This window comes from Panthera pardus, unplaced genomic scaffold (assembly GCF_024362965.1).
Source record: "Panthera pardus isolate Hobbes unplaced genomic scaffold, ASM2436296v1 HiC_scaffold_20, whole genome shotgun sequence".
Classification (NCBI taxonomy): Eukaryota; Metazoa; Chordata; class Mammalia; order Carnivora; family Felidae; genus Panthera; species Panthera pardus.
Genome location: NW_026526766.1, coordinates 45,852,664 through 45,924,752, shown reverse-complemented (window position 1 = coordinate 45,924,752; position 72,089 = coordinate 45,852,664). Strand labels below are relative to the sequence as shown.

At 40.9% G+C, this 72,089-nt stretch overlaps 1 protein-coding gene across 2 annotated transcripts; it reads right to left on the bottom strand.

The window, feature by feature from the left end:
• Window positions 1–14,104: 14,104 nt before the first annotated feature.
• Window positions 14,105–62,270, bottom strand: MTAP (methylthioadenosine phosphorylase). Of its 2 annotated transcripts, none has more exons than XM_019430669.2 (8): window positions 61,820–62,261; window positions 52,652–52,738; window positions 51,373–51,431; window positions 48,299–48,466; window positions 28,207–28,309; window positions 23,403–23,642; window positions 18,155–18,277; window positions 14,105–15,599 (listed from the first exon to the last, which is right to left on the bottom strand). In XM_019430669.2, the coding sequence occupies exons 1-8, from the start codon at window positions 61,850–61,852 to the stop codon at window positions 15,561–15,563; spliced, it is 852 nt and encodes a 283-aa protein (XP_019286214.1). In that variant the 5' UTR covers window positions 61,853–62,261; the 3' UTR covers window positions 14,105–15,560. The 2 variants fall into 2 exon arrangements, with proteins under 2 accessions (XP_019286214.1, XP_019286215.1); XM_019430670.2 differs by lacking the exon at window positions 14,105–15,599 and adding an exon at window positions 15,611–16,737 and having other exon boundaries at window positions 61,820–62,270.
• Window positions 62,271–72,089: the final 9,819 nt, after the last annotated feature.

The following is a 72,089-nucleotide window of genomic DNA, read 5'->3' as shown; positions in this document are numbered from 1 at the left end:
TTTTTTTGGATAAATATCCAGAAGTGGGATTGCTGGATCATATTTTTATTTAAAATTTTAATCTCCATTCTGTTTACCATAGTGGTTACACAATTTTGCATTCCCACCAGCAGTGCACAAGGGTTCCAATTTCTCTATATCCTCACCAACATTTGTAGGTTTTTTGTTTTTTTTGTTTTTACAGTAGCCATTCTTAAAAATGTGAAGTCATAGGGGCGCCTGGGTGGCGCAGTCGGTTAAGCGACCGACTTCAGCCAGGTCACGATCTCATGGTCCGTGGGTTCGAGCCCCGCGTCAGGCTCTGGGCTGATGGCTCGGAGCCTGGAGCCTCTTTCCGATTCTGTGTCTCCCTCTCTCTCTGACCCTCCCCCGTTCATGCTCTGTCTCTCTCTGTCCCAAAAAAAAAAAAAAAAAAAAAAACCGTTGAAAAAATGTGAAGTCATATTTTATTGTTTTTTGATTTGCATTCCCTAATAATTAGTGCTGTTGGAGCATTTTTCATGTACCCGATAGCCATTTATTTATATTTCTTTTTTTGAGAAATGTCTGGTAACTCCTTAGCTCATTTTTAAATCAGGTTTTGGTTTTTTTGCTATTGAGCTGTAGGAGTTCCTTATATATTTTGGATATTAACCCCTTACCAGATATATGGTTTGCACATATTTTCTCACATTCCACAATTTCCCTTTTCACTCTGCTAATTGTTTTCATTGCTGTACAGAAGCTTTTTAGTTTGATGCAGTCCCACTTCACTGTGATGCCTTTAGCTTTGTTCTTTCTCAAGATTGTTTGGCTATTCTGTGTCCTTTGGGATTCTGTATGAATTTTAGGATTTTTTTTCTGTTTCTGAAAAAAAAAAGCCATAGGATTTTGATAGGGAATGCTTTGAAATGGTAGGTCACTTTGTGGACCTTTTATCCACTGTGTGGATATTTTAATAATATCAGTTCTTCCAATCCATGAACATAGGATGTCTTTCCATTAATTTATGTCTTCTTTAATGTCATTTATCAACTTTTTAAAGTAGGCTCCATGCCCAGTGTGGGGCTTAAACTAATGACCCTGAGATCAAGGGCTGTATGCTCTACTGGCTGAGCCAGCCAGGCACCCCTCATTTATTGAAGTTTTGAAGCATTCGGTATACAAGTCTTTCACCTCATTAGTTAAGTTTATTTCAAAGCATTTTGTTATGTTTAATGCTATTGCAAATGGGACTTTTATTTCTGCATAGTTCATTGTTAGTGTATAGAAACACAATTGATTTTTTATATTGATTTTGTATTATAACACTTTACTGAATTAATGTATTAGTTCTTACAGGTTTTTTTTTAAGTCTTTAGAGTTTTCTACATGTAAGATTATGCCATTCGCAGAGATAATTTTACTTCTTCCTTTCTAATTTGGTTGCCTTTTACTTTATTTTCTTGTCTAATTGCAATGGCTAGGACTTCCAGTACTACGTTGAACTGAAGTGGAAAGAATAGGCATCCCTGCTGATTTTTCAGTTTCAAGAACAGCTTTCCATTTTTCACTGTTCAGTATGATGTTAATTGCAGGCTTTTCGTATATGGTCATTATTATGTTAGGGTAATTTCTTTCAGTTCCTACTTTATTGACTGTTTTATCATGAAAGGATGTTGAATTTTGTCAAATGTTTGGTCTGTTATCTATTGAAATAATTACTGTGGATAGTGTTTTTGTTACTAATTTAATCTTTTATTGTAGGTCTGTTCAGATTATCTTCTGCTTGCGTCATTTTAGAAATTTGTGTGTTTCCAGGACTTTGCCTACTTTATTTAGGCTATCTAATTTGCTCATACAATTGCTCATAGTATCCTTTTATAATCCTTTTTATTTCTATAAGAAGAGTAGGGGTGTCTCATCTTTCATTTCTAATTCCAGCAGTTTGAATGCCATCTCTTTTGTCTTTGTTAATCAAGCTAAAGTTTTATCAATTTTGTTGCTCTTTAAGAAAATAAGCTTTTTAATTGATTTTCTATATTTTTAAATTTTGTTTTATGAATTTCCACTCTGATTTGCTATTTACTTTCTTCTTCTTGCTTTAGGTTTATTTTGCTCTTCTTTTTCCAGTATTTTAAAGTGGAAAGTTAGGTTATTGGTTTGGGATCTTTCTTTCTTCTTGAAATGTTTCTGTGAACACTGCTTTTGCTACATCCCTTAAGTTTTGGTGTGTGTCTCCATTTTTATTCATCTCAACTTTGAGATGTTTTTGAGATTTTTAAAGTTCCCTTTTGATTTTTTCTTTGACCCATTGATTATTTAGAAGTGTGTTGTTTGATATCTTATGTTTCTGAATTTTTCAGTTTCCTGTCTGCGGTTGATTCATAATGTTGAAAAACATATCTTTATATCATTTCTATCCTTTTAATTTTTTAATGATTTCTATTCTGTATACTTTATTAAAATAATCCTTTAATTATTTCTACTATACTTTAAATTCATTGAGTTTTGTATTATGGTCTATGATCTATTCTGGAGAATAGCTCATATACACTTGGGAAGAGTATGTATTCTGTTCCTGTTTTGAGGACCATTGTATAAATGGTTGATTTATAGTGTTGCCCAAATCCTCTATTTCCTTGTTGATCTTCTGGATAGTTTAATTGTTCTATCTATTATTGGAAGTGGGGTATTGAAATATTAAACTATTATTAAGTTCTTATTATTAAACTATTATTAAGTTCTTTATTTTAATTCCAGTACAGTTAACATACAATGTTATATTAGTTTCAGGTATACAAATAGTGATTCAACAATTCTATACATTACTCAGTGCTCATCATGGTAAGTGTACTCTATTCCCCTTCACTTATTCCACCTATCCCTCCAGAACATTTTTAGTGTTTATTTGTTTTTGAGAGAGAGAGAGACAGAGCATGAGCAGGGGAAGGGAAGAGAGAGAGGGAGACACAGAACTCAAAGTGGGCTCCAGGCCCTGCGCTGTCAGCACAGCCTGACGCAGGGCATGAATTTACGAACCATGAGATCATGACCAGAGCTGAAGTCGGATGCTCAACCGCCTGAGCCACCCAGAAGCCCCGTTTAGAACCTTTTTAATGTCTGCTTTTTCTGATGTTATAGCCACTCCAGCTTATTTGTTGTTGCTCTTTGCATAATGCACCGCTTTCCGTTCATTTGCTTCAAGTCTTTGTATTTTGAATCTAAAATGTGTCTCCCGTAGACAGCATAGAGTGGATCTTTAATGCACTGACAATCTCTGCCTTTTAATCAAATTATTTAATATAGTCACATTTAATGTTATTGATATATTTGGATTTATATCTGCCATTTTCTTTATGTTTTTGTATGTCTTACATCTTTTTAGTTCCTTTATTTCTTCTTTACTGCTCTCTTTTGCATTAAACTAATATTATCTGATGTACCATTTTAATTTTTAATCGTCTTTTATACTATATTTTTTCAATTTTTATTTAAATTACAGTTAGTTAACATGTAGTATAATATTAATTTCAGGTGTATAATATAGTGATTCGTCACTTCCATACAATCCCTGGTGCTCATCATATACTATATATTTTTTGAGTAAGTTTCTTACTGATTGCTCTAGGCTTACGATATACATCTTAACTTATCAGAATCAGCTTTATATTTATATTTATATTACTATTAATTTAATTCCAGTGAGATTTAGAAACATTACTGGTAAATAGCTCCATTCCCTTTCCTCCGTTTTCTGTTATTATTGATATACATATTATATCTGTACGTTACAAACCCAATGCATGATTATAATTATATAATACTATGTCTTTTAGACTAGTTAAGAGAAGAAAGGAGAGCAAGTACATATTTATAGCTTTTCTTATATTAACCTTCTTATTTATCATTTCTGATTCTCTTTATTTATTCTTGGAGAATCAAGTCACCATTTGGCGTTATTTCCTTAGCCCAATATAACTCCCCCCCCCATACCTTTTGTGCTGTTATTAGCAAACGTATTACATTTGTATGTATCATAGGTCCAAGAATACATTACATACATATTGATTTACACAGTTGCTTTTTAAATTGGGTAGGAGAAGAAAGGAGAAAAATGGATTTATGTTGTCTTTTTTATGACATAATTATCATTACCAGTGCTCTTTGTTTTTTAATAAGAATTTAATTACCATTGGGGGTCACTTACTTTCAGTCTGACTAACTTCCTTTAGAATTTCTTATAAGGAGGGTCTGCTAACAACAGATTCTCTTTGTTCATCTGGGAATATCTTTCATTTACTTTTGTTTTTTAAAGATAGATTTGCTGAATATAGGATTCTTGGTTAACAGTTTCTTACTTTGAGCACTTCAAATATATTATCCCATCGTTTCCTGGTCTCCATTGTTTCTGCTGCAGATGTCATATTTTAATAATTTTGAGGTTCCCTTGAAAATGAGTCATTTTCTTACTCCTGTCAATTTTCTCCCTGTGTTTTGTTCTTTCAGAATTTTTTTTAAGTTTATTTATTTAGAGAGAGAGAGAGAGCACGTACGAGCAGGGGAGGGGCAGAGAGAGAGGGAGAGAGATGGTGAGAGAGAGGGTGACAGTTTCCTCACTATCAATGCAGAGCTCAATGCAGGGCTCAGACTCACAAACCATGAGATCATGACCTGAGCCAAAATCAAGAATCAATGCTTAACCCACTGAGCCATCCAGGCACCCATGGTTCTTTCAGAATTTTTACTATGTTTTTATTTGTGGAACTTTGTGTTTTCCTACCTGGAGTTTGTTGAGCTACCTATATGTGTAGATTATTGTTTTTCAGTAAATTTGAGATGTTGTTCATCCATTATTTCTTCAAATATTGCTGCGCTTAATACTGTCCATATTTCTCTGAAGCTCTGTTCATTTTTCTTCATTCGTTTCTCTCTCTGCTCTTCAGGTTGCATAATCTCTATTATCTTTATTCACATTTGCTAATTATTTCTCTTTTTAAAATTTTATTTATTTATTTTGCGAGAGCATGAATGGGATAGGGGTAGAGAGAGAGGGAGTGAGATTTCCAAGCAGGCTCGGTGCTGTCAGCTCAGAGCTTGATGCAGAGGCTTCAGCTCAGGAACCATGAGGTCATGACCTGAGCAGAGTCAAGAGTTGGACACTCAACTGATTAAGCCGCCCAGGGCCCCACTACTAATTATTTCTTAATCACATCTACTGTTGAGCCTCTTCAGTGAAGTTTTCACTTTAGTCATTGTACTTTTCTAGTCTAGAATTTCCATTTGATTCTTTTTTATAATTTCTATCTCTTTATTGATATTCTGTATTTGCTGAACATGTTCATCATTCCTTTTTAACTCTTTAGTCATGACTCCCTTTAGTTCTTTGAACATGTTTATAATGACTACTTTGAAGACTTTGTTAAATTTGACATCTGGTTACTCTGTAGGCAGTTAGGCACTTTCTGTCGTCTGCCTTTTTTTTTCCCCCCAGGGTGCGGGTCATACTTTCCTGTTTCCTTGCATGACTAATCATTTTTGTTGGACTCTGGACATTTTAGATAATATATTTTGGCAACTCTGGGTACTGGTGCCTCCCCTTTTGTTGTTTGCTTGTTTATTTGTTTAGTAACATTATTTTAATAGAGTCTGTTTCTTGCACTGATAAGCTTCTGATATTGCTCTTCAGGGAGCATATCCTTGGGTTATATGCACAGTCACCCTGGGTTAATGGTGGTTTTTTTCAAGGTTCTCTTTGGTTGTCTCTTTTCCTGATCATACCCAGTTGTTAAACTCTAATCGCTGGGTGATTTCTTTATGGCTTTCAATCAGTACCCTGGGGTATAAATTGCTCATCAACTAAACCAAAGAAATTCAGACTCCTTTGAAGGGATAGTTCTGGAAGGCAGTTATTAATATTTGTTCTGACCCTAGACAGTTTCCTGTAGCTATGTTCTTCCAGGTTCTCTCCTGCACACTAGCTGGCTCACAATTTACCTTATATGTCCAATGATTCTACCCATATCATCCCAATTGCCCTTCAATACTTCTTTCACTAATAGTGAGAGTAGTTTTGGGGGGCACCTTTAGGCTTGAACTTCTCCACACTCTCTTGCAAATAAAGTCATTTCCTTTAGGAAAAGCTTTATTGCCTACTCTCCCTCCAGGAAAAGTCTTGGAGTTATGGCTATGGACCTGGAAGCGAGGACAATGGCAAGCTTCTCTCTAAATGACATTCCCAGTTTAGGAGCTGAGTGCTCAGTGGTGGTGGTTAGGGTGGGGTGGGCAGTATCTTCTGCTTTTTGTTTTTGTTTTGTTTTGTTTTGTTTTGCTTGATTCTCCCAGCATGTAGTCAACAGACTGGTGGAAAGATGATTGGGGTCCCAATATTCTCAGCAACACCACACCCAGGGTAGAGCTCCTTAGGGACTGGGTAGAAGAAAAACTCTATCTCTATGCTTGCCTATAACTTAGCCTCAGTAGCAGATCGGTGGGGGAAAGATGAGAAATACTGACTTCCTGCCCCTCCTGGGATGATAGCTTTCTAACTGGGAACTAGGGGAGATGAAACTGTGCTCTTGCCTGAGCCAGCCTAGAGTGAAGTTTCCATCTTGCTGAATTGGGAGGAAGGGGAAGCAGATTTCTCAGTTCAAATACCACAGACTGTCATGGTTCTTCACACATTTTAATAAATTCTCTTGAATGTGTGTTTATTCAGATGTGTGTACTTAACCATACTGAGCAATTTTAGCTGGTTGTTTTAAAATTGTTTTCACTGGGTTTGCTGGTGACTGAGACTACGGAGTTCCTCAGGCTGTCATGCTGAGAGTCTGAGGAATGCTACCCATCTTTATTTCCTCTTTCTGGAACATGTATTCTCTTCAGTAAGATTTACATTGGAACTTCTGCTATGCTTTACATTTCAAGCTGTCATATTTTCCATCTCTTTATTTCTGTTATATTCTTTTCTGTGTGAGCTCTACACCCAATGCGAGGCTAGAATTCAACTCACAACCCGGAGATCAGGAGTCACATGCTATGCCAACTGAGCCAGCCAGGCACCCCTGTTTCTCTGTACATTCTGAGTTTATTTTCTTTAGTTCATAATCCATCTAACCAATTTTCTCTCCAACTCTGTCTAATATTCTGAGTTACTCTTGAATTTTTAATTTTATTTGAGTAATTTCATTTTGATTTTAATTCAGTTTTATTGAATTTAATTTTAATTTTATTAAAATTTTATATTTTAAATTTTCTTTAGTACTATTTAGTTCTTTTAAAAATCTGCCTGGTATTTTAAGATAGGGTCTCATTGATTTCTTATATTTTCTCCTCCTATGGCTTTGTTTCTAATCATTTATCCAATATGTATTTCATAGTATATATCTGATCCATTCTTAAATTCTAAGGAATTTCTGTTTCTTGTTTACTAAGCTTTTTTGCCATGAATGACTTAAATTTTATGAAATGCTCTTTCTGTATATATATTAAGATATTTTTAATCTTAAACAGGGAGGCTGTCACCTTACATTTCATGTGTTTAAATGGAGGTAACTTTGAATCAGAATATCATTTTTTTGCAACCCAATTTAAATTAATGGATAGATGGGTCATCTGGGTGGCTCAGTTGGTTGAGCTGTCCAACTGGACTCTTGATTTCAGCTCAGGTCATGATCTCAAGGTCATGGGATTGAGCCCCATGTCCGGCTCTGCACTAAGCAGTGGAGCCTGCTTAAGATTCTCTCTCTCTTCCTATCTATCTTCTCTCCCTCCCTCCTTCTGCACCTCTTCCCTCCTCACACACTCTAAAAAAATTTTAAAAGTAAATTAATGGGTAGAGACATTAAAAGCTGATGGCTACTAACATCCAAGAGAGATGAGACATTATGTGCCTCCTGATGAAAGAACATACCACCTCCTCTGAAGTAGCCTTGAGAAAAAAATCTATCTAGATTCAACTAATCAACTTAGAGGAAATCAGAAGACCAAGGATTATGTTAAACTACACTATGGAGATGCAGTTAATAGAATCTGGATTATATGAAACTCTCTAGGACAAACAACTGGCTTTCCTCACCAAGTAAACTGTAAGGAGAGAGAGCAGGAGAGAACACATGAAAGATGGGGAGGGAAAGGGAAAGCAAAAGAGCCAGCAAGAATGGGAGAGTGAACTCAGAGATTAAAAGGAACATAAAATACATACAAACCAATTGCTATGTGTGGAATTTAACTGGATCCTGATTCAAATAAAGAATATGTAAAAAAAAAAAAAAAGTGGCATTCAGGAGATATGTGAAGTTTTGAATATTCACTGCATATTTGATGTCACTAAGGAATTTTAATTTATTTTCAAATGTGTGCCAATGGCATTGTGCCTATCTTAAAAATAGTGATCTTTTAGATGTAACATTGAAATACTCATGGTTGAAATTATATAATGTATGTAAAATGCTTCAAAATAACATGTGAGGAGTATAGTATAGAAGAAACATATAGGCTATGAGATAATTCTTGAAGCCAGGTAATAGATAAAGGTTCATTACTATTCTTTGTATTCTCTTACACATTTGGAATTGACTTTGCTATTACTTACTGCTTTAACCTTGTAATCTTGATTCTTACAGGGAAGGAATTTTGCTAAAATGAGGTCAAAAAGAGCAGTTAACAAATGCATCATCACATTCCGATGTGTAGACTTTTTAAACCTGAATCATCTGTAAAGCTGAGGGCATCATTTGAAAACACTGACAATTTCCTGTTAATTTTCCCTAAATGAAATCATCAAATGCATTTGTTTTTATTCTGAAAAAAATGTGCTTTGCTACAAAATACTTATGGAATCAAGCACACATCTCTTTTTTCGGTTCTGAAACACTTAAAATATTTCAGTGTCTGTACTTTTTCAAAAATCATTTTTTCAGGATCCTATTGATATCACAAGCTGTTCAGTTTATGTGAGTGTTCAGTTTACACTACTGATTGAGGCAAAACCAACAACTTTTTATTTGTTGCTCATTAAATGTAATAAGACATGGGCACCTTGGAAATGGCATCTAAATCAATCCATAATTTATAGAAACCTACAGTCTCCTTGGGAAGACAGATTACATGACAAGATGAACAAGAGAAATGTGTAAAAATAATTGTCAAGGCAACAGAATAAATTACATATATGTATTTTTTGTCAACTCAGAATTCAGTACCCAGAATTCCTAATTCCCTCCATCGTAAGTATTTTTTAACTGTATTAAACCTTGATTCACCCCCACCTCTGCTGAGATAACAAGGGGATATAAATGGGCAAAATAGAATGGGTAAAGGGCTCTAGTAACGTTAATTAGGGCACCAACATACTATCTGTAAATATATTCTTTCCCTTCTTGAAAAACATGGACTTTTGGTTTCTGCCATGCCAGGACACTATGATCTTTATCCTGAATTGAACTGTTACAAGGAGCCAGACTCTAGTCCTAGGGAGAAGTGATTTGAAATGGAAATGGAAGCATCACTAAAATTTCAATAGGCAGAAGCATAATGGGTGTATACATTTCACAAATATATATAGTAATGCTTATGTGTCAGTCACTATGCTAACTGGACAATCAGGCAATTTAATACAGTGTGAACAGGGTGTTTGGGGAACACAAAAGGAAGGACAGCCAGCCAAGTGAGGCAGATGAAAGAGGGTGGTGGTGGAGCAGTCAGGTGGAGAGACAACAAAGGGCAGAAGTAAGAGGGGGGTATCCTGCTTGGACCAGAAGTCTAAGAGCTGCTCTGATATGGCGGCCATTAGACACATGTGGCTGTCGAACACTTGAAATAAATTTACTTGACTGAGAAACAATTTGTAATTTTAGCACATAACTTAAATTTAAAAAACTGATAGGTTTTTTTTTTACTCTTATTATTTTTTATTTTTTTTTCAGTATATGAAATTTATTGTCAAATTGGTTTCCATACAACACCCAGTGCTCATCCCAAAAGGTGCCCTCCTCAATACCCATCACCCACCCTCCCCTCCGTCCCGCCCCCCATCAACCCTCAGTTAAAAACTGATGTTTCAATATACTTGCAATGATGGGTATGTGGATCTACTTTTTCATAGTAAAATTTATAAAATTTAATAACATCAAATTACTTCTAATGAAAGTTTAGCATCAGATTTGAGATGTGCTGGTAAGTGTAAAATACACATCTGATTCCAAAGATTTAGTATTTGCAAAGGTGTGTAAAATTTTTTGACTTTTCACTACTGATTACATGTTGACATATTTTGGATAGAGTAAGTAAATATATTATTATAATTAATTGGCTTTTAAAAAATGTGGCTCCTAGATTTAAAATTACATATTGGCTCACATTATATTTCTAGGGATAGCACTAGTCTGTAGTGCTGTCAGGTGTGGGAGATAGAAGAGGCTGGAGTAAGCCAGAATATGTCAGGACATGCAGGGCTTTGCAAATTGTGATAATCAATAAGAAGCCGTACATTCAAAATAGTATTGGCTTGAAAGCCTACCAAGTGCCACTTCCTGGTCCCTTGGGATATCTATCAGTGAACAAGATTTCTGCCTTCACAGTGTGTACATTTCTAGGGAATGGGGGTGGAAGTTATCAAAAATCAAACAAGCAAACACAAATAAATATTAGATTTGTTGGGAGGTGTTAATAGCTTATGGAAGAAAAAAATTGAGTCATGTGGGAATGGGCAGGAGGGCAGGGGCTGTGGAGTGAGAATCATTGCCCTCCATTAAAATAGGATGTTGGGTTGATGCACTGTGATTTTTGAGCAGAGATTGGAAGGTGATAGAGTGAACCACGTGGTTATCTAGGAGAAGTTTTCCAAGTAGAAGGAATATAAAGCAAATACTCTGGTATTAAAGGCAGGAGAGGGCCTGATCTGCTCCAGGAAAAGCAAGGCCGGTGGTACAGAGGATGGTTGGTAGGAAGTCAGAGATGAGGGACATGTGCAGATTCCATGAGGACTCATGGACTATTGTGAGGATTTAGGCTCTTATTCTGAGTGAAAGAGAGTTTGAGCAAAGGAATGACTCATGTTTTACAAGGATCATTTTGGATCCTGGGTTGCTGTATGGGACTGGAGAAGAAGAAAAGAGGACCAGTTAGAATATCACAGCACCCAGGTGAGAGGTGAGTGGCTCAGACCAGGGTAGAGGTAGTAGCTGTTGTGAGGGTGTCAGTTTCTGGATATATTTTGGATGATAGAATGAATAAACCTCTTCCTGGTGTGAATGTGGGTTTTGAAAAGTCCAGGATAACTCCATGATTTTGGTCTGAGGGACCAGAACCATAAATCTGCCAACTACCAAGAAATGGCAGAGATTTGGTGGCGGCAAGGGTGGGGGTGGAGATGGGAAACAGTCACTGAGGAATGAGTGAAGATAGAGAAGTCCAAGAATTGAGCCCTGGGGCAGGTAACATTAAAAGATCTGAGAGAACAGCAGGAATCAGAAAAGAAGATTGAGTAGCAACCATTGACGTAGAAGGAAAACTGACTGTAGCATCCTTGGAAGCCATGTGAGGAATATTTATCAAGGAGGAGGGACAGATGAAAACTATCAAATGTGTCTGATAGAAAAAGAAAGATGAAATCTTAGAACTGACTGATTTAGTAAGGAGGTGACCTTGAAAATGGTGGTAGTGGTGGTGCTGAAAGTAGAGTGCTGGAAAAGCTAGATTGGAGTGAGCTGAAGAAAGGAGGAGGAATTGGAGACAGAATAGATCTTTGGGGGTTATATTCCAATGAAAGGCAAAGCAGTAAGACAAACAGCATACTGGATTGTGGCCAAGAATTCTTTTTTAATGGGAGAAAGTAACAGCATTATTTGTGTGCAGAGAGAAATGATGCAAAGAGGGAAAATTTGAGCATGGAGAGATGGGCAACCACTAGAGTGAGGTCTTTGACCAGGTCAGAATTACACAGGAATGATCAGATTTTCATAGATGCAAATATTCACTGAACTTGTGCCAAGCACAAGGAACTGAGGATTCCAGTGAAAAAGACACAGTTCCTGCTTTTATGGAGGTTTATCAAAGAGTGAGGGAGATAGGGAAGTCCTTAACTGAATGATAGCCCTTTATATATTGGAAATTCTCAAAAGTTTTCCCTTCAATGGTTAGAAATTCTCAATTCCTTTAACCACTACTTATGTGGCATGGTCTTCCCAATCCTCACACCTTCCTAAACTGGTGCTTTTTAGATGGTCAGTGTTCTAAAAATGTTGTGCCCAGAACTGGATAGTGTTCCAGACATGATTTAACAGAATTCAATGTCAAACTAAGAGAGATTATTTTATTTTACAAAGCCAGGTCTCCTCTAGAGTCCACTCCTTAAAAGGTATCAATTTAAGGGGCACCTGGGTGATTCAGTGGGTTAAACTATCCAACTCTTGATTTTGGCTCAAGTCATGACCTCACAGTTTGGGAGTTTAAGTCCCGCATTGGGGTTTCAGACTGACCGTGTGGAGCCTGCTTAGGATTCTCTCCCCGCCCCGCCCCCTTCCCTCTGCACCTCCTGCACATGCTCTCTCTCAAATAAACTTTTTTTTTAAAGGTATCAATTTAAGAGAGTAGATGCTTACAGTAAAAAGCTCAAACAGTGCAGAAAGACATGAAGTACACAGTAGATCTCTTGATTCATACCTCAGAGGTTATCACCAAGCTTCTTACCAGAAACTTTCTATGAACATAAAGCATAAATACACTATCCACACATCCAGTATTTTTCTGACTTCCACTTGTAACAGACATCATTCCATTCTGGTGCATAAAGATACACATCATTTATTTGAGCTGATGTATCTTATTTAGATGCCCCCACTCCTTTGAGAATTTTAGCCATTCCTAAGCTTTCGCCTACTATAAACAACTCCAGAATGCACTCAGGCTAACTTGCAAAACATGTCAGGTTTCAAATATAACCCTGGTATTCCAGCCTTCTCCTTTTTTGGTTAACACTCTACATATGAAGGATTCTGGTTTATCCACAAAATCATGAAAAACAATGCAAAACAATGCATTATCAATAAAGTTTTTAAGTAGATGCAAATGCACAAATCAGTAACTTGGCACTCTTCCAGAGGGTTAAGTCACTATGCTACAACTTTTCCATTACACCCATAACCTTCACTAGGGAAAATGAAAATATTTCAAAACTGACCAATGCGTTCCCTTAATTTTGTAGCTAAAAAAAAAAAAAAAAAAAAAAAGTGAAAGATCATGTAAAAAGCATCCCAGGAAGAAAGTCTACATAGTCCTTAAGAATAAGGTATCAGCTGGGGCACGTGGGTGGCTCATGTGGTTAAGCATCTGACTTTTGATCTCAACTCAGGTCATGATCTCATTGTTCCTGAGTTTCAGCCCTGAATCTGCCTCTGCGCTGATGGCTAGGAGCCTGCTTGGGATTCTAGCTCTACCTCTCTCTGCCCCTCTCCTGCTCGTGCATGTGCGTGCTATTTCTCAAAATAAGTAAACTTTAATTTTTTTAATGTTTATTTTTTGAGAGAGAGCGAGCGAGCAGGGGAAGGGCAGAGAGAGAGAGAGGGAGACACAGGATCTGAAGCAGGCTCTAGGCTCCAGCTGTCTGCACAGAGCCCTATGTGAAGCTTGAATCCCTAAAACCATGAGATCATGACCTAAGCTGAAGTCGGACGCTTAACCAACAGAGCCACCCAGGTGCCCCAAAATAAATAAACTTAAAATGCCCCCCCTTTGCTCATGCTCTTTCTCAAAAATAAACATTTTAAAAAAATGAAAAAAAAAAAAAAAAAGACTGACTGATGGGTAACAACAAAAAGACAGGAGTATATGCCAAATGAGAACTCTGAAAATGAGGTTGCTAGAAAAGGCTACTGAATCAAGAAAAGTACATAAGTCATTGGGGGAAAACTGTGCTTTCTGAAGGCAGCAAGAAAAATGCCCACGTTTTTGCCTTGATATCCTCAGACTTCTAAGAATGAAGGAAAGGAAGGCATAGTATTACAGAGTAGTGAATCAGGGTTTACAGACCCAGACAACCCTGGGTTCAGATTCATTAGGCCATCTGTGCATCTCTAATGCGCAACCAGAGTTGAATCACTGTATTGGAGAATGCGAGAGTCATAATCACATGTAACCCAAACAGCTCCATGTTTTAATGCTGGGGGTAACTGGTTTATTTTATTGTTTATAATTAGCAGATTATCTTGAAGCCAATCTCCTAGACACAAACACATGGACTTTACAGACTCTTTAAACAGGATATATCACTAAAGGATCCAGTAACAGCCCACAGTGAAAAGTAATAATTCTGAGGAAAAAAAAAAAGATCTCCCTGTGACAGAACAAAACACATTCCTATAAAATTAACAAAAAGCAGTGTAAGAAGCAAGCTTCTATTTTATGAAAAAATCTAAACCACTAACTCATGTAAAGTAATTCATCAACTCAAAAAGTAGAAACAAAGATCAAATATTAATTTTAAAAATACCTGACACACTATAATGTGTGTATATAGTCTCTTACATGGTTTAAGACTATCTGAGTATTAAACACCCAGTTTTTCTCAAGTTGTGGCAGGCCCAAATATCGTTCTGACTGTACAGTCACTCATGAAGATCGAACTCAAACAGAACTCTTCTTAGAATTACCATCTTAAATTTTGTATCATTACACCTGTATTTTTTCAAGAACTGGGTCTTTTTTATTTTTAAGACAGCTTTACCATTTGAGTATATTCACTGTAGAAAAATGTGAAGACACAGAAAAATATAAAGAAAATTAAATTGTTTCCCTCCCCCAAATATGGTAACAAAAGATTATAATATATTCATTTCTAGTCTTTTTATACATCAATGCAGAATTTAAAGACAAAATTAGCAATGTAAAATGCTTACGCATATCCTTTTGTCATTTCATATTACAGAGCAGTCATTTCTTTAGGACATTAAATATGTGAAAACATGATCTTTACTTGGCTGCTTCACAATCTAATTAGAGCTAGGTCATAATTTACCTCCAGCTGTTGGATATTCAGATTGTTTTGTATATTTGTTATTATAACTAAAACTATATTAGACATCCTTCTTTATACATAATTCTTTGTATCTCTGATAATTTTATAAAGATAAAGTCCTAGGACTAGAGTAGCCAGCACATAGGGTGTAAGTATTTTTAAAACTTTTTAAAACTGTAGGAATTTTACCAAACTGCCCTCCAGAAAGACTGTATGAATTTACAGTTACACCAATAAATAGTCTAAGAATTCCAGTTCTTCTTCATATTTCCTTGGTAACATAGGAAGCTGGATGTTATCTCCTACCCTGTATTATTACAAACTTACTGGGGGAAGGGCAAATGGGGTCTTGTCTTTTTAAGAATTTTTCCACGTGTTTAACTGGTGATTTGCTTTCCTTCTGTTTTCTGAAGCAGTCCAAGCCTTCTAGAAGGCATTTCTGATATGTGCATGTCTTGTCATGTTCTTCCTTAGCAGGCAGGGGCATGAGAGCTGCATGTCTTTCCATGTTTTTTCCATTAACTAGGCAGAAATTTCCCAAATGACTGGAATTAGAAAGTCTTCTGGTCTTCTAGGCAGCCACGCTCTTTTAATGTCTTGGTAATAAAACAGAAAACTGGGCTGTATTCTAAAAGGAAGAAAGCAGGCATAGATTACAGTTAACCAAGCACTTGCTGTAGGTATTGATTCTTAGGATCAGGATAATCACCTGGAGTACTTATTACAAACCAGATTTTGATTTTAATGTTTATTTTTGAGAGAGAGAGAGCACGAGAAGGGGAGGCCAAGAGAAGGAGACAGGGTCTGAAACAGGCTCCAGCTCTGAGCTATCAGCACAGGGCCCAACACAGGGCTTGAACTGACAGACCTCAAGACAGTGACCTGAGCCAAAGTCGGATGCTTAACCGACTAAGCCACCCAGGTGCCCCAAACCAGATTTTGATTTCAGAGAGTGAGGACTCATGGTGTACACTCCTCAGAAAATTCTCATGTTCACCAAAGCTTAAAAACAACCAACCAGAGGTGGGACTTGGGACATAGCTCATAACTCTTTGTTCCTCTGTCTCTCTCTCTCCTTTCCTGTAAAGTGTGTTTATTTCAAGAAGGTTGTTCAGATTCTCTCAGATCTCTATTCCCTTTCACATCCACTAGGACACATTTTATGCACCAACCTCCAGCCTCGATTAATTTAACGCAATCTCTGTCATTCACCTTATCCCACTGGAAAAAATCCTTGAAATTTTAACATACTGGTATCTCCAAACATAATAGGATCTTCTTTATCACAGCAAGTCTTATATATCTTTATAAACCACAGCTGGACACATAACGGGTACTAAGTGTTTCTGAAATGCATGAGTGAATGGATGATACACATTTCAGTGTAGAGGTCTGAACATGCTACCCCAGAAAACCCCAAAAGAATAAGCGGTTATTAGTAGGGTGTCCCTTAATGTGACAGAATGGAGGTCATGATTCTTAGTTTTGTCTAGAGCAGCAATTCTTAATTTTCTTCAGAATCTGATGATCCGTTTCTTTCCTGAGAATCTGATGAAAGCTACACATATTAACCCTCTTTAAAAATGCATATATACAGAAATACACTATTTTTACATACTTTCAGAAGTTTCTCAGAAGGAAAGGAACACATGAATTTCTACCATTCAAGCATTTTTTACTTAAAAATGAGGCTGAAATAATTTATTGCTTGGGAAATTATCTTCAAATTTAAAAGACCATGGTCAAAATACGGTCAGTTGGAAAACCTAAAAAAAAAAAACAACCCATCATATTTTGCAGGTGACATTAGCCTCAGCAGCTGCAAAAGTATGAGTCATATTTCCCACAATCAATAGTGTGCTTGTTTAGACAAGCTAACGTTATGCTGCTCCTACTGCACCACACTCAGGGAAATATAACGGTTTCTGGTTATAACACTCCCTATTCTTAGAAATTATTGTTTCCCTTTCCTTCTCAATTATAGTAAGGATTGCCTGCATTCAATTATGATGGGGGAAAAGGGCTATCGTTTACTTACTTAAGAACATGTATCTCCTAGGTATACAGGTTGAAACCAACACATGTATTTCCTGTCCCTTATGGACTTGAAGTCTAGTGGGAAAACAGAATACAAATTCCAATATTCTTGACTTTGCCAGTCCTTAAGGCTGACAGACATCTTGTTATAGGGTGTGCTGCAGCCTGCTATATCAGTTTGCAAGAACCAGCTCTGTGTATCTATCAATGGCTTTGTGTGGACAGCTTGAAATCAGCTGTGCTGGAGCATTTACACCATGCAGTCAGCATCCACTCCAAATCATGGTTCCTCTAAGCCCAGCAGTTGTCCATCACTGACCACCACACGGTGTCTTCATCACACTGAAATCGTGGCTCTCATTCCAGGGCTCCTTGGTAGTAGCAGTTCAGGTAGGGAGGGCTCTTACCAACTTTTCAAATCCTCTCTCAACTACCTGTCATAAGATCCAAGAGTACAGGTGTGTTCTAGACCTTAGAACATGCTAGTTATCTTCTCTGGATAGTAGGGGAATATAATATCCAATCAATTTGAGGCAATTCCTTATCCAATGGGGTTAATCATGAGAGTCACAAAATGTCCAAGTAAAAATCATAAGTCTCTGAGTTTAGCAGTCTGTTTAAATTATATTCTGGGAATGACTACTAGAGTTGAAAAGCTACCAATCTACAACCCATCCCATGTTTATAATTAATCACTGTCTTAATTTGATACAACATCAGCCCTAGGTAGACATTCCTTGGCACCGTTTTGGTATTGCTATCTTAGTGTTTTGGCTTTAAATTTTGCATGGATCTGCCAAACAGCAAATAGCTTTGTCAACAATGTAAGCCATGTGCACAATAAGCACAATCAATCTTCTTTAAAGTATGACTTAGTGATACCTTGCAAAGCATGACAATGTTAAGAACCTGGCGGACTAGATAATAAAACTCTCACCACCTCGACTTTCAACAGTCTTGCATTATTAGCCAAAATATAAAACTACTCAATTTTAGTATGATAGTAAAGAGCATGAAAACTTGTAGAGAAATTCTAGACTAGTATAAAATACATGACGGGCTAAATCAAGGTGAAGTGAAAATAAGAGAAAAAGGCAGCTGAAGGTCTATGGAAGGGTCTGCTTGAAGATAGCTAAGGATACTTACCTTCAGGTTCTGGAGGGTTTCTGACCATTCCATGGACCCTATCTGAGGTATGGTAGTGAGGAGTAAACTTTTGGCTTTATTGGCATTTTCTTTCAGGGTCTTTAAGACCCGGTCCACTGAAACCTAGAGAAACAACAGCACAGGATGTTACTAGCAATTTAGAATTCCACTGCTTTTCGCAGACCATTTTCCTGAGTTTCTACCTCATCTGTGAAGTCAGTTTACTCCAATTCCAATCCCCTGAGCACCAGCTCTGCATTTTTCAAGGCAGTCTTGCTTCCAGGGGGAAGGTCTTGGAGAAACCTAATGACATCTCTGAAAAGCACCACTGGTTCTCAATATAATGTCTGAGAAACCATCTCAGAAGTATGTGTTAGCATGGTCTAGAAAGATGTGGCTAATTCTCCTCACATCCACAGTAAAATGGATTCCAGTCTTAAAACCATTGCTACACTGGCTAACCAATCAGAAGATGAGCACATTTCTCTTAAAAAATTTTTTTTTTTTAATAGAACTACCTTATGATCCAGCAATTGCACTATCAGGTATTTATCCAAGGGATACATGCTGTTTCGAAGGGGCACATGCCCCCCAATGTTTATAGCAGCACTATCAACAATAGCCAAAGTATGGAAAGAGCCCAAATGTCCATCGATGGATGAATGGATAAAGAAGATGTGGTATATATATACAATGGAGTATTTATTACTCGGCAATCAAAAAGAATGAAATCTTGCCATTCGCAACTATGTGGATGGAACTAGAGAGTATTATGCTAAATTAGTCAGAGAAAGACAAATATCATAGGACTTCACTCATACGAGGACTTTAAGACACAGAACAGATGAACACAAGGGAAGCAAAAATAATATAAAAACAGGGAGAGGGATAAAACATAAGAGACTCTTGAATATGGAGAACAAACAGAGGGTTACTGGAGGGGTTATGGGAGGGGGGATGGGCTAAATGGGTAAGGGGCTTTAAGGAATCTACTCCTGAAATCACTGTTGCACTATATGCTAACTAACTTGGATGTAAATTTAAAAAAAAAAATCTTTTTTAATGTTTATTCATTTTTTGAGAGAGAGCGAGTGCATGAGTGGGGGAGGGGTAGAGAGCAAGGGAGACACAGAATCTGAAGTAGACTCCAGGCTGTCAGCAGAGGGCCTGATGCAGGGGCTCAAACCCATGAACTGCAAGATCATGACCTGAGTCTGACATTTAACAGACTGAGCCACCCAGATGCTCCAGCACGTTTCCCTTTAGAGACGTCTTCAAGATGAATCAGAGTCTCATCATTTTTATAGCTCCCAATGAATTAATGGATGAGCTGCTAATATCACAGAAACAACAACAAAAAAATCCCAAACCAAACAAATAGTCCACTTTAATGAGCTTCCTGATGGGAAAACTAAACACTACATCTGAGGCCTGAACTGGATCAAAAAATCTTTAGAACCAGCTGTCAATTTACAGAAAATAATACAGCAGACAGAGAAATCTTTCAAACTACCCCAAGGAGATGATTTCAGTGATCCAGATGGTGGGAAACTCTGGTGGGAAACTCTATAGGTCAAAAGACCTGGTTTCTTCTCAGAACACTTGGAAGTAAAAAACTGTGGTATTAGAGATCACTAGAAACGTGAACTCTGCCTCGATAGGTTAAGGAATTATTGTTGGAAAGTGATGATAATGTATGTTAGGTGTCTATGGATAAAATTATGGATCAGAGTACAGATGAAATATGGTTGGCCATTAAGTTGGTATGTTCACAGATGAAGCTGGGTGTTGATTTACAAAAGCTCATACTATTATCTACTTTTGTATATGACTGAAATTGCTTCATAAGGAAGTTGAAAACTGTGAATGTAAAATGGATAATTAGAGGTGGAATATTTGTCACACCTCACTATACTTCAGAACGTATCTGAGGTTCAGGGACACAAGGACTGTAATACTTTACTACTTATTTCCTGGTGTTTATATAAAGTCCAAATCCCTCCCACAAACACTGAGGTGTGTTTTGGAAAAAAATGATGGGCACCGTTCACTGCGGGGATACGAAGCAGTGACGGGCTGGGTGCTGCCAGGTACATGGAGAGGCATATTTTAAGCAGAGTCTTCCAGGGCAGGCTCATGAAGCACCCAAGGGATTTACCTTATATTTGCTTTTTTTTTCCTTACGCTTTTCCTTTTGACTGATATTTCTATATAGACTCTGACCTCTCTTTTCTTTGTTCCTAATGTTGGGTTCTACCTAAAATGCCCACTCTACTAACCTCCTCATAATAAAATCTAACCCTCTGTTTAAAGTTTATTATTTATTTTTGAGAAAGAGCAAGTGAGAGCTAGAGCAAGGGAGGGGCAGAGAGGGAGAGAAAGAGAGGATCCCAAACAGGCCCTGCAAAGCCCAATGTGGGGTTCGATCTTATGAACCATGAGATCACAACCTGAGCCGAAGTCAGATGCTTAACCGACTGAGCCACCCAGGTGCCCCTCTAAATCCTCTGTTTAATGTCTAGCTCAAATGTCAAGTTTTCTTCACACTTCTGCACCCCCCTCCGTCATAGCTGCCATCCGATGACCACCCCTGCATAGGAGCCAGCACTATGGTACTTGCTCAACATATATCATTTGGTTTAATTCTCCCAGAAATCCTGCAAGGTCAAAACTATATACGCCTCCCTCTCACCTTTGGCTCCATCCCACAGAAGAGTAAATGGATCAAATAACCTGCCCCATCTTACAAGTAAATGGAGCAACAGGAATTTGACAGCAGGTTTAGGCAACTCCCAGATCTTCACACCACGCCAGGCTGCACATCTGGTCTAAAGCACAGTGACACACATGGCTGGTTGACGATGCGGCGAACTTCATCTATGCTTTTCTTGTGGCATTCAGCATTATCTGCCTTCATGCCTTACCACTTACACCCAGCTCAGTTTCTCTGCTTTCAACTCAAGCGACTCCAACTGACTGCTTTCCAAACCTCATGTAGTAAAGGAAAGCACCATTTGCTCTGCAGAGGAGACCGATGTTACCAGACTGAGCAGAAAGCCACAGGCAGGAAGCAATCTGCTCTTGGGTAGTGGCAGGGGCTGGAGCCTCCTGCTAATTGGAGGCAGCTTCTCAACACCACAAGTCTGAGCTGTCCCTTAGGTGACCAGAGCTGCCAAGTCAGAGATTATGCTGTGTCAGGATCTGGAAGTCTCTTACACACCAAGCTACTGATGCAAAACAAGGAACCTGTGTTCAAGTATAACCCAAACCCCATATACACAGATGGACAGACAGCAAGAATATCTTATTCGGTTTTGTATGAAAATGGACGGTGAAACAAGCAGTTCTGACGTAGTGGGAAGGGTCACCTTGGAGAAGATGTCAGTTCCCCTACATGTGCTCAGAACAGCCAGCCCTGTACTTGTTCTTTACTTCAAAACTCCTTGACTGTACTTTTGTCCCTTTCTCTATTTTAGTCTATGTGCTGCTGAAGCAAGCACTCCCTTTCTCTATTTTAAAATGAGATAGAGGACAAGACAAATGATCCAGTTTCTTCAAGTAAAATCCAAGGAGTGAAAAGACAGGGGAATATTAGATTGAAAGAGATATAAGAGGTGTATCATTCCAGGGGCACCCGGGTGGCTCAGTTGGTTAAGTGTCTGACTCTTGATTTCAGCTCAGCACATGATCTCACGGTTGTGAGATCGAGCCCCGTGTTGGGCTCTGTGCTGAGTGTGGAGTCTACTTAAGATTCTCTCTCCCTCTCCCTTTGCCCTTCCCACACAAGCTTGCATGCTCTCTCTCAAAACAAAACAAAACAAAACAAAAAAAGGCATATCATTCAAATGCAATGTATGGGTTATAAGGGACCCTGATGTGAATGGTTGTAGAAGACTGGAAGGAAAATGTAAACAGTCTAGATATTTGATTACACTAGGAATTCATATCAGTATTTTGGGGTACAATAATGGTATTGTGGTTATTTTGTTATTTTATTTAAAAAAATAAAAGAGACTCCTTTTCGAAAAATATTTACTCAAAATAATGAGGGCAGGGGAGAGAGAAGCGGGTAGGGGTATATTTATATGACCCAAGACTGGCCATAGCTGGTAACTGGAAAGGTGGGTGATGGGTAACCGGGGGTTCATTATACTAGACTCTCTACTTTTGTAGCTGTTTGAAGTTTTTCACAATGAGAATATTTATTTTGGAAGCCTGACTGAAGTGGTCCAGTGTCTTCAGATACCAGTTGGACCTTGCCGTCTTTCCTGCCCAGAACTCCTTACTAACCTCCCCGCTGAAATCCTTATATAGCCTACATGGCGCTGCCTGCCTCCCTCCCTCCTCTCCACTCCACCCACGCATGCCTGCCTTTCCCACCGCACATACACCAGAAAGGCTTCCCAGACTTCAAATGCTTGGTTGAGTCAACTGGATATATACTTCTCACCATACTATTTCTTTATAAGCCTGAGCTTTCTTACATTGGTCTGCTTAACCTCTGTACTTCCTCCCTAAGCCCCCAAAAAACTCAGAATGTTAGACCCTTACAGGCTTGACTGTCTGCTGTCATATTCCTGCACCAAGCATCATCCATCCAGTCATGGCAGGTTAAACAGATATGAACACAGAGTCCTCTTACCAGGAAGAGGTAATAGGTCTTTCCCTTTGAAAACAAACAACCTGTAGCGCAGGATAAGGAAATTACAACCAAAACACACTTTCATCTTTAAAATAAGGCCCAAGTCTCAGGGTGCCTGGGTGGCTCAGTTGGGTAAGCGTCTGACTTCTGCTCAGGTCATGATCTCATGGTTCGTGGGTTTGAGCTCTGGGTCGGGCTCTGTGCTGACTGTTCAGAGCCTAGAGCCTGCTCCGGATTCTGTGTCTCTCTTTCTGCCCCTCCCCTGCTTGTATTCTCTCTCTCAAAAATAAACATTAAAAAAATAAAAAATAAGGCACAAGTCTCAAAATGAATTCCCACTGCACCTACATGTCTACAATGTACTGTTTACTGTTGATCCTTGGAAAGAAGTGTCTTGTTCTTCTCTCTGGAGACCTATTTTGTATCTTCCAATGAGAACTATATAGAAAATATTTGACCATATATAAAAAGCTGACTTTAAGACCTGGTAGAAAGGTGCTTTCTGGAACTAATACAGTAGAAACAAATGGTTAAGGCACCCTCTCAATGGCTCTCGTGGCACCCGGAAACCCAGGTCGTATATATTCAGAAGGAAATTCCACCTACCGCTTCCTCATGCTCCTTCCAGCAATCATAATCTGTCGCCATGGCGATACTTGCATAGCAAATTCCAGCCTCCTTAGCAAGAACCACCTCGGGAACCGTGGTCATGTTGATAACATCCGCCCCCCAGGTGCGGAACATGAAGCTTTCTGCCCGGGAGCTAAAGCGAGGTCCCTCAATTGTGACCATTGTCCCTTTTGAGTGGCACCGGAGCCCTAACTTTTTAGCAGTCTCTATGAGGACCTAGAAAACACAGAGTCACATACAAATGTAAGTAACAGTTTAATATTGGTTTTTTTCCCCCCAATGTTGAACAAGTTAATTACTTAAGTATTTTTCTATAAATGGCTAGTACCTGGAGGCCCTCAAACAGAGCCTGGGAGATCACGGAAATGTGTTTCCTGGATCCTCACCTTCCTTACATAATCCTGTTCCCCCAGCGCCTTGCACATATGGCTTACAGCAACAAAAGCAAACAGTGAGCTTTTTCTATACACTAGGCATTTGTTTTTATACTTTAATTTCATTTATTAACAGCTTGAAGAGACTAAGCTGGGTTGTGAATATGGATTTGAGTCTGAGCTCTTCACCCCAGAGGCTGAGCTAAGGTTCTGATTCTAGTCACATCTCAAAGACATGCTAGGAACAGTTTCCAAGCTCCTGAAAGGTCTTTCATACACAATCTAAAGACCATTGTAAAAGCTTTTCTTGGCTAGAAGATGATTTCTTCATAATCTCTTTTGCCTGTTGCCTCTTCCACAAACATACAGAAACAGAATGAGGCTGTGCAGGTTTTTTCTCTCTAGGGATAAATTTATCATGGCATCTCTTTCAATGGTAAGGCTATGCATGGATTTTAAAAACATTATTTATTTATTTTTAACGTTTATTTATTTTTGAGACAGAGAGAGATAGAGCATGAACGGGGGAGGGTCAGAGAGAGGGAGACACAGAATCGGAAACAGGCTCCAGGCTCTGAGCTGTCAGCACAGAGCCCCACGCGGGGCTCAAACCCACGGACCGTGAGATCATGACCTGAGCCGAAGTCGACCGCTTAACTGACTGAGCCACCCAGGCGCCCCTAAAAACATTATTTAAAAGCCTGATCAGTTTTTCCAGTATCTAATTAATAATGCACATCTAACCTTTAGGTTATTAATTTCTAGCCTGTGCTTCAACATTCCTTTTTAATTAAAAACAAAAATGAAGTCCTAAAAAAAAAATTAAGTCTTTTAAACTTAACTGTTAACCTACTTAAGCACTGCCAGAAATTCACTTAATCTTTGTATGTTGTTTTCTCATCTGTAAAATGGTAATAAGATTGTATTATAGAAGTGTTGTGCAGGTTAAAGGAGCTAAGGAGTATACATTACAGAACTGTGTTGGGCATATTGTAAACACTGTGTAAAAAGCCAAACCGGTCTTCTAACAATTGTTAATTTTGGCACCTTCTACACACGTTTGCCAAATAATTGACAAAGGTTCCTGGGGTGCTTTAAATATAAAATGGAGAGACTCAATGTCAATAAAGTCTCCAATTTAGGCCAAAGTATGTCTAGCCTGCATGTGTCGGAACCACATAAGCAAATTAACCTATTTCTTAAATAATTTTGGCAAGAGCCTTGGCAACTCCAAATTTAGAAGCGTGACAAGTCATAGGACAGTGAACAGTTGATGTTATATCATGTTTATTTATCCCAGATTATGTTGAAAATAAGAGTATGCTTAATAAAAACTTTTCCCTAGAGTACAGGTTATAAATTCAAAGGCCTAAATCACTCCTCTTTCCCCTACCTACCCCCGCCACCTCCAAATTAAGAATATACCCAGCCTAGGGGTGCCTGGGTGGCTCTGTTGGTTGAGCATCCAACTTCGGCTCAGGTCATGATCTCCCAGTTCGTGAATTCAAGCCCTGCGTCAGGCTCTGTGCTGACAGCTCAGAGACTGGAGGCTGCTTCAGATTCTGTTTTTCTCTCTCTCTCTCTGTCCCTCCCCCGCTGGTGCTCTGTGTCTCTCTCAAAAATGAATGAACATTTAAAAAATTGTTTTTAAAAGATATAGCCAGCCCAGTCCTGTCTTCATTAAATGTCTTTTAAAATCCTGAATAACTAAGCTGTATGTCTGGCCAAACTTGAGCACCTCTAGAGATGAGTGAAGGAATAGCACAACCACTTGGTACACTGGATTATGGCGTGTTAAGTTCTCACATCACTCTGGGAGGTGGGTGCATGATGGTGAGGAGGAAGAAGAGAAGGCTTCTTTGGGTGTGGACCAGCTACAGTGACAGACCCTGGGGTCTCGTCACTTTGCACCCCCCACAAGAACAGAGAACTTCAACACTATGTACCAGAGATACAAACCACAGGCTGACTGAGAGATCTCTGGGTCTGAGGTCAAGATGCTTTCATTTACATGTTTTGAGCAATCATGATGGAATTCCTGAACCTACCACCATCCTTCAAATATTATCAGCAATATTAGATCACCAAGCTAAATATATTTTATGTGTTAGAACTTGCAAAGACTGTGTCTTCAGATTACCTCCTAAAACGACATGAAGTGAAAATATTTTGGGGGTACAAGTGACATGGGACAAAAGATAAACACTACAAAAGGATATTATTCTGTGACGAGTATTTTTTCCACCCATGTCCTAGTGAACCAATTCACCTCCCCAAGGGAAATCACCAGTTTTTTGGGTCAGTTTTCCAAAAAGACTCTATTTGCATGTAAATATTTTCATATTTACCTCTTTATATATAACACAAGTGGTAGAGCAGTACAACCATTGTTCACACCTTGTTTGCCACTTGACAATTCTTCCTCATCAGTACATGAAAAGTCATGTGAATGTTCAAAGTTAAAGTAATAATTACCAAGGGGCAGCACCATCTACTCTTTACATTTCTGGACAATATTTACAAATCTCTCAGAGTATGTAGGAATAAAGTTATATTCCAAAGGTTTATTTTTCTTTTTTCTTTTTTCTTTTTTTTAGTTAGAGAACACACACAAGAGGAGGAGGGGGTTGGGAATGGGGAGAGGGAGAGAGTGGGACAGAGGGAGAGAGAGAATATCCCAAGCAGGCTCAACATTCAGTGTGGAGCCTAACGTGGGGGCTCCATCCCACAACTCTGGGATCATGACCTGAGTTGAAATGAAGAATTGGACGCTCATCTGCCTGAACCACCTAGGCACCCCTTTCCCATTTTCTTAAACTGCCTTTCCTAGCACTCTAAATGTTGGGGGGGTCCCTTGACTTGGCTAGACCAATAACTGCTGAGTTAATGTGGTCTCAAGGGAGGCCAAACTCTGTTACTGGAAACTATCACCAAGCCACCACATTTGCATGAGTTCTGAAGACATCATTAGTATTTCCCTTACCCTACACCTCTACTCCTAGTACTGTAAATCAGTGTTTTCTCTGTGGGACAAGATCTCAAGCGTATCTCTCCCTAGTCTATTTCTTCCCAAGCTGCCCCCATTTGGAAATGGATGAGAATTTTATATACATCTAATTAACCCTGGAAAACAAATTCATTATGTGGACAGATCTGTGTTTCAGAGGGAAGACTAGCACCAACATTTTGATATATTCTGCTGCTAACTACCCAGAAACATATACATCCAAATACAAAAATACAAACTTAACCTTCCATTTTTTTAAAACAAATAAAAAATTACTTTCACAGAAATCAGAGGGAACCAACAAGCCAGTGGTATATCTGAAATGGCTTCCCTGCCCCCCGATCCCCCGCAACTCCTGGTTTCAGATTCTAGAATTTTGAGATCACAGTGAGGTTAAGATGCCCTTGCTGTTAACCACACGGAACCTATTTTTACACAATTATGCAGGGTTGAACATAAAAGTTCTTTTACTTTCCGTATGTAGGTGTTGAAATTATCTGAATGAGTGGCATGGTTAGGTACTTCCACTGGCATTTGTAGGGCTATCCCCGTAGTTCTGAGATTTTACTACAATCCTGGAAAGGAGGCTGGACAGTAATAGCCAAACTCATCTTAAAAGTCAATGATGCCATTCTGAAAATTTACAGATTATCACTAATAACTTAATTCATAAAAGCAGTTACCACTCATTGGATGTCTTATAACAGGTATACTTCAAAGCACTTTATGAGTAATAACCTATCTATCCCTCACACATTTCTATCAGGTACATGTTATCATTATCTTCATTTTCCAAGTGGGGAAACTGAGGCTCAGAGGCATTAAGAAGTTGTCCAACAAAACACAACTAAGCAGAAGAGCAGAGGTTTGATCCCAGAACCAAGGTAATCTTGTTCTAGACTATACATCCTTGACTAATACGCTGTCCTACACTAAATTATTTAAAAGGTATTCTGGGCCACCAGGGTGGCTCAGTCAGTTAAGTATCCGACTCATGGTTTCAGCTCAGGTCATGATCTCATGGTTCATGGGGTCATGCCCTGAGTCGGGCTCCATGCGGACAGCTCAGGGCCTGCTTGGGATTCTCTCTCTCCCTCTTTCTGCTTCTTCCCTGCTTGTGTGCACATGCACCCTCTCTCTCAAAATAAATAAACTTAAAAAAAGGTTTTCTGACAGCAAAATCAAGTCCTATAAAAAGTAGCTTACAACTTTGAGTGATTCAGCTTATAAATGACTGAGAGGCATTACTGACACAGAGAAACTCTTCGTGAAACCTTGCCCAAGAAGCAAGCTTGAGAGGTGGAAGAGGGACCATGTGCTTAGCCAATTAGTCTAACTCTAGATGCCACCCCAAGCCCTTACAACTTATTTTAGCGCACCTTCTAGAAAGACTACAAACCTCTCTCGTTTTGGGGCAGAACGGCTCAGCCATGGGAATATGGCATACTCCTCTGGCACAGGAGTGACTTCCATCATAGAAGGTCTGAGGCCTTATGGTGGTCCTATAAAATAAAGTGAAAAAAAATCTTTTTTAAAAGCCATCACTCCATCCTCTGGCGGCTGGTGAATCAACTTTATCTAGGTCAGCATCTTGGTGCCTGCTCCAGAATCAATAGCTCTGGATATGGTGAAGGCAACTATTGGAAAAGCCACTCTGGAATGGTATTTGGCTTTTTTGGCTCTGGGTTGGTGGCAAAATGCTTCCCACCAGGTCTGGTGACTATGACAGGACAACCAAAGTGGACTGTAGGTACAGCTCAACTTTGGGCTCAGGAGGCTGGGTAAACCACTTAAGAAGTCACTATAAAATCCCCAATCATTATAGATGTAGAGGACTGTACAGTGAACCCCATATATATCCATCACCTGGATTCAACAATTCAAATGTTGTCAAGCTTGCCTCATCTGTTAGCTTTTCCATGATTGCAGATCTCAGACTTTGTCATTTTACCCCTCATTAGATGGACCAAAATATGTGTACTTTTCACTGCAATGTCATTATCACATCTGATTAAAATTAATTCCTCAGCACCAACTAATACACAGACCACATGCAAATTTCCTTGATGCCCTCAAAAATGTCCCTTTTTTTTTTTAATTTTTTTTTTCCAACGTTTTTTATTTATTTTTGGGACAGAGAGAGACAGAGCATGAACGGGGGAGGGGCAGAGAGAGAGGGAGACACAGAATCGGAAACAGGCTCCAGGCTCCAAGCCATCAGCCCAGAGCCCGACGCGGGGCTCGAACTCACGGACCGCGAGATCGTGACCCGGCCGAAGTCGGACGCCTAACCGAGTACGCCACCCAGGCCCTTTTTTTTTTTTTTTAAACAAATGCTTTTTTAGTTTCAAGTTCCAGATGAGGTCCTAAACTTGCATTTGATTGACCTGTCTCTAATGAAAGTAATTTCTGCCCTCTACCCCCAATCTTATTTTTTCATGCCTTTGGCCCACTGAAAAAGCAGCCATTTGTCCTGCTCCACTTTTGGGAATCTCTTTGCCACCCCATTTAGCTTGTTGCTCTACCCATCATAATTAGTTCTGAACTCTCTTAGTTCAACTTTTTGGTAAAACATTTTTGAATCCACAAAGAAGAGGTTAAAATTAACCCAGAGCCAGAGCCAAATCACCCTGCAATTTTCACCCAAAGTTTTCAGAATAAAGCACTTTCTATGTCCTTTATATTGTTCTCAACTTGAACTCATGAGTAATACAGGAAAGAGACTCTTCATCTTTCCTACAGAGGGGAGGGCTGGAGAGGGCCAGACCAAGGGAAAACAGGGGAAGGTAGATCACTTAATGTCTACTTCCGGGGACGGGAGAGAAGGAAACGGCATGGAGAATATACTAGTTCAGTTTATACAGCTGGTGGGTCCGCCTACCAAAATTAATGTTACTTTCATCCTGTCACATACCAAACAGGGACACTAGCTGGCACCAAAGCCACCTGGCTCAGTAAGGAGGCCTCCGTGCTTTGCAGGGATGAAAACCTAGCCTGTACTCCTCCCAACCTTTTGTCATGTGTCTCAGGGGAAGGCTAAGTTAACTCCAAAGCAATTCCAGATGGGGTTGAAGAACAGGTCAAATGACTGTTCCAGCCCATATAAGCAGAGGCTTTTCTCTTTTTGTAAAACTAACCAATAAAATGGTGCCACGTACTCCAGCTCTGGCTTGGTATCTGCCTTCCATGAGTCAAGTATTAGCAATATCCCCATTTACAACCATGATCGAGTACAAAAACAGGGCCACAAAAACCTCTAGCAGCTATACCCCAATGTCCACGCAATAGAACCCACACCGTATCTCTGTCCCCCTCTCCTCTATTTCTACCCCTTCTTTGCCTAATCACTCCTCTCTGTTCTGAACTTCTATCTTAAGACAAAACATGTATTAGTTATGCTTTATGTTATGTCATATACATGTGATATTATTAACTATAGTTTTCATTTCCTCTGTCAAGTGGAAGATTTTACATTTTTCACTTTAAATAAAGCTCTTTAACCACTAGCTATATGGCTTAGAGCAAACTGCCGTATCTTTTTGATTTTCCATTTCCAATCATAAAATGTAGTTTATCCACCCATTTATACAGGTATTATGAGGATTAAGTCAATCAAGATGTCCAGACAAATGCCAGCAGCTCGGAAGTGAGGTCTGGGCTGGAGATGGAACAGAGAGCCAGCACCAAGGAAAAGCTGTGGTTGAGGCTGGAGCCTCAGAGCACTCAAGCCTGCAGGGGCAAGTGAAGGGGACAGCCCTGAGGAGGCAATGAAGACTTTAATACTAATATTTCCAATGGTTTCAGGGCTAGGCTGTCGAGATCCAGCAAAGAAAGGAGCAAATGAGAAATACCTTGCTTCACACACCTGCCCACCTATCCGTGGTGTTTCATATAACTTAAGTGTCAGTACATTCAATGAAACATTTAATGACCTAAACTTCAATTGCTATAAATAGCAATACTCCTGTCCAGCATAAAATAAGGCATGATTAATGCTGAAGGAAATGCTGACCAAGGGCAATGGGGGTTTACAATCATAGGGGACAAGAGTGGAGTACATTTTCTTTGATAAGTACAGTAAAGTATATAAATGTATTTTCTTTATGATTTTCTTTTTTTTAAATGTTTTTATTTATTTATTTTTGACAGAGAGAGAGAGAGAGAGAGAGAGAGAGAGAGAGAGAGAGAGAGAGAATGTGCACGCGCGCGACAGAGAATCCTAAGCAGGCTCCACGCTATAAGCACATGGGGCTTACGCTTGTAAACTGTGAGATCATGACCTGAGCCACAATCAAGAGTCAGATCCTCAACAGACTAAGCCACCCAGGCGCCCCTTCCTTAGAATTTTCTTAATGACACCTTCTTTTCTGTAGCTTACTTTATGGTAAGACTATAGTACATAATACATATACCAGATAAAATTCACGTTAAATGACTGTTATCAAAGGCTTCTGGTCAACAGTAGACTATTAGTAGTTAAGTTTTGGGGAGGTTAAAAATTATACATGGGCTTTCAACTCAACAGGAGTCAGCACTCCTAGCCCCCATGTTGTTTAAGGGTCAACTGTAATTTGTTACAGCATCAACAGGACACTAATACATATGCTTACATGGTTTAAGATACAGTCAACTGAGTTCTGGTTTCTGCAAGTAATAAAGAAATGACGCTGAAGGCTGTCCCAACTCTTGCTACAGTTAGCAAACCTTCCCAGCTAGGCAAGAGGATTATCATTTCACTTCCCCACTAGCTTAGGACCCCACCTGGCAGAAAGACTCTTGAAGTGACTGATCTGGCTGGCTTTACCGCTTACTCAAGAACTCTATGCCTCTAGGAAAGTCAATCTGATGTCTATGCACCTCAGTTTTTATCTGTTTTCTCATATTCAGAATGAGAAGTAAGTAATACAACCTGCCTTCCAAGGTTGATGTGAAGACTGAATGAGACACATGAAGCAAGTGCTCAGCACTAGCAACTACTGTTCAGGGAAAATCTACTTCTGTACTTGCCACGTGCCAACCTCAGAGCCTGACGTGTGTGTGGACCTCAAGGCAAAGGTGCACAAAAAACTGTGTGAGGCTATCAAACCCGAATACATGCTAAGAGACGTTATGTGTACATACAAACAAAAAACTGCCCATGGTAGAGTGAAGGAGGCAAAATTGTGTTGTGTACTGGCAAGAAAAATGACTTCAAGACTGCCAAGGCACTTTCACACACAGAATAGGGAAAAGCCTAGAAAAAGATGGACTGGTAGGTTGTTTCTGAATCAAGACTCTTAAATCAGCCGTAGGACAGTCATTTGTTAATAATTTTCTTTTGAAGAAACGCTGAGTTGCAAACAACTTGTCCTACAGCAGAAGCAAACCTAACTGCACATCTCTGAGGAGGCACATGTCCCCAACAGGCCTCAGCATGCAGGAACATGAGTCAATGAATATACTGGCAAAGCAGGGCCAACGACTACTCATAAGGAGCATGGCTTTGGGGAAATGATTCCACCCACATAACTTAAAAGATATCCAAACAATAATGTGCATGGGAAGAGACAAACTCAGTTTCTGAGAAACCAAATTCAAACAAAAAAACCTCCCAGTCCCTCTTTTCATTACAGCCTGGGCTCTGAGGGAAAGTGGAGGTGTTCTATGTAGGTCTGTCACAGCCACCTTGACGCCCAGAAGCTGTGCTAGCAATTTATCCTACAGGGATGTTCACACAAATACAAAGACAACTGGACACACCAATGTTAACTGAACCAGTTAATACAAACAGGAAACTGAAAACAAATTTCTCACTTAGAAGGCAACTTAAATAAATCACATACCCAACAATGGAAGAGCGTATAGCTGTTAGGAAGAAAGTGATGGTATCTGACTACACGTATGGAAAGCTAAGAGAGAGATGGTGAAAAGGGAAAACCGCATGTTGTGAACTAGAATAGAATAAAAAGAAAAACTGTTCTTTTTCTAGAATTCCTACAGTCATACAAACGTATTTTCTTTGTGTTAAAGAATATATAAATGTATATAATATGGACTCACAAAATGCTTGATTTAGTTAATAATATCTCTTTTTTTTAGTTAATGGTACATCTCGACGATTTTTCTAGATCAGGACATAAAAATCTATTTGTTTAAAGTGCTAAATAGAAAGCCACAGATAGGCCAGTATATTTATTATACAAAAAATGGGTAATTAAAAAGGGTACAACCAGTATCTCTGCATGAGCTACCTTGTACACAGTTCTCAAAAAAACAAGAAAAGGAACTGTTTCGGTCAAAGGCCACGCACTTTTGAAGTTTAATAGATCTTACCAAACTGCTTTTCAAAGGGCTATAGCAAGGCATACACCCACTGGAAACATAGGAGGGTGTCACTTTCTACCATATGCTCTCCTCCACCATTTTCATTTTATTCCATTACAAACATGCATTACTCTTTAAATGCTTTAAAACACAAGACTGTTGGATAGCATTTTAGTTTTAGCACATATTACAACACCAGAGACAATTTAAATTAAAAATCTGAAAAGTATACAAACAGGTGAAGATGGCAAAAAAAAAAAAAAAAAAGGGCCAAGTCACCAACTGATTAAATCAGAAGGGTTATTTATATCCTAGGAAACATGCATAATTTTAAGATCAACAGGATTAAGAATGAACCTTCTAAATTTCTAGGAGTATATATGTGTGTAGGTGTACACACACATATTTGTGAACAGCACTGTCATGAGCATGTTTATAAGTGAAGGATCAAATCCTAGAAGACTTGGGTCAAGGGTTCTTATCTGGAAAAGAAAGGTAGGGCACACGGGGAAAGCAAGATAGTATTTAAAACTGCAGTGGGTAGGGGCGCCTGGGTGGCTCAGTTGGTTGAGCGCCGACTTCGGCTCAGGTCACGATCTCGCGGTCCGTGAGTTCGAGCCCCGCATCGGGCCCCTGTGCTGACAGCTCGGAGCCCGGAGCCTGTTTCAGATTCTGTGTCTCCCTCTCTCTGACCCTCCCCCATTCATGCTCTGTCTCTCTCTGTCTCAAAAATGAATAAAAAAACGTTAAAAAAAAAATAAAACTGCAGTGGGTAGAAGTAGAGGAAATTCTGATGTGAATGGCAACAAATTATGCCACGACGGAGTCTGCTCTATTAATCAAAAGAAACTGAAACCTTCTAAATTTGGACAAAGGTCATTAAGATCCCACCATTGCTCTGATCTAATGAGTGCTTATGGTGCTACAGAAAAGGAGAAAACCCAATGATGTTTATATCCCAATGAGGAGGCAATACTGCTCAATAAATAGCTAACAGTTTCCCTTCTTATTCTGGACTTTTCATGAGGTCTTGCTAAACAGAGGATGCAGAGCAGTAGCCCAAGAACAAAATCTCGACTCCGACACAGGTGGTGAGTAACAATCTCTTTGGGTCTCAGTTTTCTCATCTGTATGAGATGCTTTCCAGTGCTGTGATAATTAGCAATACTAGGAACATGTTACGACTATAAAAGCAGCTTTGTTTTGCTGTAAAGTATCATGGACACCACTCTAGGTCAACGTATGTAGCTTTACAAGATCCTGTTTGCAACTTCACGACATTCCACAGGATGGCTGTCAACCACTGCTTTAGGCTGCTCACTCAGGAAACAATATACATATATCCTGGTATGTGTCTAGAAAAATTTGGTGCTTTTATTCTTAGGACTGCAAACTGCAAAAGGGAAAGGCTGGTTGGAAAGACATGCATACTTTAAACCTTAATAAGAAGTCAGACTGCCTTTTAAGAAGAGTTCTAACAATCTCTACCAGCAATAACTATGTGAGTTAATTATCCAGGACCTAACAGCACCTAACATGTGGGAGGAGCTTAATATTTTATTTCACTTCAGAATTACACAGAAATAACAACTTCATGTTTATAATCATTTATAAACATTAATAACTCACTGGGGAATCGCTTCTCGGCCTTTTGGCTAAGATCAAGTGTAATAACTCACTGGGGAGAGGGAAATGGGCAGGGATACTAAGCACAAAGGCAATGGAAGAAACTACCACAAAGGTGACCAGATATATATCAAAGATCATTGGCATCGATGACAAAAGGAACTAGGAAAAAATTACATCAAATTACAGGAAGAGCTGAGGTCTTCTACAAGAGCTTTTTTTTTTTAAATTTTATTTATTTTTTTTAAATTTACATCCAAGTTAGTTAGCATATAGTGCAATAATGATATCAGGAGTAGATTCCAGTGATTCATCCCCTATGTATAACACCCAGTGCTCATCACAAGTGTCATCCTTAATGCCCCTTGCCCATTTAGCCCATTCCCTGACCCACAGCCCCTCTGGCAACCTTCAGTTTGTTCTCTGTATATAACAGTCTCTTTGTCCCTCTCCCTATTTTTACATTATTTTTGCTTCCCTTCCCTTATGTTCATCTGTTCTGTATCTTAAATTCCACATATGAGCAGAATCATATATTTGTCTTTCTATGACTTCACTTAGCATAATACCCTCTAGTTCGATCCGTGTAACTGCAAACGGCAAGATTTCATTCTTTTTGACTGCCGAGTAATACTCCATTGTACATATATACCACTTCTTCTTTATCCATTCATCTGTCAAAGGACATTTGGGCTCTTTGCATACTTTGGCTATTGTCAAAAGTGCTGCTATAAACTTTGGGGGCACATGTGGCCCCTTCAAAATAGCACAACTGTATCCTTTGGATAAATACCTAGTAGTGTAATGCTGGGTCATAGGGTAGTTCTATCTTTAATTTTTTTTAAATTTTTTTTAACATTTGAGAGACAGAGAGCATGAGCATGGGAGGGGCAGCGAGAGGAGGAGACAGAATCTGAAGGAGGTTCTGGGCTCTGAGCTGTCAGCACAGAGCCTGACGCGGGGCTAGAACTAACAGACAGCGAGATCATGACCTGAGCCGAAGTCAGACACTTAACCGACTGAGCCACCCAGGTGCCCCTATCTTTAATTTTTTGAGGAACATCCTTACTCTTTTCCAGAGAGGCTGTACCAGTTTGCATTCCCACCAGCAGTACAAAAGGGTTCCTCTTTCTCCAGGTCCTCGCCAACATGTGTTGTTGCCTGGGTTGTTAATATTAGCCATTCTGACTGGTGTGAGGTGGTATCTCATTGTAGTTTTAATTTGTATTTCCTTGATGATGAGTGATGTTGAGCATTTTTTCATGTGTCTCTTAGCCATCTGGATATCTTCTTTGGAAAAGTGTCTATTCATGTCTTTTGCCCATTTCTTCACTGGATTATTTCTTGGGTTTTGAGTTGGGATCAATTCTTTGGAGATTTTGGATACTAACCCTTTATCTGATATGTCATTTGTAAATATCTTCTCCCATTCCCTTGGTTGCCTTTTAGTTTTGCTGATTGTTTCCTTCCCTGTGCAGAAGCTTTTTATCTTGATGAGGTCCCAATAGTTCATTTTTGCTTTTGTTCCCCTTGCCTCCAGAGACGTGTTAAGTAAGAAGTTGCTGCAGCCAAGGTCAGAGGTTTTTGCCTGGTTTCTTCAAGGATTTTGATGGCTTCCTGTCTTACGTTTAGGTCTTTCATCCATTTTGAGTTAATTTTTGTGTATGGTGTAAGAAAGTGGTCCAGGTTCATTTTTCTACATGTCACTGTCCAGTTTTCCCAGCACCACTTGCTGAAGAGACTGTCTACATTCCACTGAATATTATTTCTGCTTTGTCAAAGATTAGGTAGCCATACACATCTGTGGGTCCACTTCTGCGTTCTCTGTTCTATTGATCTGAGTGTCTGTTTTTGTGCCAGTACCATACTGTCTTGATGATTACAGCTTTGTAATACATCTTGAAGTGCGGGATTGTGATGCCTCCAGCTTTGGTTTTCAGGATTGCTTTGGCTATTCAGGGACTTTTCTGGTTCCATACAAATTTTAAGATTGTTCTAGCTCTGTGAAGAATGCTAGTGTTATTTTGATAGCAATTGTGTTAAATATGTAGATTGCTTTGGATAGTATTGATATTTTAACACTATTTGTTCTTCCAATCCATAAGCATGGAATATTTTTCCATTTTTTTGTGTCTTCAATTTCTTTCATAAGCTTGCTATAGTTTTCAGTGTATAGATTTTTTACCTCCTTGGTTAGGTTTATTTCTAGGTATTTTATGGGTTTTGGTGCAATTGTAAATGGGATTGATTCCTTAATTTCTTTTTGTTGCTTCATTATTGATGTATAGAAATGAAACCAATTTCTGTGCATTGATTTTATATCCTGCGACTGCTGAATTCATGGATCAGTTCTAGCAGTTTTTGGTGGAATCTTTTGGGTTTTCCATATAGAGTATTATGTTGTCTGCAAAGAGTGAAAGTTTGACTTCCTCCTTGCTGTATCAGATGCCTTTTATTCTTTTGTGTTGTCTGATTGTTGAGGCTAGGACTTCCAAATACTATGTTGAATAACAGTGGTGAGAGTGGACATATCTGTCCTTCCCTGACTTTAGGGGGAAAGTGCTCAGTTTTTCCCCATTGAGAATGATATTAGTGGTGGGTCTTTCATATATGGCTTTTAAGATCTTGAGGTATGATCCCTTTATCCCTACCTTCCTGAGGTTTTTTTTATCAAGAAAGAATGCTACACTTTGTCAAATGCTATCTCTGCATCTATTGAGAGGATTATATTGTTCTTGTCCTTTTATTGATAGGATATATCACATTGCTTGTTTTGCAGATATTGAAACAGCCCTGCATCTCAGGTATAAATCCCACTTGCTCATGATGAATAATTTTTTTAATGTATTGTTGGATCTGGTTGGCTAGTATCTTGTTGAGGATTTTTGCATCCATGTTCATCAGGGAAATTAGTCTGTAGTTCTACTTTTTAGTGGAATCTTTGTTTGGTTTTGGAATCAAGGTAATGATGGCTTCATAGAATGAGTTTGGAAGTTTTCCTTCCATTTCTATTTTGTGGAACAACTTCAAAAAAATAGGTGTTAACTCTTCTTTAAATGTTTGGGAGAATTCCCCTGGAAAGACGTGGACTCTTGTTTTTGGAAAACTTTTGATTACTAATTTGATTTCTTTACTGGTTACGGGTCTGTTCAAATTTTCTATTTCTTCTTGTTTCAGTTTTGGTAGCTTATGTTTCTAGGAATTTGTTCATTTCTTTCACATTGCCCAATTTCTTGATGTATAATTGCTCATAATATTCTCTTATTGTTTGTATTTCTGCGGTGTTGGTTGTGATATCTCCTCTTTCATTCTTGATTTCATTTATTTGGGTCCTTTTTTCTTTTTGATCAAAGTGGCTAGGGGGTTATCAATTTTTTTAATTCTCTCAAAGAACCAGCTCCTGGTTTCACTGACCTGTTCTACGGTTTCTTTTGGTTTTGTTAGCATTGATTTCTGTTCTAATCTTTATTATTTCCCATCTTCTGCTGGTTTGGGGTTTTATTAGCTGTTCTTTTTCCAGCTCTTCAAGGTTTAAGGTTAACTTGTGTATCTGACACCCTTCTTCCTTCTTTAGGAAGGCCTGGATTGCTTCCTGGATATACTTCCCTCTTATGACTGCCTTTGCTGCATCCCACAGGTTTTGAGTTGTGGTGTTATCATTTTCATTGGCTTCCATGTACTTTTTAATTTCCTTTTGAACTTCTTGGTTAGCCCATTCATTCTTTACTAGGATGTTCTTTAGTCTCCAAGTATTTGTTGTCTTCCAGATTTTTTCTTGTGGCTGATTTCAAGTTTCATAGTGTTGTGATCTAAAATATGCATGGTATGATCTCAGTCTTTTTGTACTTGTTGAGGGCTGATTTGTGTTCTAATATGTGATATATTCTGGAGAATACTCGAGAAGAATGTATATTCTGCTGCTTCAGGATGCAATGTTCTGAATAATATCTGCTAAGTACATCTGGTCCAGTGTGTCATTCAAAGCTGTTGCTTCCTTGCTGATTTTCTGTTTAGGTGATCTGTCCGTTGCTGTAAGTAGGGTATTGAAGTCCCCTACTATTATGGTATTATTATCAATGAGTTTCTGTATGTTTCTGATTAACTGATTTATAAATTTGGGGGCTCCAACATTTGGAGCACAAATGTTTATAATGGTTAGATCTTCTTGGTGGATAGACTCCTTAATCATGATAAAATGCCCTTCTTTATCTTGTTAGTCTTCATTTTAAAATCTAGATTGTCTGATATAAGTATGGCTACTATGGCTTTCTTTCGGCAACCATTAGCATGATAGATGATTCTCCATCCCCTTACTTTCAATCTGCAGGTGTCTTTAGGTCTAAAATGGGTTGCTTATAAACAACATATAGATGGATTTTCTTTTCTTATCCATTCTGTTACCCTATGTCTTTTGATTGGAGCATTCAGTCCATTGATATTTAGAGTGAGTACTGAAAGATATGAATTTATTGCCATTATGTTGCCTGTAGAGTTGGGAGTTTCTGGTGGTGATCTCAGGTCATTTCTAGTCTTTGTTGCTTTTTTGTTTTGTTTTGTTTCATCTTTTCTCCCCTCAGAGAGTTCCCCCCTAAAATTTCTTACAGGGCCGGTTTAGTGGTAACAAACTCCTTTAGTTTTTGTTTGGGAATTTTTTTTATCTCTCCTTCTATTTTGAATGACAGCCTTGATGGATAAAGAATTCTTGGCTACATATTTTTCTGATTCAGCACAATAAATATATCCTGCCACTCCTTTATGGCCTGCCAAGTTCTGTAGATAGGTCTGTTACAAATCTGATCTGTCTTTCCTTGTAGGTTAAGGACTCTTTTTCCCTTGCTGCTTTCATGATTCCTTCCTTGTCTGTGTATTTTGTGAATTTGACTATGATATGCCTTGTTGATGATTGGGTTTTGTTGAATCTAAAGGGGGTTCTCTGTGCTTCCTGGATTTGGATGTCTATGTCTTTCCCCAGGTTAGTAAAGTTTTCTGCTATGATTTGCTCACATAAGCCTTCTACCCCTTTTTCTCTCTCTTCATCTTCTAGTACCCCTATGATTTGGATGTTACTCCTTTTTAATGAGTCACTGAGTTCTCTAATTCTTATATCATGCTCTTTTGCCTTAGTTTCCCTCTTTTGTTCTGCTTCATTATTCTACATAAATTTGTCTTCTATATCGCTGATACGCTGTTCTGCTTCTTTCATCCTTGCCCTTGTGACATCAATTCGAGATTGCATCTCAGTTATAGCATTTCTAATTTTGTCCTGACTAGATGTTACTTCTTTTGTCTCTGCAGAAAGGGATTCTATGCTTTTTTCAACCCTAGCTAGCATTCTTATTATTATGATTCTAAATTCTGGTTCAGACATCTTGCTTGTATCTGTGCTGATTAAGTCCCTGACTGTCATTTCTTCCTGGTCTTTCTTTTGGGGTGAATTTTGTCATTTTGGAGGAAGAAAAAGAATTAATAAAATAAAAATTGAAAAATTAAAAACACCACAAAATCAAATAAAGAACTGAAGATCCTAGGTGTGTTTTGGTCTAGTTGTTGAAAGAAGCTGGACAGAATAGAGAAAAAAGGGAGGAAAAGAAAAAAAAGGAAAAAAGGAAAACGTTTGAAAATTTAAAAACATAAATACAATAAAAAAGAATAAAATGGAATGACGAAGTAAAATAGAAGTAAAAAATTTACAAAAAAGTAAAAGTATAGTAGAAAAAATTAAAGAAAAATGTTTATTAATATGGAAAATAAAAATAAATTTTTCTCTTTATGTATTCAAGAATAAGAGAAGAAAAAAATTCAATAGACGGACCAACAGAATGAAATATGATTGGAATTATGTCCAGTTTCTCTTGGAAGTCAAACTATGAAGCACTTTATGGTCTTAAACTAAGCAGGCAGAGACGTGTGGTGTTCCTCTAGAGCACAGTTGGCACAGTTGGATGGGGTTTGGTATAATGGCTCTGTTCTCCACTAGATGGTGCTGAGTTTACCAGGGTGGATCATTTGTGGTGCATGCACAGGAAGGGTGAAAATGGTGTCACCCAGCTACCCAGTCTCTAGTATCAGAACTCTGTGCTCTCCCCAACAGGCAATCAAGCGCCCCTCCTTTGTCTCCAGCTTCCGTCCACTCCCCTCTTCTACACTGTCCGTGACCAAGCCGTCAATCAGCCTGCCAGGTGGCACCTCCCTCCTGAGCTTTATCTCAAATGGAGCTGTGTTTCCAAACCCCTCACTTCTGAGGGCCCTGTGGCTTTGACCCACTCCAATCCTCTGGGGGAGGGTCTCACCGAGCAATGGCCAGGTGCCAGCCTGCCCCAGAAAAACTTCAGATCGTGTAGCAGCAGCATTCCAGGGATTATGGTAAATCACAACACACATCCGGTGCCAGGCTTCACCTTTAACATCCTTGTTCCAACACCAGCAAATGTAGCTGTTCTCCGGGGTCCACTGGGACCTTTGCCTGCGGGGAGGCCGCACAACCTCTACCAAATGTCCTCTCAGCAAGGGAACCACTTCTCCTCATGTGGCCTGAGGACCCCTCAGACCCTGCTGTCTGCTCCTAGGAATTCACCTTTCCCACTACAACTCCAACAGGTATCAAGCTGCGGAGTTTCAGACTCTGCACTCCCCTGTTTATAGTGTCTTAACGGTATTTAAACCCTCTTCTTTGTATTTTCTCCTTTCTCCCTTTCTTGTTAAGCCCCTTAGAGGTGTTTCCACTCTTTCTCTTTCTCTCCAGCTGCTTTCGGGGGGGAGTGCTTTTCCTGTATTCTCTCCCCCACCCCAGTCTCCATCATCTCTCCGCAAGCAAAATCAGCTCTCTACCCTCTACGGCTTCTCTCTCCCCTAGTTCACTTCTGTGTGCCATGCAACTGCCAAGTTCTGTGCTTCAAGTTGTGCAGCCTGTTGTGTTAATCCTCAGATCAGTTTTTAGGTGTGCAAAATAGTTTGGTGTTGATCTAGCTGCATTTCAGGGATGAGAGAGGCAAAAAAACCTTCCATGCTGCTCTGCCATCTTGGCCCCTCCCAAACAAAGAGCTTATTAGGACATTCCTTCTCCCCAGGCTGTATTGTTAACTCAGCCTTGTGGGTCTGAGCTGGTACTAATCACCACTGTGTGACAACCCTAAGCGAGTGCTCCCAGAGAGTAGTGGATGCTTTGTTTCCAGCACTTTTCTGATCATGTCTTTGTTTCTGTTCTATTTTCTGGGAGTAGTCTGGAAACCAGCTTTGCAGGAGACACACTGGAGAGGAGGGATGTGAGGGAAGTGGTTGACAGAGAACAGAGGGTGGTTCAAAGCACACACAGGTATGACCTGAGGATGGACTCTCCATGCAGGGGTGACCCAGAGCCATGGCACTGACTGCCAGGTTGAGGCAGTACCATGGGTATGATCAACTTAGGAATTTTCCAAGCAGGGAAGGAAGAGCTGAGGTGGGGTGAGAGTGTGGGGTTAGAAGACATCCAAGGGGGGTAATTTAATCTTGAATTACAAAGTGTGAGGTATCTCTGGGACCCTGTCCTGTGTCTAGTGGCCAGTGGGATCTGAAGGGGGAAGGCACAGCTGGGAAGTCTGTGTGTGAAGGGTGGGTGAGGTCACAGGCTCTGGATGCTAACTGGACTTCAAACTCCATGGATCCCACTTACTAGAGAGTAATGACCAATATCTTTGAGTTTTAAGTCTCTTCAACCATAAACTGAGAAAATTACACTTGTACGTGATGAACAGGATTAAGGGATTTGTGGCACTTGGTAATAACCCCCAAATTGGAAGCTTATCAGCATTTTTAATAAGAGAAGGGATATGAAGCGAGGCAGTAATAAGGGAACTAGGTTGCGGAGCAGAATGAGGAAACTCTCGGGAACATGGGTATAGCTGCCCCTGCTTCCTGGACAGGTGGGCAGGAAGACGGTAAAGGCTGGGCACACAAGTAACTGATGAGAGGGAGGGGGAAGGAACATGGTAAGTTATGCCTAATAGCTTCTGTTTTTTTCATAAAGAAGTAATACTCTCAACTAAGAGTGAAGGAGAGGGGCAGGAAGCAGTCAGGGTTTGAAATAGCTGCTCACGGGCATGGAAAAAGGGCTAAGGGAGGGCTTCCTGTGAAATCCTTTACCAGAAGCCCCATTAGTACCGATAAAAATCCACGCCATGCCCCAGAAGTTCAAAGACTGGTGATATAATGGACAGCAGAGCACACCTCAACCTCCGGGTCAGTCCTTGGCAGGGGCCCGTTCAAACAATATTACACCATGACCTCAAGGGGGGAAGCCCAGGGCTTTGGGAGGGGGAAACAAACTGACATAATCCCTTACCACTGTGTTTACAGCGGGACTTTCCTGATGAGTAAGCAAGCAAGCATCACAGCCACATTACTCAAACCTTTCCCTGACGTAGTGAAAAAAGAACGCTAAGAAGAGGGAGGCTATCAACTCAAAAACCAATCCAGCACCCTCATTTTGCAGATGAGGACACTCAGTGACAAAAGAGTTTGGGGGCAAAGCCAGGGAACAATTCTGGACGTTCTCACTTCTAAGCCGGGGCTTCTCCCACTGCATTCTCCACCAGAACCTAACTGGGGGCCTCAAACGTAACAGGCTAACATGTTAACGGCATTTTGCAGAAAACATCTGGCAGTAGGAATCACACCCTGTTTTTCATCTCAAAATTTTTATTGTATTTTTCTTAATTGTTTAAAAAAAAAAATCCTTATCTGCATAACATTCCTGATAAAAGCCACTATTAGAAAGTAAGAATCTCATCTTTGTCCTTCACAGATGTTTGCTAGCCCCAGCTCGAGATAGTTCCGATAGCTATAGCAGTTTAATGGGTCCTACTAATCTGCATCTTAAAAAACAAACAAACAAACAAAAAAACAAACAAAAACTTAATAGAACGTGGGCATCTTTCCAAATAGCGTACCCACATATAGAGAATTCAATTCCTTTCAGTAACTATCAGGATTGATGGTGAAGAGAAGAGTCATGTATGGAACTGCTGGAATCCTCTACCCATGTGTACCAGGCACGACATGGAGAGTCAGTAGTTCGGGGTGACAGGTATACGCCACACACACAAGAGTTTGCATCACAGAAGAACCCCCAAATTATGAATCTCGGAGCATCTCCCTTGTGAGATCCTTTTAAAGTATAAACAGCCTCTCAACAGTCTCTTAAGACAGACAGAAAGATCAAATTCCTTCCCTAGTTCAAAGGGACCACGGAATGACCGTCAAGGAGTGAAACAAGTCCCATTCTTAACCATGTTTTATCCCGAACTGTCAAATGACCTGTGGCTCTGACAACAAGAACCTCCATCAAGGTAGAAGAAATGGATCAATCAAACCCAGTTCCATCAGAAGGTATGAGGCACTGAAAAAACTTACTGTGGACGAACCTCCCACAAGTTCTCAGTACTTGTAGAACGCCATTTGTAACTGGTTTGTGAAGAGCGTTGTGCCTGAAGCCCAGGACCCAGGGCAAGGGAAGAGTGAAGAAACCTGTCACCGTGTAGGAAGAGTAGGAAAATGACAAAACCAACACATTCTTCTGGTATTTAAATTCTAGACCATCCATTTTGCTTTCCACAGCTGCCCTAATCATAAGCACAAGATATTATTTTCACTTTAAATATTTGCTAAGGCATTTCTTTGCATGTCTGAGAAAGAGATGCATGACTGCACACACCCCAAAAATACTTGGAGCCACTCCCCTCCCCACCTGTCTGCTGTCCTGCTCTCTCCATGTCAGCCACACCCAGGATTCCCCTTCTCTCAGGCCCAGGCTTTCAACTTTTCACAGGCTGGAACACAGCTGGAGAGAAAAAAATTACTTTCAGAAGACAATGAGCTTGGGGCACCTGGGTGGCTCGGTCAGTTAAGCGTCCAACTCTTGGTTTCAGCTCAGGTCACAATCTCACAGCTTGTGAGTTCAACCCCCACACGGGGCTCTGCGGTGACAGTGTGGAGCCTGCTTGGGATTCTCTCTCTCTCTTCTTCTCTCTCTGCCCTTCCCTAACTCATGCTGTCTCTCTCAAAATAAATAAATAAACTTAAAAAAAAAAAAAAAAAGAGGACAATGAGCTTATTTTCTTAAAAGAGCTTCTAGTCCATCATACTCCTTTAAGGGTGTATTCCATTTTTAGGGTAGAAATCTAACATTTTAAAAACCACCATAAAATCAGAGCCTGCTGTCACTCTTAACCTTAATGGCCTCTAAGGTAGGCATGGCTGATAAGCCAGGCTGGTGGTGGTTTTCTCTATGCTGGGCACTTTTTCTATGGACGGCAGAGAAAATGACGTGTTTTAGTTCTGCCATCTATTAAGTAAGAATAGCCACACTACTCCTTCCTGATTCTTTATCACAAGTTTCTGTTAGGGATATTAAAACAATCCCACTTAATCCTCTGATGACCACTTTAGGACAAGGATATTTTTTCTAAGATAATGTGCCGACAAAGTGACAGCAGTAAGCAAAAATATGTTTCTAGATCAGTCCCTGTAGAAGAATCCATATGTAGTGCAGAGAGAAAGAGCCTAAGTAATGGTGGGGCTCAACCTGGATTTAAGAGAGGGCAACGGGCTGCTGATTTGGCTGAGGATAAACAGAGCCAAGAGAAAACCTCATAATCCAGGGCTCCTGTCCCCGTGGCTATCACCCACTGGGTGGCTTTGCAGAATGTTGCAATTTTGTCACCCAAGCTGAGGCTGGGTGGGTGGCTATGGGAACCTCAAGCTACAAACAGCACAGCCGCTTGCTCACCATTCTGTGTCTGAGGCCATCACCCAGAGAACACATCAGGTGCCTGCCTGAACACACCAAGGTTTACCTTAAATACACGAAGGCCATTACTCATAAGGTAAAAAGTACCGATTCTCCTCTCCTATGACATAAACCTACTCACAGTGACTCAGGTACATACCCAAGCTTGGTTAACTGGCCCAGCTAGTGGCAGCATTATTCAGAAACACTGTCCAATAGCAGTATAATACAAGCCACTTAGTCATTTTACGTTTTCTAACACATTAAAAAAAAGTAAAAGAAATAAGTAAAATTAGCTTTAGTATCTTATCTAGCCCAATAAATCCAAAATGTCATCATTGCAATATGTCATCAACATAAAACTTCAGATTTCTTCTGAATGATATTCCCTTAAGAGAAAGTCTCTTCTATTGTTACCAAATAATGTTAACTACAGACCCACCCAACCAACATGCCACAAGCACAATAATGGCACCCAAGTACTGGGAAGGTAGTACGTGCTAGATAAAAGGCACTTGCTAGACTCTGAATTTCCAAGGTAAGAGCAAGGAGTCAGGTTATCCCCACTTCACATAAAAGAAAACAGGTATCAGAAGGCGTTAAGGTTACACAGCTAAGGAGTGCTACGACGGAATGAAACCACATAGAAGGGCAACGCTTGTTCTCTTTCTCTTCTCCATCACCCCAACTGCTTTCTTGAAAGAGCCAGTATGGGAAACATCTACATTTGCTATATATATGTGAGGAAAATATCTGGCAAACACCACAGTTACACCATCTAAGTAACAAATTAATCCAAGGCTTAACGCCCAAGTCAGACATTTCTTTCCAGCACCATCTTTGATACTTAATAAATTTGGATTAGTCTGAATACGGAGTTTTATACTCTGCTATACTTTTTTTTTTTAAGTAGGCCCCACACCCAATGTGGGACTTGAACTCACCACCCTGAAGTCAAGAGTTCCATGCGCTCTCTACTGACTGAGCTAGTCAGGCATCCCATGTACTCTGCTTTATCAAACACAAGCATATTACAGCCATTTTCTCAAGTCATTACCTCCAAGCACAGGGACTCTTGACAACCATAGAGATTTTGATCAAGAATTCCAACCTCTCTCTTCCTTTGAACGATCACGTTCATGCAATTGCTAAACAATACTGACTGGCTGGTTCAGCCGGTTAAGTGTCCGACTCTAGATTGCAACTCAGGTCATGATCTCACAGTTTGTGATATCGAGCCCCGTGTCCAGCTCTGCGCTGACAGTGGAGCCTGCTTGAGATTCTCTCTCCCTCTCTGCCCCTCCCCTATTCATGCACTCACGCTCTCGCTCTCTCTCAAAATAAAGAAAAGAAACTTTAAAAATAAATACTGATGGAGCAACTACGGGCCATGCACAGTTGTGAGTGTTAGGGATAAAGTGGCAGATAGGGTCTTTACCCTCACATGGCCTATATTCTAGAGGGAAAGATGAATAATAAACATATGGTGTCAGGTGCTGAAAAAATGATAGGAAAAATGATACATGAAGGTCATGTAATGATTTTCGTCTACCCCCATTATTTGTTAGGTGGAGCCACATGAAACTGCTGATATTCAACCATTTCTGACCTAGAGAATGGTCAATTTCATGTAGTTCAACCTAACAGTTTCACTCCATCAGGGAATAATCAAGAATGCTTCTGATGGACTCTAAATAGAACAGATCCCTGACAGGCAGAAGGCACAGAGAACCAGACTGAATAAACTTTCCTTGCATAGAAGAGGTATGAGAGGTGTCTGGGTGTAGTAAACTCAGAGCAGATGGGAAGGGAGTGATAGGCATAGGTCATGGTCTGGGGACTCCAGTAGGAGCCACCAAGTGGCTTCCACTCTGCTACTTCTCCCCATCATTGACTCAAGGCGCAGAGCACAGCCATCTGTCTCCATCCAAAACACCTTGGGAGGTGGTTCTTTTCACCACGAATTGTAGGGGGGCAGGGTGCAGCAGGCAGGAATCCCTAGGAGACCACCCATTCTCCCTTGTGACCTCTTTAACTATTTCTAAGTCCAGAAAAAGCCCAGGAGCTTGGCAGTCTATTACTACTGAATTTTTTTGGTAAAGGACAGTTATAAATTACTTGTGCAATTAAGTAACAAAGAAGTCCGTAGTTCCTGAACCAACTGATCAATCAACACCGTGTAAAGACAAGCAGATATCACGTGCCTGCTGGTACAACGCGGAAGGGAGGGTTCTTGCCAAGAATTTGAACCTGGTTCTTATCAGGCCTCCAGAGCTACCCACTGGTTTACAACAAACACAGGACACAGGGGAACACCCTAAGTGACACTTAAGGATGCAGTCAGTAAAATCCAGACTGGGGACACTACAGAATAACAAGAAAAATGAAAAAAGGAGGTGGATGAAACATTATTAGCTCTTGCATGTATGAGTGGACCCCCCCTCTGGACCCGTATTTGAACAAACCAACTTAACAAAAGTCTCTAAGATGGTAGAGAAGAGGGGAGCACTGTCTAGACTGCTAATACTAAGGAAATATTAAGTGATTTGCTTGTTTCTAACAGAGTCCTTATCTTTTCAAGTTACAGGCTGTAGTGAACTGATATATGGCAAAGCTGGGAACTGGTAACCGGAGAGATTCTTATTCTGTTTTGCAGATGTTTAAAACTCCCACAATGAAAAGCTTAGAGCAAGTCTGTGGGCCTGCCCTCCGCATCTCTCCCAGGTACCCACCAAATGTCCATTTGAGCTGGGAATGATCTTACATGAGCCTAAAGCATCTTCAATGATCTGCTCACCTGTCGATGAACTGATCGATAATGACGATATCACCAGGTTGAATCTCTTCCCTCAAAGAACCGCAAGCTGTGGTCACTATGACATGTGTACAGCCCTCCTCCTTCAGAGCCCAGATGTTCGCCTGGTAGTTGACTTTGGAAGGCATGATGCTGTGCTGTCTCCCATGCCTGTGGGAAGAATACAGCAGATGAGTGAGCAGGGCACTCGAATACTGTCAGAATAGAAGCAGTATTTCATAGAGTTAAAATTATTCTGGGCTGCTTGAAAAACTACCAATACTACATGGAATGTTCCACCACAGAAAGGCAAAGTGTCAAGTCCAGTGTCCTTTACATGTGGTAATACAGAGGTAAGCTTTCAAGGAAGTAACCGAACACACACAAATCTCTTTCTAGAATGACGATTAAGTTTGAGCTTTGGAGTAAAACTGCCTGGGTCCAAATCCTAGCATTGCCATTTACTACTGGGGTGATCTCATCACAGCTACTCAGCTCTCTCAGCCCAGTTTTTTTCATCTGTAAAATGGATATTACTGCACCATAGATTGTTATTAAATATCCCTTGTATCATCCCATATTTATATTAAAAAAAAAAACTTTAATCTTTACCAACAGAATTATGTAAAACATCAAAATGCTCTGTACATAATTTCAGACTTATCAGGGAATAGCTTATCAGGGTTTTTATCCTGAGTTGACAGATGACTTCTCAGAAGGTAGAGGTTCATGAATGCCCAGAAAGTATATGCATTTTGCTAAGACTGGTCTTCAAAACACTAAAAAGATTTTCAAAAGAAAATCAAAAACCAAAAGTAGGCAAGAGGGGTGGGTGGCTCAGTCAGTTAAGTGTCTGATTTCGGATCAGGTCATGATCTCATGGTCCATGAGTTCGAGCCCCACATAGGGGCTCTGTGCTGACAGCTCTGAGCCTGGAACCTGCTTCGGATTCTGTGTCTTCCTTCTCTGCCCCTCCCCCGCTTGCTCTCTGTCTCTCTGTCTCTCTCTCAAAAATGAATAAACATTTAAAAAAAAAAAAGCAGTTAAGAAACACTGCACTAGACATGCACGAGGGTGGCTTAGTTGGTAAGCATACAACTCTTGATCTCAGGGTTGTGAGTTCGAGCCCATGTTGGATGTAGGGATTACTCAAAAGTAAAATCGTTAGGGGTGCCTGGGTGGCTCAGTCCTTAAGCATCTGACTTCGGCTCAGGTCATGATTCACGGTTCTTGAGTTTGAGCCCCACATCAGGTGAGCTTGAGCCCCGCTTTGGGTGAGCCTTGCTTCTCTCTCTCTTTCTCTGCCCCTAGCTCACTCGTGCCCTCTCACTCTCAAATTAAAAAAAAAAAAATTTAAAAAAAGTAAAATAAAATAAAATCTTAAAAAAAAAAAGAAACACTACATTAGAGGGACAAATAGTTCACAGTCCAACACAATTCAGTTCAATTGGCAGTAGTATAAAAGCCTCACCATGGGGCCACACCACTAGCTGTTTTCTCTTAGAGCCTGGAAAAAATTAATCAATCCTCCCGCAATGACCACAGACCAACAAAGAATTTTGCCTGAAATCAACCCATGTAACCATCTAAACCTAAATTTAGTTTTACTGAATTCAGCAAAGTCACTTCTGTTTTAAAAATGTGGTGTGGCAGACAGGGGCACCTGGGTGCCTCAATCAGTTGGGCGTCTGACTTCAGCTCACGTCATGATCTCACGGTTCGGGAGTTTGAGCCCCTCATTGGGCTGGCTGTGTGCTGAGAGCTCAGAGCCTGGAGCCTGTTTTGGATTCTGTGTCTGTCTGTCTGTCTCTCTCTCTCTGCCCCTCCCTGGCTCTCAAGGTCTCTCTCTCAAAAATAAATAAACATTAAAAATATTTTTTTTTAAAAAGGGGTGTGGCAAACAGACTCTAGGATGATCCCCGTTTTCACGCTCCATCTAATTCCCTCCTCCCTCCACTGCAGGTGGATGTGAGATTTGCTTCCAGCCAATGGGCTACACCAGAGGTGTTGGGGTCACTCTCCTGACTAGGTTTCACCTGGCCAGCATGTACTAGAGCACCCCCTCCTTCTGGCCCTGAGGAAGCAGGCCGCTATCCTATGACCTACGCCCCCAGAACTGAATTCTGCCAACAAGCACTTAAGCCTGAATGAGGACCCGGAGCTCCAAATGAGAACAAGTCCTGAGTGTACCTTGTGTGACCTTGTGTGACCCTGAACACAGGAGTAGCTAAGCTGCACCCACACTCCTGGGGCTCAGAAAGTGTGTATTGTTTTAATTTGCTAAATTTGTGCTAATTTGTTCTACAGCAACAGAAAACTAATCTATGTAGTCTAATTTCCAACCTTGTGATAAAAATGATTTGCTCCCTCTGTAATAATGGAATAGTCCTAGCCTGGTCAAGAAAACAGAGTGTGGATACCAAAGGGAACCCATTCCCTGCAAACCTAGAACTGTTACTGCACCAGGGGTCGTGAATGAAGCAGTCTGCCTTATTAGAAGAAAAACAATGGGGGTGCCTGGGTGGCTCAGTCAGTTGAGCGACTAACTCTTTTGATTTCAGCTCAGGTCATGATCCCAGGGTTGTGGGATCAAGTCCTGCCTCAGGCTCAAAGCTGAGCATGGAGCCTGCTTGAGATATTCTCTCTCTCTCTCTCTCTCTCTCTCTCTCTCCCCCCCCCCCCCCGCCCCTTTCCCCTGCTTACAAATACACTCTTACTCTCTAAAATAAATTTTTTAAAAAAGAAGAAAAACAACGGACATGAGAAAGCCTCTCTCCTCTTGAAGTTAGAACTGAAACCAGAAGCTTCAATTTTTGTCGGACTTGCTGTACTGCTCATTAACTACTCTAACCACTTGTCTAGTCTAAGGGGGGTGGGGTGAGATCTCTGTTCTCCAGAGTCCAGATTATCTCCAGATAATTTACCCCAAAACCATAAGTAGTAAATAAAGGTGGCCGAGAAGCTCTGGCTCCACCAGCACATAAAAACTCATTCCTGTGTCATTACTCTCTCCAGAATTCAGGTCAAATTTAAATCTTCCTTTGGTACCAACATTCAAAAAGCTTAGAATATCTTACCTTGCGAGGAGGACGCAGTCAACATTCTTTATCTTCCCCAAAATTAAGGCATCAGAAGGCTGAACATAATGAAAAATGGTTACAACCCAGTGACGTGGATACACTCATATATAAACAATTTAAAAACTGCCACTTCCATTGTTCAACCACAAAAGGATTCATGAGAACTTGGAAGATATGCTTTTAAAGAAGTACAAGTCTATATTTGATTAACTTAGTCACTAATACTGAGGCTTCTACAAGCACAGAAAGTCACAGGACCTGGAGAGCTGCCCTGGGTGCATGGGGTAGACCACACTTAGCAAGAACTATTTGTAGCCAAGCGCCCCGGGGATTCTGATGTCACTAACACTGATCAAAGAGAGATGTGTCAAGGGTATTGGGCGGGTACAAGACCAGGTGCAGAAAGGAGTTCACTGTCACAGAATTTAAGGACTCCGCACTGGAACAGTTTGCCATGTTAACCAGGTCTTAGATGGTCATGGGACGACCTGAGATAATGGAGAGGAAGGTCCCGACAACTTGAAGGGGGCGGGGGGGTGGGGAGGGTTAAGAAAACAGGAGACCGTGAAGTGAGCCAAGGCGAAAGCAGGACTTAGAGAACACAAGGTCAATCTATAGCCTTGGATGAAAAGGAGGACTGGGTTGAGACTGCCAGATGCAGGGATCTTACAGGACCAGGAGAACCATCGAGTTTGGAAGCAACACTATGGAATTAGAAGGCAGACACCTCATCCTAGCTGGCTGACACAAGAGCTGGAAGAACAAATAGCCTCCATGCAACAGAAAAGGAGTGTTTTATTTCCAGTTTAGTTATGCTATTGTGTTCTGCATCCTCAGGAAATCCCCCCTTTGGGCCAGGGCTTACTGAGAAGAGGCCACTTTGCATTATTTGCTACTGTGTGTCATCAGTCTGTCTCCAAAATTAGTATGGAAGACACACAGGCCCCAATTAGAAGCTGATTTGAATGCAGAGATCTGAAGAAGTGCAGTTGCGGTCTCTGAAATGAGTGTCTGGCTTCTAGAGATAAAAATTGAGAAGTTGTGTGTGCACGTTCAAAAGCCATGTTCTCAATCGTGTGAAGTCCAAGGCACTCTTAGGGACACGGTCTCAGCTGGCAGAGCCCAGTGACAGGAATACTGGCCCCTCTCAGCCGGGGGCAGAGAGCCCTGTGCTGCCACGACAAAAGCAATTTAAAAAAAGTTCTTTTTAACTTAAAAACCTAGCCAGCAAGAAGAAAGGAAGAGGCTGGTATGTCTCTGCTAACTGGATATGAACCTTGCCAAATGGAGTATCCACGTATTTTTCTGTTCGTCCTTCCAAGATCTCAGGATCATCCAGGCCTGTTCCACCAATTATTCCAATCTAAAGGAGACAATAAGAAAACAATATATTTGGTCATTTTTCATTGTAAACAAGACCATTATTTCATGCAAGTTCATTTATTCATACATATATGCTCTTCACCATTCCTGCTAAGTCCTAGTTATTTTTAAAAAACTGAACATCACAGGGGCGCCTGGGTGGCTCAGTCCAGTCGGTTGAGCGTCCGACTTCGGCCCAGGTCATGATCTCGCAGTCCGTGAGTTCGAGCCCCACGTCGGGCTCTGTGCTGACAGCTCAGACCCTGGAGCCTGTTTCAGATTCTGTGTCTCCCTGTCTCTGCCCCTCCCGCGTTCATGCTCTGTCTCTTTCTGTCTCAAAAATAAATAAACGTTGAAAAAAAAAATTAAAAAAAAAAAACAACTGAACATCACAGAAAAACAATCACTCATTCAATACACATTTGAGAGCCTTCTATATTCCAGAAATAACCAATGCATGGGACATATTTTGGACTATATGACATTTGTTTCTGACTATGGAAATAACAAAGGTAGCATAGAAAAATACTTTAACTAGCTTAAGTTAGAAAAGCAAACCTAAAAATGAGGCATGTGGTTCTAACCAATCTTGTTTTCTCTACTAAATGGGTTATGGAGTAAGAAATGCTCAAAAGACGGCCAGGACAGAAAATATTCTGTATCCCCATCCAGTAATGATTTCTCTTCATTATGCCATTTGATAAAGAAACAAGAAAGATTTTCTTTCCTAGGCCACTGAAATCACAGAGCTGTAAGAGATCATGATAGAAGAGTCTGAAAAAGCATAAAAAGTTAGCTTCATGTATATTTATAAAATCAAACTATCCTTCATATATATGTAAATATAAATAAGTAATGCAAGTTCTAAATTAAAAAAAAATTTTTAAAGTTTTTTTAACGTTTATTTATTATTGAGAGAGAGAGAGAGAGAGACAGAGCATGAACATGGGAGGGGCAGAGAGAGGGGGAGACACAGAATCCGAAGGAGGCTTCAGGCCCCGAACTGTTAGCATAGAGCCCAATGCGGGGCTCAAACTCAATACTGGCGAGATCATGACCTGAGCAGAAGTTGGACGCTTAACTGACTGAGCCACCCAGGAGCCCCTAAAATTTTTTTAATGTTTATTTATTTTTGAGAGAGAAAGAGAGGGGGAGGGACAGAAAGAGGGAGATACAGAATCCAAAGGAGGCTCCAGTCTCTGAGCTGTCAGCACAGAGCCTGATGAGGGGCTCGAACTTGTAAACTGTGAGATCATGACCTGAGCTGAAGTCAGACGCTTAACTGACTGGGCCACCCAGGCACCCCAACAAGTTCTAAATTTTTTAAGTTCAAGTGTTGTATTGCATTTTCCAGAGATGAACTTATTAGTCCTTGTCTCCAGGTGCTAATCGGAGTTACAGGAACCTGATACTGCAATTCCAGAGTTAATTTGATGACTAAGAAACACAAACAAGAATAATTACAAAGACAACTAAATATTAACTGAACAGTTAACTAAAACTTCAATGACTGAAATCATTCAGGTTCCCTGGACTGACAGTTCCTCAAAGAGAAACAGGATTTAAATTACTGATGACAGGTTAAAAGAGAGGACACTTTACTAGAAACTGAATGGAAAGTGACCTGCACGTTTTCCTTTTTTTCAACAAAAAGCTTTAAATCTATTGTCACTGGAGTAAAATTTCTACTAAATGAAAGAAAGCAGCTCCTTGAGAAAAAATTCCAGAGTTAAGAATTAACTGAACATCTGAGTGATTTTCAGATCAAGTGACACAAGTTGACTTCTATTTAATATGTGGGAAAATGGCCACCTCTCTGGCCCGCGGTTTTCTGGAAGGAAAACCAAACAGAATAAAACAACACAGGTAATTTAGTGAGATTTTACTGAAGAACTGCTAGTTACAGGATTCAGACCTTTAAAAATATCCCCCCAACGTCCTCAAGTGGCTAAACCAGTTTTTGAAGTTGGTGCCACCTTGTGGTATGTTAAAACCACAGCAGGTTACACATTCGATGCGGACCCCACATTTCTCTCGTATCTTGCTACCACGTAAGACAAAACCCACACTGCGGTTTTGAAATCAACAGAAATGTTCATTTAAGTCAGTACATTTAAACCATGACAATTTTGATAGAAAAAAATTTTTTTTAATTTGGTTTTATATAATCCTAACCCTTCCTTTCGCTGGGCCAGGGCATCTCACATCCGGATTCAATACTGGATTCTCAGACTTGTACATACAAGACAACACAGACTTTGTTGTGAAACCACCTCGGTTTGGGGGAAGCTAGCCCAGCCTCGCAGCAGCGATGAAGAAATGCCAACCAGGGATCCTGCTGCAGTCTGGAGCCCCTGGGCCCGCTATCAGCAGCCCCAAGCTTCAGTCCGCAGCACCCTGGCTGCATGACTGCATTAGGTAGCTGGTAACTCAGCCCTCAGAGAAGAACACGTAGTTTCACTGGGCATGAAAGCAAGAGCTGCTACCGCTCCCCAGAAGGTTGGAACAGGGTCTCGGGCACTGGAATTATCTATAGGTGAACACATCCAGTCATCTAACCGGCTCCAATTGTTCATGGAAAACCACATCTCAAAAGGGATACAGAACACATGTAGCAAACTGCATACTGCCATATCGGGGAAATAGACCTCTAACCATTTTTCTGCTGTGGAGGGAGGCCAGCAGTGCCAGAATGGGGCAATGTTGCCACCTGCTGGCTCCACAGCAAAGTACAACTAGGAGGGAACTCTCTCAAGCACCCATGGCCTACCTAATAGGGTGTCACGTGGAGCCTCTCAATTCAACAGTCCATCTAGTACTTGCCTTGGTAATGCCTTAGTGATGAAGTAATTGTGTCTGAGTACTTACAAGTCACAGGCACTAGGCTGAGTGCTTCAGATGCCTTACCTCAACTGATCTTCACAACCACCCTGCAAGACAGGCCCCACAGTGTCACAGTCACTTTACCAAAGACAAAAAAAAAAAAGCATCAGATTAAGAAACTTGTCCAAGAAGTAAGGAGCAAAGCTGGAATAGGAACCTAGGTCTTTCACGCTCAACTACAACGATGTACTACTACCTTCCAATATCCCCTGGAGTCCTTTACAGCATCGTACCGTACTGGGAAAGTTTTTCTGTCTCCGTGTATTAAGGAAACTGATGTCCAGAGAGGTCAGATCCTGGACCGGGGTCACAGAGCGAACAGAAATAATGACTCTGGCATCTACGCAAACACCTAAGAAGGGAGGGGACTCTCCATCAGTGACTTCATCCACACTCAGGAAGCAACGACAGGACCTTACCAGGCCTTCTGGGTCAGAAGCATCAGCCCTCCATCCAGGAAACCCTAGACTGCTAGAAATAAATATGTTTGGAGACAAGGATGGAATTCCTAGGTCACTTTACACCAGATAAAGTTCTAAAATAGAGACCCCCCCCAACCTGGTCAATCATGGTCACTGCCAAATTATAACAGCTACTGGGTTCATTCCATACTTTCCCACTGACAGACCACCGAGTCAACTTCCTTCAAAAGAGAAGAGAGTTTGACTTCCTGAGAGTGCAAAAGCATTTTATCTAAATGTTGGCTTACCTGGCCACAATGGTTATTTCCAGCAATGCTAAAAGGGCTCACACTAACCCCCTATCCTGCGTCCTTTTCCCCTGGTACCTAGACCTAGGAGATTTCACATATCCCACTTGGTTTCAAGAACCACTCACCATCACTCTGAGGCCCAGATACACTACCTGAAGGAACCTAGCACTCCACGACGGCATTCTCAAAACACCGTAACCCCAAGCAGTTGAGACTAGCTCATGCCAGAGAGGTGGGCTTCCTCTGAGCGCTTCAAGCTCACAAGGAGGCAAGAAGGCCAGAGCTCAAGCTGGCAGCAATCCCTTATCTGAGCATTTCAGTCCTGCAGCCCCGGCTGCCGTTGACCTATTTGGCAAGCACAAGAGACAAAAGTTCTCCCTTAATTGAGCCAACCTGGCTTTGAGCCTCCCAGGGCCTTGCAAAATCCCAGAAGCCCAGCTGTATGGGGACAGAGTGGCCAAATGTCTCAGTCTGGGTGGCCTGTTGAAAACCTGCAATACGGTCCAGATAGCTGGTGGCTCCATCTCGGACAAGATGCCCTTCTCCGTAAGCCACCCTTGTAGGTGATGGTTATTGGCTGAACTGGTTCCCCCCAAATCCGTATTTTGAAGCACTAATATCTAATATCTCAGAATGCAACTCTTTTCGGAAATAGGATCTTTGTTGAGGTAATTAAAGTTAAATGAAGTCACAGGAAGGGCCCTAATCCAATATGACTGGTATCCCTATAAAACAAGATTAGGAACACAAACACACAGAGGGAAGACCATGTGAGGCACAGGAAGCTGGCTGACTGCAAGCCAAGGAGAGGCCTCAGAAGCAACCAACCGTGCTGACACCTGGATCTTGGCCTCCCAGCCTCCAGACAAAGAATAAATGTCTGTTGCCTAAGTAACAGTTTGCGGTACTTTGCTATGGCGGCACTGGGAAACTAATCTGGTCATGTGATATTCTGATCAGAGATAACCTTGGGGCTCAGAACATCTGTAGCTTTACTTAACCAACCACCTCTTGCAAAGTCAGGATGTTTATTCTAATGGGTAGACACCCCCCTTGAAGATATAATTCACCTCCTGAAATGGCCTTTTTATACTCTGGTTTCTCTTCAGATCGCATAAATCTTTCGCCTTTTACTGAAATGGCCAACTTTTTTTTCTTTTTTGAGAAGGATTTTCCTCAATGCTAATTGTATTCTGTAGAGCTTTCCTTCCCTTGTGGCACAGCAGCAGGAATGTTCCCGGTGTTCCCCCTGGGTCAGCTCCGGGATACGAGAATCCTGTGGGGAACTTTCAATACTGAAGCTCAGGTCCAAGATTCCAGAGACTCTGATTAACCGGGCAAGGCAAGGTTTGTGTTCTTAAAGCTCCTCAGGTAGTTCTAATGTGCAGCCAGAAATGAGCACCCCCACCCTATGGCCCAGACCACGAATTGCCAAAATCTGGACTAGCTGAGGCTAAATAAATAATGCTCCTGAAAGAGATCCTGTCTGTGTCCTAAGCCCCAGAACCTGTGAATGTTACCTTACTGGATTAAGTTACAAATCTCGAGACAGGGAGATTATCCTGGATTATCTGGGTAGGCCCTAAATGTCCTTATAAGACGGTCAAATGGGAAAGAAGGTGACGTGATCCGGGGCCATGAGCCAAGGAACACTGGTGATCTCTAGATGCTGGAAAAGCAAGGGACCGGGACTCTCCCTTGGCTCTTCCAAGAGGAGTCACTCTACTGACACTCCCATTTTAGCCCAGTTAGGACTCATTCTTGCACTTCTAACCTCCAGAACTGCGAGAAAATACATCTGCATTGTTTTAAGCCATCCAGTCTGTGGTAACGGTTATAGCAGCCATGGGAAACTAGAACACCAAGAAGCATCTGAAGAGCTTGTTCTGAGTGCAGAAACCTGGCCTTTTCAAAGCTCCCTGGGTCAGCAGCTATCACACTCTAGTGGGCTTCTGAATACACTGAGGCTGTTGAAAACCCAGATTGCTGGACACCCCCAACCCCCAGAGGTTCTGATTCCGCAGGCCTGGGGTAGGCCTGATAACGTGCCTTTCTAACAAATCCCCAAGGTGGGTGCAGATGCATCATACACTTTGGAAACGATTGCTTTAGATGTTTCTGAGGCACAGACTAGAATACCATGATCATGGGGCACCTGGGTGGTTCAGTCGGTAAGCGTCCTGACTTAGGCTCAGGTCATGATCTCGCAGTTCAAGGGTTCGAGGCCCGCGCTGGGCTCTGTGCTGACAGCTCAGAGCCTGGAGCCTGCTTTAGATTCTGTGTCTCCCTCTCTCTCTCTCTCTCTCTCTCTGCCCCTCCCCTGCTCACGCTTTCTCTCTCTCAAAAATAAATAAACATTAAAAAAAAATTAAAAAAATAGAATACCATGATCACAATCACAATTAGGGATTAGAGTCCATTGGACACAAAAATTTATATCACCTGTTTGCTCATCGGTACTGAAAAGGAGATCCTTAATTTATAGAATGATGAGAATCAAGTGAAATAATGCATTAATATCTGTCACCGTTTCTGTATATCTTCCCACTTCCAGCAACAACAAAACAAAAATGAACATCCCTCGAAGCAACAACAAAAAGCCCCCTATTGCTTGGTCTTTCTCTGCTGGTCGGAATGCAAACTGGGCTGCTCCCGCATCTCCTCACCAGGTAGTCTCTGTCTCAGGGATCTGGCCCAGGTCCCTCAACCCAGCGTGTACTGGCTCTCCTGGGAGTGTCGGGAAACCCATGGGGACACTTCTGGCTGCCACAACAAGGGGGCAGGAGTGCCACGGGCATTTTGTGGGGAGGCGTCCAGGATGCACTATATGCCTGGCAATGCTCAGGGCAGCCCTACAAAAGGAGGAAGCGTCCTGTCCAAAATGCCACTGTGACCCCAGGCAAAAAATGAAGCCTCCCTGGCCTCCAGCTTCCAGTTGAGGCCTGGTTTCGGAGAGTCGCTCAAGGACTCTCAGTCTGAAGGCCTCTGCCAGCCACACTCAGGCAGCCACAAGGAGAGCTCAAAAGGCCCATTCATCACAGTCTAGACTCCGTGACTTGCCTGTCTCTCTCCATACCATTTTGTTGACAGCTCACTGCACACTTATGATGGAACCGTATTTCCTCCTTGTGATAACAACCGTGATTAATAAGGCTTATTTTTAATCCCCCAGAGCAGCTGCCTGGGGGAACCATAGCCAGCTGAAAGAGCCCTTTAGAATGTTCTGTCCGGGTGCCAAAAACCAGTTTAGCCCTCTGCATGGTCATACGTATCACCTGCCCGTGACTGATGTTGGAGGATGATGTCTCCCTGAGGTCCTCCCAGACAACAGCTATCCTTAATAACATGGGAGAGTAGCCAGTGGGCATGGGGAGAGGGGTGCAGGCTGCATAATCTCTCTACTCACACAATAAAACAGGACATGTCGTATTTCGGAACTGCCTCACATCCAGCTGGGGGCACACCAGGCTCTGGGCCCAATTCTATCACTATCTAGGTCCAGCTGTATAGTCCTGGACACCTTAGTCGACCTTTCCAGGCCTCAGCTTTATGTCCACAAAAAGGGTCTGTGTGGCTATGTGGTCTTAAGAAATGTTCCAGCTCTACATTTCACAATCTGGAGACAGGGTATGGTTTTTAGGAGCCCATTTTGCTCTGCGCGCTGGCACCTTGTGTCTCCTGCATAGGACGTAGCCTCAGCAGTCTGAGGGATTTGGCGTTGCCATCATGGTTTCTCAAAGTACAGCAGTCACCCTTCTAAGCTCAAAGAGCAATCAGCCAGCAGGCCTAGCACTATTTGTCCCTCTTAATTTTATATTCAGCAGCTCGCCAAGACCAAAGATATACGTCATTCAGTATTTACATCAGGGCTCTAGTCAATGCCCGTTCTGCACTTAAGTGTACTGCACTAATTTCACAGGGATTGTGTGACTGGAGAATGTCAAACAAGACTGAAGGGAGGCTGTTTCCATAACCATCCCTCTCTGCTCCTAATGTCACTTTAAGTGTACTCCTATAAGGGAAAGGTGATCACTTCCGCTGCTTAGCCACTGAAAGCTGTCATCTAATAAGACCTAGCAAAATAACTGTTGGAGAAAAGACTTGTAAAATTTATTTCAGCTCCCGCACTAATAAGCACTAACATCTAATAAGTTTCAACCATGTGCTAGACAGATTAATTGTCACCATCCCAGCAAACCCTGCAGGAAAATCCCCACTTAAAAGACGGACACCTAAAGAACTCACCTACTTTGCTCATAAGCGTGGTAAACATTTTCTGCTTGTCCTCTGCTACTGACAAGGGAGAGGCCTTCTACAAATGTTTGTTAAGCGCAAGATTCTTTTCAAAATGTCAAAGCTGAGTTTCATGTCTGAGTATGAATGCAACACTCTCTACCCTACCCCTTCTCATTCTAAGTGTCTCATTAAGAGCTGCAAGGGCTAATAAACTCATCACTCTGGCTGAATACACACCGCAGAGATTTGCCTTCTCCCAAAAGAACTGAACACAAAGGCGGGAATCAGGAGATAACCGAAGAGGGATCTATCCCAGACCTTCCTATCCCATCCGCCAAGAATTTCTAAAATCAAACAAATTTACTGAGTTCTCAGCCAATCATAAACAACCTAGAAGAGATCTGAAGTTTCATCATCAATATTTCCATTGCTCTGTAATTCTACACTCTTCTCCCGAGACTACAACCAGGATGTGTTTAAAAAGCCCCAGGGAAGCTCGAGGCACCCTTCAGAACTCGGGCCCTCCCCTGGCCAAAGCTTCCACCGAACAAAGATCCCTTGTATGGAGACCTGTGAGGTCCGAGGGTACAAGAAAACCGATCTCTAACTGTTTCAAGGTTGCAAACAAAGCAGCTTAAAGCCAGAGGCCTCCAAACAGGGAGCGGCCCGGTACTCCATTTCGGTGAGGTCAAAAAGTCTCAGAATTCCCCAAGCATTGCGCTGCAGGGAAAACTTCAGGACAGAAAAGCCCTACGTTTGAAAGCATAAGAAAAAAACCGGAAGCTCGCACAAGTTCAAGCACCCAGTTCTCCCACGTGGGCCGCGGGCAGCGAGCCGAGTTGGAGCGGAAGCGTGAGTACTGCCGGCACCGGGGGCGGGTCTCAGCAGTTGCGGGCGCCCACACTGCTAGTCCAGCAGCTGCCCGCCGGAAAGGAGTGGAGCTGGGGAAGCGTTGGGGGGGGGGGGAGTGTGGGGAGCAAGCGCAGCCTCCACCCACCGCCCTTCTCCACTTGCCCACTCCTGGCGCGGCGCAGGTGCCTCTGAGCCCAAGGTGTGGGGGGAGAGGAGCGAGACTGCAAGCATTCTCTCTCCCCCAACCCGCGCCGCTGGGCCAGCGCCCCCGGGGCCGGGCCCCAGACCCTGCCGGCCGTGGCTGGGGCGCACAGGCCCGGCGCGTGGCCCGAAGGCGCGGTCCCCCACCCACCCAGCGGGAGCAGGGCGGACTGCAGCCGCCGAGACGGCTCATCTCACCTTCACCGCCGCGGGGGTGGCACCTGAGGCCATATCTGCGCGGGGAAGCGGCTGCGGTGGCGGACGCGCTGAGTCCGGGAGCCGAGCGAGTTGTAGCGGTGGCACCGCGCGGAGCAGTGCGGAGTCCCGGGAGAGGCCCTGGCTCCTCCTCTTCCTCCCCGGGACAGCTGGATTGGCTGCTGGTGTGGGAATCGCCCCCGCCACCCCCCTCCTCAATTGGAGGTTCTCGCGTCCGGTCCTTTTGGCAGACCTTTCCGGTTCTCCGCGGTTTCTTTCTCACCCCAGTTCTAAGTAAGGGGTTCACAGTTATGATAATAATAATGGAGACCGTTAGTTGAGCCGTTGCACTGCCCCAGATTCTGTGCCTTTGCCCTTTAATCAGATCTGTTACCTTTCGCAAGATCCCTACGAGGAAGAGCGCCACTCCCTGCTCTGCCCACTGGTAGCTGCAACCTCGGCCTCCTCTGTAAAATCAGGCTGGTCGCTGTTCCAGAAGTTCTCGCGGGAGGGAGACTCCTCTGGAGGAAACTGGCTGTTCACAGACATTCTGCCCAACTGCTAACACCCGGCTGCCGAGCCTTGCTCTTCCTACTCCCGCGACCCGATCGGGGGTGTGCTCCTGTCCCTGAATTCCTGAAGGACTAAGTAGGGATGAGGTTGACGCAAGACTCCGAGGTAACAAAAAGGAAATAAACAGAGTAACCGACTACCGGATGACCTTTCTGATGTGCATACTATACTCATCTTAAATTTGAGGGGAGGCTTTTGAAGGGATGAGACACTGCCAACCCCCAGTTTGGCTTGATGCAGGCCAAGGCCATCTTTAACCTCTCCCACCCCAGCCAATGTCCAATACACCGAGATTCAGAATCCAGACTCATGGTCTTCATTGTTCGACACCGACTGACCACTCCCGCATCCCCCTGCTGCATGCCCCCCTCCCCAACCATCCCCAAGGCAGAGCACCAGCCCTCCACTGGGATAATCCTTTCCTCTCAAAGTCCCCATCCCTTCCCTGCTGGGATAATCTAGTTGAACCTCCCTTGATGGATTAAACTCTCCTAAACTAAATGCTGGGTGGCAGTAATGTTCTGAGATACAAAAATACTGCACATAAACCTAGGGGTTGGGAGGATGGCTGTGAAAGAATACACTTTCCTCTTTCCCTACAGCAGCAAAGCACTGAAACAAGACACAAGTACACTTTCATTTAAAATATCACTGTGGGGGTGCTGCCCATGTAAGCTGTTTACTGAAATAGTAAAGACTTCCACTCTTTGTTACTTTTTGCTCTAGGTCTACCCTTTCTTACAATGTAAAGGTTGTTTGTTTATTTTAAGTTATAAAATGAAATGGCTAAAGAATAAATGTAGAAGACGGGGGTGTTCCTTTGAAAAGGCAGAAGGCTGGGAGTCCCTCAAAGATGTAGTTTTCTGGGAGTCTGCTGATTTCTCTACTGGGGAGCAGGAAGCCCAGTGATCAGAAGGGAACCATTGTGGGAAGGAAGATACCCTGGGTATGATTGCTTTGTAATTGGGGGATCTTGACCAACTTCTGTGCTTTAATGTGACCAGCAAGTCCAATTTCTGTTCTGTGCTGCCTCTCTGCCCAAAGTTAGACCCTGTGAATAGAATGGATCCTGTAAGCATTAGAAGACTCTCAGAGAAAGAGTTGGAAACTTGGAAGGGGTTAAACTGGACTTCTGGACTTTTGTACTGTAACTTGCAGGTCAGGGCTCAAACGTGCTCTTTTTAAAAATTTTTTAATTTTATTTATATTTTTAAAAATTTACATCCAAATTAGCATACAGTGCAACAATGATTTCAGGAGTAGATTCCTTAGTGCCCCTTACCCATTTAGCCCATCCCCCCTCCCACAACCCCTCCAGTAACCCTCTGTTTGTTCTCCATATTTATGAGTCTCTTCTGTTTTGTCCCCCTCCCTGTTTTTATATTATTTTTGTTTCCCTTCCCTATGTTCATCTGTTTTGTCTCCTCATATGAGTGAAGTCATATGGTATTTGTCTTTCTCTGACTGACTAATTTCACTTAGCATGATAGCCTCCAGTTCCATCCACGTAGTTGCAAATGGCAAAATTTCATTCTTGTTGATTGCCAAGTAATACTCCATTGTATACATATAAACCACATCTTCTGTATCCATTCATCCATTGATGGACATTGGGCTCTTTCCAGACTTCGGCTATTGTTGATAGTGCTGCTATAAACATTGGGGTGCATGTGTCCCTTTGAAACAGCACACCTGTATCCCTTGGATAAATACCTAGTAATGCAATTGCTGGGTGGTAGGGTAGTTCTATTTTTAGTTTTTCAAGGAACCTCCATACTGTTTTCCAGAGTGGCTGCACCAGCTTGCATTCCCACCAACAATGCAAAAGAGATCCTCTTTGTCCGCATCCTCACCAACATCTTCAAACATGTGCTCTTGAACATGTGATGTCTGTGAAGGGAAAATTGTCCCAAATCTGGTCTGGGTTTTTGAGTGATATAATTCACAAACCATCAATAGGAGGAAATTAGCACTTCTAGACAAAATTTAAGCAATTTTCTAACCTCTTGTAGGAAACCAGTCACTTCCCCTGCCCCCCCCCCCCAGCTGATTGTCATGCACTATTTATGTGTGTGTGTGTGTGTGTGTGTGGCATGTAGTTCAAGACAAATGGACCCACCTTCCAAGGGAACTGTATTAGTTTTTATCACAATGCATTATGAGAAAAAAGCAGGCAAATACTGAGAAGGATTGGACTGGCAAACTCTAGGTGATTTGAACTCACAGCAGCCACTATAGGGTTCTCTTAATATAAAAATCCAATTTTAGAAGAATGTGTCAAAATAAGTTTTCAGATAATTAAAAACATAATATTCAAATGAATATATAGTCCGCCTATGTCAGAGATGTACTTAGTCTCTAAAAAATCTCTTAGTCGTTAGTAAAGGATCTAGTGGAGTGGCAAAGCTGATTCAAAGGAGGAGAGTAAGAAGCTGAAACAGCAGAAAATAGTATGTTAGAAGATGGCAAAATTAGATACAAAACTGTTTTTGCAAAACAATAAAACTGTAGCCTTTGGAGTTTTCTTATCTACCAACAATCCTATTTGCAGCTTTGCCAAAAAAAAAAAGTAACTTATCAACCATAACAAACAAGAAATCTACCACCTGAGTCTAAACACTTATCAATAAGAACCAATAAAACAAAGTTACAGCCCCTTAGGTAAGGTCTGTAAACCTTACCTATTAAGAGGCAAAAATCAAGGAGTATGTGAAGCTTGAAAATGTAGACAATGTCTAATTGAATGAGCATGGCTATATTCCAGTACAACTTTATGGACACTACAATTTGAATTTTATATAGTGTTTACATATGACAAACTATAACTCTTCTTTAGAGTTTTTCATCTCCCACTTAAGATTATAAAAACCATTCTTAGTTTGAATCTATGTAAAAACAGGTAGAGAGCTGGTTTGGCTAAGGGTGAGGGCCATTGTTTGCCATTCACCCCTGGAAGCAGATGACCCTTGGGCAGACTTGTTGGATAATGACTTCATGTGTCTTTGAAAAGACAGACAGTAACCTTTTTGGCTTATTTCCAAGTTTTAGATATTTTTTTTTTTCTTAGTAAGCCCTCAAATCAACAGAGGGCAGCATTTTTAATAGTTAGTGGTCTCTCTTTTTGATTGGTATGGGGAATTCACAAGAGGTATCTCAAGAGTCTGTATATGAAAATAACATCTTGTTCTATCCTTCTGTTCTTGCCCTATAAATTCTCTCTGTTCACCTGTACACCTGTTTTTTTCTAAGAAATTCTAAAGAAGTACCCAGGTCACCTTATAACAATTCTGATCATGACACTGTACAGGTATTTCAAAAGCTTCTTCTTTTTTCGGGTAATCCCTCATACATACCTTCCCAACGTCCAGCTCCCAGCCAACAACATACTGAGAGGGTGTTGCTAATAGCTGTCCAGATCACATCTTGAGCATGACCTGAGCCCAAATCAAGAGTTGGATGCTTAACTGACTGAGCCACTCAGTTGCCCCTACAAATACTTGTTTAAATATTATTTTTTTTCCTAAGGATAAATTTCTAGGAGTGGGGCTGGAGAATCAAAAGGAATGAACATTTTGCAAGCACCCAATAGGGTCCAATTATCTTACAGAAAGCTACCACCACCTTGCACTCCTGGGAAGAAAATGAAATTGTTTCCCACATACTCACCAATAATAAGCATTATATTTATAAATATAAATCCATTTTGTGGTTAATTTGTATTTAACTCCTTGTACATCTGAGCTTTTTCTCATATATTATTAGCCATTCACATTTCAAGTGTTTTGTCTTGATCCATATCCTGAATTAAAAAATATATTAAATAGATACATGTATAAATACTTTCTTTCCAAACCCCAATTTTATGTCCTAATTCTACAGAAATAGTCAGCTATACTTTCTAACTTGAACTAAAAAGAAAACTTGCTATCTGAAAGGACATTTATTGAAAAAATACCTACATGTCAATTATATTACAGTTACATGTCAATTACATTTAACAATTTAATCTCCTAAAAAAATCTATAAGATAGAAATTATTATTCCCACTTTAGAAAGAGGAAAACTCAGGATTAAGGAATGTCAGGTCAATATCCATCTTCTACAAGGATGAGACATTGGGACATGACAAGATTTATATATACGTATATATGATGATATACATGTGCATACATGTATATACATATGATGCATACACATATACATGTTTATATGTATACATATATGATGATGGGGCTAGGATTTTCAACTTTCAACATTCAAATTCCTTAGTGTGTCTTCTTAAAATGGTGAAATTCGACTTCATACCTACATGAAAAACCTGAACGTTCTCTGATGCTTCTTAATTTTTTTTACCAAGTGATATACTTCAGACTAGTGAGTTTGCAATACAGGGATGGGGAGCTTGATAAGCAGGACTTGGGGAGGAGAGTGATGATCAGAGGAACGGAGCACCAAGTCACTTCTTGAGTCTGTCTTAGTGTCATTGGCTCCTAAGAGAAAGGTTTTGTAGGTTGGACATGCCCAGATCTAAGCAATAAACTAGTGACCAAATCACTTGATCCTTAACTTTAACTGTGGTAATTTACAATTCAAATGGCAAGACTCCACAGTTTTCACAAAATGTTGACAGAGTGCTTTACATAAATATTTGGTTTTCCAATCACAACCAAGTTGATTGCCCTTTGTGTTGGCATCACCCTGGGGCTGTTGCATTAAATTGGTTGAGAGCCCAAACTCTTCAGTGGTGACAATGACCATGCTATTTTTGACAACTTAATCAGCTAATCAGATTTCGTAAGAAATAATCTCGAGTAGGATTAGCCATGATTAACTTTCTTCCTGGGACAAACTTAAAGAATGCCATATGAGCCTTTGTGATTAGCTGGTTATAAATTAGAAATAGCTCAGTGGTTCTTACAACTATTCATGGTGCATACATAATAAGTTTTCTGATGGGATGGATATATAAAATTGGGAAATATCTGAGTGTAAAAGAAATTACTGTTATTGAAATCTTTGCATTTCCTTTCTGGCCTGACAATAGTAAGCTGTGAGTAAAAAAAGAAAAGAAAAGAAAAGAGAAAAAGCCAACCCCAAAACAAAAAAGTTGATTTGCTATATTTCTGAGTATTATAGGTAATTCTATAAGCATATAAATAATTCCATTTAAAAAATATTTGAGTTATTGGAAATGCTTTGCTTATAGGTATCTTAAATGTGTCTTGTTAGAAATGTGAAATGCTTCAATATAAAGTGAAATATGTAAAATTTTTGAAAAATTTAAAATATTTAATTGAATCTAATGACAAAAGAGAGCTGAGGAAAATTATTCTGTTTAATATAGAAATGTTACCAATAATAGTTAATACAATAATCAGTAAAAAAGTGAAGATATTTCTCATTGTACCCAATGTAAAAATAGAATAGGACAATTTGTAAACTGAATGTAATTACTGAAGGAATACTTACAACTTGTTTTTTATTTAATTAATAAATTGAATGTTAATAAATATTTAATTAATAAATTAATAAATTGAATATTAATGTTAAAACCAAATAGTTTTGAACACTTCTTTATATATATGCAGAGCTCTCTACTTCATCTGACTCCAGAATATTAAACATAAAAACAAAGCCCTCACATTGATTATTCCACCAAGAGTGGAAACTGACTAGACTGAAGAGCAAAAGGAATGGTCTGGAAGTGAGGAAGAGACAAGAGATACCTCCCTCCTGAAGTTTGGAAGTGAAAGGAGGCGACACTGAAACACAATAAGAGGAGAGGAAGTCAATGTTGGTTTTCTTTCCCTTTAACGATGAAAGAGTTTTGAATACATTTGTAAGCAGAGGGGAAGAAGTTCACACAGAAGGAAAAATGGAAGATACTGATAGAGAGGGATGGCTAATGGGGCAGGATCTCAGAGTTTCCCAGAGGGATGGGATCAGAAGTACTGATGAAGAGAATGGTCCTGTATCAGAGGAAGGAGCTGTGGGTCTGGAAAAAGGAGGTAAGAATGGGAGCTCGAGATAAACTTAATAGAAGGTTCCTGATGGCCTAATATTCTCAACAAAGTGAGAGATGAGGTTGCAGAATGGCTTTGAAGATAAATGGCATATTTTTGGCATGGTTGTGGGACTATGTCAGATTAAGGACCATAAATTTGAAATGGTACCAATCTACAATGGTGTATAATTTTCCCTCGTAGGCCTCTATTGTCTGACTTGCTAGGGTCTCAAGGAATGGGCGGAATTGGGAAGGTGAGTTTATATCATCAGTCATGCGAGTCCAACCTTCTAGGGAGCAGAGGCCAAGAAGGAGCTGGGTGATGGTAAAAGGAACTGAAGGTCGCAAAAAAAGGCTCGGCGCAGTGGTGGTAGGATGAAGGGGTGTGAAAGATGGAAGGAGGGGAGGTCCTGAAGGGAGATATTGAAGCTCAAGGTTTTAGAAAAATAGTCACCCCAGGTTATGGCAAGATCCAAAAAATGTACAGCTAAATCAGATCATTAGATAGGACAGAAGATATTGTCTGTGTGCATGGTCTGAGATCATACTGTAGCTCCATGGTCTATAACAGAACTTGGGGAAAGGGGAAGGCAGGGAGCCAGGATCCAACTGCTGGAGGAGCTGGCAAGAGAGAACTACAAGGCTGGTCAGAGACCTCAATATAGTATTAGTTTTATAGACATCAGGAAGCAAACCAATCTGGAGTTGGCAGTTGAGGGACTGGCAGTCCCATGATGCATGAGGAACGCTAGAACATTTGGCCTCTCCTGGAGAAAGTTGTGGAGGGAAATGGTTGACTAGGCTTCAATAAAGGCAAGGAGGTGGAAAGAGTGATCAAGAAGGAGGGTGAGGTTGTAGGGGAGCTTATTAATAATTAAACAGTCATTTCACGGAGTGCAGTGGAAAATGTATTTATAAAGTGCTGAGGGAAAATGGGAGAGAGGAGTTCTTAATCAGACTGGTAGCTCAGGAAGAATCAGGAAAAACTTCCCAGAGGTGGCGATATGTGATGGGGCTCCTAAAAGACAGCCCCTAGTTAGCTACGTAAAGCGGGGAGGGCGATATTTCACAGAGAAATGGCACTCCTGTGGTATTGCCATAGGTTCCAAGAGGCTGAATTGAAGAGTAAGTGATTGGCCATCGCTGAGGTAGCTTCTGATCAAATGGAAATTATCGCTTTTTGGGCAAATGGAGCAAAGGTTAGTAAAAGGAAGCACGGTATTGCTGAGAATTCCACAGGCCTCCCCAGAGATCTTATACCAGATGCAATATTTTATTCTAGATCATCTGACAAGATATTTCAGAATTAAATTAAAACATTAGTTTGTGTGTTCGAGCCCCAAATCTGGCTCTGTGCTGCCAGCTCAGAGTCTGGAGCCCGCTTCACATTCTGTGTCTCCCTCTCTCTCTGCCGCTCCCCCACTCAAGCTCTGTCTCTCTGTCTCAAAAATAAATAAACATTAAAAAAAAGTTTTATGCTTAAAATGGACTTAAAGTAAAAAGGAAACAAGTGGCTATCCTCCTGGTGCTGCCATGACTGGATTACACTCTGTTCATCGTCCTGTCCACTCTCTCCTCCCCTCCTTCTCCTTGCCTGTCCTCCCTTTCTGCCCCCTTCCCTTCTCTTCCCCACTCTGCCTCAGACTATTATTAAGGCAAACATCACTGATTTGATACAACTGAATTTATAGACTCTAGGGACATTATTTTAATTAATTAATTAATTAATTTAGAGAGAGAGTACAAGCAGGTGAGGGACAGGGAGAGAAAGGGAGAGAATTCCAAGCAGACTCGGCTCAGTCAAGGCAGAGCCTGAAGCGGGGCTCAACCCCACCAACTGTGAGATAATTACCCAAGCTGAAATGAAGAGTCAGACGCTTAACCGACCGAGCCACCCAGGCGCCCCTCTAGGGGCATTTTAAAACAGATTTTCATGTCATTTTACCTTGGAATTCTTCATTTTGCTTTCCTTGTCTCAGGTTTTCTTTCCTTGTCTCAGTCACCTTGTACAGCATGGCTCATAGGTAGGTAGTACGGCTTGTATTCATTCATTGAGTAAATAACTGAGTGAACAACTATGTGAATAAATAAAAGCAGGAACAAACACATTCTGTTTTTAGTTTTAGCAAGAATGAAAGCTCAGATATGCTAAGAAACTTGAACAGCAGGGGGCAGCAAAACTTAGCCTTTTTTTTTTTTTTTTTTTTTTTAACCTTGCCAGTCAATATTGTCTAACATTTGTCGCGCTCACTTTGGACGGGAAAGAGAGACACACACAGATACACACAGAGGTGTCATCATTTAAAGGTCAACTTTAAAGTCACAAATGTACCCACAAATGGGTTGGTGTGTGCTTTTTCACAGTCCTTTCAAGGACCCCAAACTGTTCATACAGAGTTAAATACCAATGGCCAGCAGATGGCAGTACTTTTCATGGGTCAGGATTACGAAACAAGATCTTGAGGAAAAAATAAAGCATACAGAGGGCATGAAATCTTTATTTTAAAAACTATAGAAGTAAAGTCAGTATGAAATAGAAGTTTAAGTCTTATAGGTCTCAAATGTCTTGATGAAAGAAAGGTAGAATTTTAACCGTAGGTGCATTGTTGGTTTTGAAGCAAGGTGATAACGAAAACGTTTTAAAATGTCAAGTTTGAGACTGACAAAAGGTAAGCTGTAATTGATGGCAATCATTTGGATTTCACTGTGTACTTTTAGAATGTTCCTTTATCAGATTTTTCAGTGATCAATTCACAGATGTTAGCCAAGGGAGAGACACTTGCACACCTACACAAAGCTTTTAGATTACTGATTAATAGCAGTAAATGACTTCCTGCGTTGTCCTTGGCTACAGTATTTAAGTGTCAACAGAGTACTCAGAGCGTCTTACGTATTATCAGGTCTTCACCCTTTTTAAACATTTAACTACTTTAGTTGGCTTTTAATAATCAGATTAAAAGTAGGAATGTCTGTAGTTGGAGTACTTGAACTGCAAAGGAAATGGCAGATCCCCTGGCTTTGAGAGTGACTGCACTTGCCCAGACACTGCACACAGGACCTGAAACTTCCATCGGGGTGAAGGAGCAGAGACCCGTCTAGCACTTGGCTTCTTTTTAGATCTTCTATCCTTAGCCATGCAGATAAATAATAACTGCTTGGAGGGGCATAAAAAGCATTCTGTTGCATTTCTGCATATAATGAAAAGTCCCCTTGTGGCTCTTTGCGATTCCACATGAAGCCCAACTTGGATTTTACTACAATAACAAAGAGCACTAGAAAAAAACAGAAGGGCATATTTGCTTAAATTGTTGTTTGCACCGAAAGAAACTCCCTAATGGGGTTATCGCTGGGTCAGGCTGCACTCTGTTTTTCACCAAGGCTGAATCAAGGGAAAATGAATTCAGAAAGCTAGGCGGGTTTAGATTCTTTGAACACCGCTGTTTTAATAACGTTTTGCCTTCTTGGCAAAACAGGCTCTGAGCTCTTCTATTTGATTAGCAACTGAAAGATACATCAAAAGGGATTAGGAATCCTGAAGAATGGTCAATTACCCAGGAAATGACCCTTAGATTTAATTTTGTTTCCAAAGAGTAACACTACTCCATGTGGGAGGAACTGTGATCTAGAAAAGTGGCCTCTGACCCTAGACTATTTGGTGTTGAATATTTGAATATTGTCACATTCTGTGCCTCAGTT

Coding starts and splice junctions, on each gene's coding strand:
- MTAP (XM_019430669.2), bottom strand. CDS start 61,852: ATGGCCTCAGGTGCCACCCCCGCGGCGGTGAAG. Junction 28,310..48,298: donor ATCGATCAGTTCATCGACAG/GTGAGCAGATCA, acceptor TTTATTTTATAG/GACCACCATAAGGCCTCAGA. Junction 18,278..23,402: donor GGAAGGAGCATGAGGAAGCG/GTAGGTGGAATT, acceptor TTGTTTCTCTAG/GTTTCAGTGGACCGGGTCTT.